Genomic DNA, 72,089 nt, shown 5'->3' with positions numbered 1-72,089 from the left:
AAGTTTGGTCCCACTCTGATCTCTAGATGGAAGGAACACAGGGTTTCTCTATAATTCATTTTCCCTCGGGCTTCTGCAACCTCATATTTCTCTCCCCTGGGACTAGCTGCAGCACGGTCCCACAGAGGTCTCTGTTTTTAACAGAATTTCCCAGGCCTTCAACACACCTACTCAGCAGAATGTCTCAGGATGGGCCCTACAGCTGTATTTCTCACACACTTTCTGGGTTATTCAAAGGCACAACCAGATTTCAGAAGCCCTATACCAGGGAAAGGCAGACAGTAATAATAAAGACTGCCCTTTTTGAGTCTTTCTTTAACGTGTTAAAAAGAGTTTTACACATTCTGTCACAAGTACCACTAAGGGCTCCCCGACACTGCAGCATTGATCTACCCATAATTCATCATTGTGCCTTGTCCCATGCTCTGCATGAGAGACAGAAAGATAAAGAAGATCCAGCTGCTGCCCAACAGGAGCTCACGGAGTACTAAGGGCAAAAGACAGGCAGCAGAATGAGGGTGCAGTCGGTTTGTGCTCAAAAGAAGGGTGCCATCAGAGTGCCGAGGGGAGGGCGGCTTAGACACCTGGGGGGAGCCAGAGAAGGCTTCATGGAGGAAGAGATGAGATGGTCTCAGAGAGAACTGGATGGGAAAGGGAGGAGGGCTCCCCACATGGGGGACATCACCAGAGCATCAAGGAGCCCAGTGCTGTAGCAGAGACAATAGTTGACCAGCGAATCCGTTCTGTTGCAGCATTGTTGCTGGGTGTATATCTGCTCAGGTAAGCACCACACTGCTCTAGCCTCCTTCTGTCCTAAAGGCGGTCTAAGGATATACACAGGAGTGATGTGAACAACTTCTGAGTCACCTCCCACTTAAAAGGCCAGCACTCCCTTCTCACGGAGGACTTTAAACAAAGAAGTAATATAATTCATTTGTGTTTGAAAATTCCCTCTGGCAGCCAGTGTGGAGGGTGAATTGTCAGAAAGACAGGAGCCAGGGAAATTTGCAAGAAATTTCCTTCCATTCTTCACACAAAAGACAATGGTCTTCCTGAACTCCACCAGTGGAGGAAGGGAAAGAAGCAGCAGGACACTGGACATGCAAAGAGGAAAAGGTGACAGATCCTGAATACCAGCGTGAATAGGAGGAGAAATATGGGTCTGACTTGGGTGACTGAGGCCACCCCACCTCAAATCTCAAAATACAACATTTTATCACATGTTACCTCCACCATTCTATCCTTGTCCCCACATTAGACAGTACCCACCCACAGCCAGCACTGCTCTCCCGCCAATGACACAGATCATGAGACCTGTGGGGACCATCCTGAACATTCCCAGGAGACTGTCCTGAATTCATCAAGGGAACCTCACCAAGCACATCAAATCCTTTGAGATCACAGGAACATCTAAAAGGCACACACCTCCAGGTTCCTCAAGATCATAGGAGGAAGGATGGAATATCGACAAGCACCTGAAAACAATTCTAAGAAAAAATGCTGAATTTCTTCCCCAAATGGTGAGTTAGCGAGAGCATGTCTGGCCAGCAAGGCCAGTAAAGGTTTAGAAGAGCGAGCAAGAGAAGCCCTGCACATACTTCATGTGTTATTCTTCATCCATCTCCTGACTCCTCCGCTGGGAGGATGCCTCTCGGCTGGAAATAAATAACTCAAGGATTTGGGGATATTATCAGAGCTCTTGATCTGAAGTGTGACCTTCCACTTTTCTCTATTTATTTTTGAGATTAATCAGAGTCTTTTCTGGGCTCATGTCAATAAACAACAGGTTTTTCCAATATATACCACCTGCACATCCAATATATCCAAGAAAATAAAAATATGTCAGCAGGGCTTAGTAGCCATGAATCACCAGAAGCCAAGGCAAAGTGCTGCAGATGTTAATCACCCTACCATCCATCTCTTCTAATGGAAAAGAGGTCAGCCCAGCCAGCCCCCGCTTATGAAAAGGAAATGTGATCTAATCTGCCATGGTTTTCACAAAACAGCCACTTAAAGAATACTAGCTGTGTTTTGATGGCTATGTCATGCACAAAAAATATAGATCTCAAAGGTGAAACATAAGTTTACCTGGGATAAAGAAGGTAAAGAAGGGAAGGAAAGAAGGTAGGAAGGAAGACAGGGTGAGAGAAGCAGGGAAGAGAGGAAAGAAAGATGGGAAGAAAATACCAGCAGAGTACATTGGCTTTTCTCCATGGCCTAGTAGGGAAATCCCTGGACCTCAGACAATGTGACTGGACTTCCCGTCCTGTAGCCACTTCTTAGAACATTGAGAAACCTGCTTGCCTTCTCAAGGATTCAGTTTATCCAGCTGTAACATGGTGGACAGAGAAGGCAAACGTGCGTAAACTTGACACAGGTGGCTTTGCAAACCATATCAAAAGGATAGGTCACTCAATACATGATACTGGAACATTTGATAATTTAAATAGAAAACAGTAAAATCGGATTTATTTCTCAAAGTGCCCAAAAAGAAACACAAAAGAATTAGACACCTAGATATGTAAAGCAAAATTTTAAACTTTTAGAAAAAAATATAGGATATCTTTCAACTTTTGTAGGGAAGGCTTTACAAAAGTCACAAACAGCACAAACCATATAGAACACTGGAAAATTTGGGGGGAGGAGGGTTATCACTGTGTGAAAGATATGAAAAATGTCTATTACATTGTTTTGTACACCTGAAACTAATTTAAAAAATAAAAGAAAACAAAGAAAGAAAGAAAAGAAAACAAAGAAAGAAAGAAAGAAAGAAAGAAAGAAAGAAAGAAAGAAAGAAAGAAAGAAAGAAAAGAAAATTTGACTATATTAAACTTTTTAAATTTTGCACAACAAAAATTATCATAAACAAAATAAAAAATGAAGACACAGACTGGAGGAAAAATCATTTTTTTGAAAAAGACAGTGAAAAAGCAACAGGCAAATAAAGAGAAACACTGGCAAGTCCCCCAAAAAATGAAAAGGCCAATAAAAATATGAAAAGATATTCATCCTCACTGGGAATCAGGAAAATGCAAATTCGAACAAAAACCACCATTTCACAATAAGGAGCAAGGGGGGAGAGATGGGGGGATCTGATAATACTGAGTGTTGGTGAGAATATGGAAAGACAGAAACTTCTCTTAACAAGTAGCTTTGCATCTGGCAAACCTGACCCCAGTAATTCCACTGGGAAATAGTCACTAGAGAAACTCTCACTTATGCACAAAAGGAGACATGTGGACAAGAATGTTGCCAGCAGCTTTGTTTATAATAGCCCCCCCCCCAAAAAAAAAAAAGAAAAGACACTGAAGACCTATCAACAGAAGAATGGATAAATGGCTTATGGTATATTCATACAATAGATATCCCAACAATATAGTTAAAAGAAAAAAGCATGTGCAGAAGGATGCAGTTCTATAATGCCATTTATGAAATGTTTTAAACATTAACATTTTACAGCAGTGGTGTGTGCTGTCTGTGACATACAGATATGTAGCAAGTGTGTAAGGCATGCATGGGCGTGATAACACCACGTTCAGCATGTGGGTTACCTCTGGGTAAGACAGAAAGGGATGGAATCAACGGGGGTACGTTGGGGAGATTTCCCACAGCTGGCATATGATATTTCCTAACACAGCTAATCAATAGTGTATAATGTTATATTTTATCAAAGCTGAAACATGGGTACATATGTATTCATTATCTCATCTCTATATATTTTTTAATTCTTTGAATCATTTTATGATAATACTTTAAATGAAGGGGTTAGTCTTAATCAGCTTTCCCCAGAGTATTTCTGGTGATCTCATATTATTAAGACTGTTCTCCCAAAAAGATTTCATCATCAGATATGTTTGGGAAGGCTGCCTTCTAAATCTCCCTTCTTGAGGATTCAAATGCATGTGAACATATTCAAGGCTCTGAGAAGTCCCGAAGTAAAGAAGTTTTGTTTAACTTCATGAATCTCAGCATTTCCCAAACTTACCTAAACATGGAATTCCTTTTCAGCCTCTCACCTCATTTCAGTTGGCAGGGACCATGAACCTCTAAGTCAATAAAGCCATGCTAGGCTCCTTCCTGTGTGGTCCCTTCACCTGCACAATCATTGAGCCTGCTATCTCTGTGCCTCCCTCATGCCTTTACCCCCCCCCCACTCCATTCCCCGGCGATGCCCAGGTTCCAGTCTCCACCGTCTGCAATCTGGATGAGAACGTCAGGTTCCTAACTCACTCCCGTGTCTCTTCCTCCAGCACAACTTCCAGGCTGCAGGTCACTCTTTCTAGAATACAAAAGTGACCACAGCACTTCCTGAGTCCTCATCACCTTCCAAAGTAAACCCCTTTGCACTCTCTGGACCCTGCTCCCACCTCCATCCTCACTTCCTCTCTTCCATTCCTCCTCACAACTTAAACCCAGGCAATTCTAAATCACTGATTGCTATTCCCAGGACATGCCACAGGCTTCACACCCCCATTCTTAGCTCACCCTATCCCTGGAATGCTCTTTCACCTCTTTTGGCCTGGCCAATGGCCAGCTCAGACACCCCCTCCTACAAATGCTCTAATTGCCTTCCCAATGTGTTCTCCAAGCTTGTTGGAGGTAACTTTCTCACATGGGCACACCTTGAAATAAACTGAACAGGAAAATTTAACAGCTATTTCTGCAGCTGGGCACAAGACTGGTGAGAAGAAGTGAGGGAGATACATGGACAAACTTCAAAATTTTGCTCATGGCGTCCTTTCAGTTTTGGTAGATTTAACACTTCTAACTCATAAAACAACATAAGTCTAGATTTCAAGATGGGATATTAGATTGCCTTTGTGGCCTCACAGGAACAATAAAGCATTGTGAGACTTTAAAGTTCATAAAATTTAAGATTTTTCTATTAGTTTTCCCAATTATCTTCTGTTCTCTCCTTCTCAGCACAGCTAACCCATCACATAAAATGAATACGAGCCTTAGCTCCCAAGCCAAGCATCTCCAGGCATCAGGGTGGACTTGTGAGAATCAGGTAATGGGCTTAATCAAAATAATAGAAATACATTATATTCATATGGAATGTTACACTTTTGCGAAACATTCCCTGTATCCTAATGTGTTTGGCATTCACATCAATCATGAGACAGATGGAGCAAGTATGGGTTTCCATTTTGCAGAAAACAAAAGCGAGGCCAGAGAGGTTAAATGGCTTGTTTGGATTTCTTGATTAAATTTAAAACTGAAACCCATAAGCTATTTCTTATAAAAGTTAACATGCATCATTTACTGTATGACAATCACGTTCCATGTTTTCCAACTCTGAGCTCATTTAATCTTCCCAATCATGTTAGGAAGCGGGTGCTATTATTATCATCTCCACTTAACAGTGAGAAAACTGAATTTCTTTCCATTCAACCATAAGTCTACACAAAGAAGGAGACTCCATCAGCCCTTTTTCCTTGTTATAAGTGACAGAAACTGACCCTTGCTGCTGTAAGCAGAGAGCATATTTATTGAAAGTAATTGGATTTGAATGCAAATGACTTCTTAGTGTCAGAAAAAATTCTATTACTTTCATAGCTCATGTTTATCATATTTTTATATTCACTATTGTTTTACCTGAATTTTCTCTCTTTTCTTTAATCAATAAATTTAAAGTTGACTAAAGATGATGCACTTCATATATCTCTCAAGTGGAGTTGGTAATTTCTCACTTGTTCTATTGGAAGGTTCTAAAACACTTTTCCCAATTACAGCACTTTAATCAACTATTGAATTAATTTTGCATCCCATTTGGAAAAATAAAAAGTACATGGAATGATTGACCAACATTCAGGAGGAGACTGCCAACCACTCTGAGACGGCATCCAGAAGCAAAGCCCAAGTTCACTGCTGACCTGGGCTGCCCTGCCCACACCTCCATCACCCCACCCCCTCTACCCACTGCCAGGGGCCTGCTGGCTCCCTGCTTGTCATTTAGAGCTGGGGCAACCTCACGACTGGCAACACCCAAGTCCCATGGCTGCCAAGTGGGGAGGAAAGTGGAAAGCATGAGAGTCTGCATTTCCAGCTTTGACTATGAGTAGTGGGCTCAGACCCACAAGATGGCAACTCTCCCAAACATGGGCAGGGAGCTAATTTAATGCTGTGGACCCCAAGGTTCCTTATCTGAAGGTCATCCAGAGTCTCACCAGGACTGCCAAGTGCCCTCCCTCACTTCACGCAGGTATGAGTGACGTCAAGGGACCCTGGGCTGCCACCAGATGGCCTATCCTCGGTCACAACTCACCTTCTCTGCACCTAAGGTGGCAACTAGAAACACATTATGGAGTGGTGGGTGTTCATTTTACCGTGACGCAGCTGCCTTCCCCCTTCCTCCAGGATGAAGCCTTCTCTGATCCCTGACCTCTGACCTTCTGACCTCCTGACCCCCCTGGTCTCCAGATATAGTAAGTAGTCTGATGTTACTCTCACCCTTCCTTTGTGCATCCCTGGTATGTACTTATGCATATGTCACACTCCATTTTATGGATTTATTGCATGTATGTCTTGAAGCTCCATGAAAACAGCGATAACTTGTATCTTAATGTATAACTTCAGTGCATAACACCATGCCAGGAACATATGTGACTTTAGTATGTAAAACCCATTCCAAGGACTTGCCAACAGAAGGCTGCATGTGCTCACTGATTTCTTGGTACTTACCAAAGAGCAAGAACTTGAATTGTTTTCTGTTCAATATTAATCAGTAGCTTAGCTATAGAAAACACTATTTAGAGACATTTGCCTGACTAATTTCAGTCCATTTATTTTTCTAGACCAGAATTCACAAACTGGCAGCCCAAGGTGGAGGTTGGTCCTCGGAAGTATTTGATTTGGTCTCTACAGTATTTTTAAGTGTGACTCGCATGCCCTTGCCCAATCTGGTACTTCCCACAACTCTCTGTTGTCACATGCTGGGCACAGACAGTATCACTACCTGCCACATCCTGAAAGTATTTGGGTTTAGATCCGTCCTCCTCAGATATGATGTATGTTACCTTCAGAGTAAGTTCAAGACCAGAATGCATCATGCCTGGGCGTCATTGTTTCAGTACCATGTCACTTTGCCCTTGCTGTACTGAGCTGAGATGGTGTGCCCTCAGCCAACACAAGGGATGCAAGGCAAACAGTCCTGTAAAAGACATTCCTCCTTGTATTCTTATGAGGATGGTTTTGCTGCTGTAGTCCTTGGAGTAAGGACTTTATGAGCTTTCAGCAGAAGCCACTGGAGACATTTATGCCAGGAGTGTCTGTGCCTCTCCAGAGTTCCGGGTTTATGATTATTCTCATGGGATTCCATAAATCCTGTAAAGTTGACAGTGTTGTTGATTGTGCTTTCCTCTTGGGCTGGTGTTTAGAAAAAGACAGAGCTACAGTTTTGATCCATCTCCAGAAAACTATCTGAGCCCCATGGATATATTTGGGGTAAAAACCATTCCCTGGTTTCATTACGTTCCATTTTCTTCACTTTTTAAAAAAGTGTTTAAACTGCAATATATCTTTCTAAAGGCTTGTTAAAATAATGTAAACTAAAAACAATGATATTAAAGACAGTCAACTATAATAATCGATGTCCTGGGAACTATCCAAAGGACATATCAGATGAGGTGGTGGGAAAAGACAAGCAAAACCTAAACTCCACTAGTGGAGAATGGAAACCTTACCTGGGACCACGCACCACAGTATCTTTTCACTGTACATCTATTGCCTTTTTTAAATTATTTATTAAATTAAAGAATAAGCCCTCAGAACTAAAAATAGAAACAAATCTCTTACATGCCCCTGTATGTTCAGACTGACCTGGCATACACTAGAAATCAATACATGTTTGTTGAACAAATAAATGAATGAGTACATAAATTGAACAAAGCAATAAGCGGTATGAGAGAGGTCTAGAACAGCTGAGCTACGAGAGCAGACTTCCAGAACAGGAAGCAGCATCAGCATCTCCATTGCAAAGGTAAGCCCATCGGAGAAACACCCAGACAGTAGGCAGAAGAGAGTTTCATGCACCTGCAGTTAAGACCAGCCCAGGAAAGGCAACACCCAGCACAAAACCCAGCCAGAGCAGCGAGGACGGTGGCAGGACCAGAGCAGCAGAAGTCTCGATCAACCAAGTCCAACCTCAACACTTGGTCATTTCCCTACACTCTGCCCAGTTCAATTGTCACTGTGGAGTTGCTTTCCCTGGATTTGGCCAAGAGTTTCTCTGCAAGCAATACCAAAGTTGTTGTGGCAACACCATCAGTGCAGAACTCCCTGAAAGCTTTCAGTCCCCCTGATAATGATGTTCACAAGGGTCTCTTGAAACATTTGATAATCCCCAGATTTCTGAGCATCATAGCATACAATGTCCCCATTACATGTACAAAGTACCGCTAAACACTTATGAATCTTTTTAACCCCTTAGTGAAGATTATTATGTACTCCAAAATGAGCAAAAAATACCAAAACCAAAGTGAGCTGTGCTGTTACAGTCTTGGCAAGCTTCACTCACCAGCAACTCCATACCAGCTTCATGCTACCCAGTATTCACATTTTATCTCTGAAAATGACCATTTATCATGGATTAAGGATTCTGTGGAGGTGCTTTGCAAATCAGTAGTTGAAACCACAAATATTAAAGTCATCCTTACTCCAAAATTAATTTACCAAACTCTTCCTCTCTCTTTCAATCTCTCTCTCTCTCTCTCTCTCTCTCTCTCTCTCTCTCTCTCTCTCTCTCTCTCTCTCTTCCTCACCCTCTCCCTCCCTCCTGCCCTCCTCCCAGCCTCAGAAGAAAACTATTAAAGCGCAGATATTAAAATCCTGAGCAATAACTTTAACAATGCGGAAAAAGCAACAACCTCAGGAAAGTATTAAAGACAGTATCAAAAATAAATTAGAACACCAATCACAATTATTTTTTCCAAATTATCAGAATAACTCAACTCTCACTCAATATCATTTGTGTTTTCTTCATTAACTTTGAAGTTTACCTTATCTCATTTTCTTCTCTCCCCTTAAGTATTTGTATATTGCTCTGTCCGTAAAGTTTGATATGAAGGGAAAATTCAGACTACAAATATTGAATCTGAGCTTCACAAATAGAGTGATAATGGAAAAGTCAGACAGAAAACCTTTGTAATAATAGACTCAGACAAAAATAAAGCCCTTAAATCAGCTGGTATAGTGAAGTCTAAATTGTTTATGCAATCAGTTATGCCCTCAGAGCTACGGGGGCTGCTGTCTTTTGATTTGGGCTCTAATGTGTGTCCGGGCATGGATCACCTGGTTTTTTAAAGCTGCTGCCAAAAACTGTCTCTAGGACCACAACTAGAGTATCATCAATTTCCTTTTGTCCCTGCCCAGCTCCCAGTCATTAATTAGTCTGATCACTTCCCTAATTTGTTCTGCATTTGGTGCCATACACCTGTGGTCTTGCTCTGGCCTGCTCTAAAAAGTGTCATGTGAAATGGTGGTGTCTTTCTGCTTACAATAAAGACCTCCCCAGTGCTGATGATTTGAGGGCCAGCAAGGTCAGCTCAGAAATAGAAAAATAAATGTTTCTGGAATGTGTTTCATTATTTTCTTGTTCTGCAAACATTAACCCTGACAAGTTAACAAAGTTCATTAATTTATTTACAATTCCGGCTTAGAACAGCGCTGTCTAATAGAAATACAATTCAAGCCACGTATTTAATTTTGTTTTTGTTTTTGTTTTTATTTTTTTGTAATTGAAGTTTATTGGGGTGACAATTGTTGGTAAACTTACATAGATTTCAGGTGTACAATTCTGTAATACATCATCTAACCCTAACCCTAACCCTAACCCTAACCCTAACCCTAACCTAACCCTAACCCCAACCACTATCCCTCTGACATCGCACAGAGCCATTACATTTCCACTGTCTCTATTCCTAATGCTGTACTCCTCTTCCTGTAAGTATATACATACATATATATATATACATATATATACATACAAACTTGTAGTTGACATTCATTATTGTTCAGCTTCAGCTTCAGGTGTACAGTGCAGTGATCAGGCATCTGCATCATCCTTCAGGTGGTCTCCCAAATGGGACAAGTGTCCATCGGATATCCTACAAAATCTTTACAACATTATTGATTACATTCCCCAAATTAATTTTCAAAACCCCGTGGCCATCTTGTGGTTACTGACTGTTTTCTAATCTCCTCACCTTCCCCCTTATCCCCACCCCCCTCCCATCTAGCAACCCTCAGTTTTTCCTCTATGTCTTCAAAACTGTTTCTGATTAGTTCATTCACTTATTCTTTTCTTTAGATTCCACATATAAGTGAGATCATATGGTATTTGTCTTTCTCTGTCTGACTTATTTCACTTAACATAATGTCCTCTAGGTCCATCCATGTTGTTGCAAATGGTAAGATTTCTTTCTTCTTTATGGCTGCATAATACACCCTTGTATAAATGTACCACAGTTTCTTAATCCAGTTGTCTACTGATGGGCATTTCGGCTGTTTCCATGTCATGGCTATTGTGTATAGTGCTGCAATAAACATAGGAGTGCATAAAGTTTTCTAAATTAGAGTTTTGGTTTTCTCCGGATAGATACCTAGGAGTGGAATTCCTGGATCATAAGGTAGTTCCATTTTCAGATTTTTGAGATACCTCCATACTGTTTTCCATAGAGGCTGCAAAAATCTGCAATCCCACCAACAGTGCACAAGCGTTCCCTTTTCTCCACATCCACGCCAGCACTTGTTGTTTGTTGATTTATTGATGATGGCCATTTTGACTGGGGTGAGATGGTATCTCATTGTGGTTTTTATTTGCATTTCTCTGATGGTTAGTGAGGTTGAGCATTTCTTCATATGTCTGTTTGCCATCTGTATGCCCTTTATAGAAAAATGTTTCATCATGTCCTTTGCCCATTTTTTAACTGGGTTGTTTGTTTTTTAGAGTTGAGTTGAGTGAGTTTTTTATAAATTTTGGATATTAACCCCTTATCAGATACATCATTGGCAAATATCTTTTCCCATTCAGTAGGATCCCTTTTTGTTTTATTGATGGTTTCCTTTGCTGTGAAAAAACTTTTTAGTTTGATGTAATCCTACATGTTTATTTTTTCTCTTACTTCCCTTGTGTTAAGGGATATATAAGTAAAAATCTTACTCCGGGTAACGTCTGTGAAGTTTCTTCCTACATTTTCTTCTAGGAATTTTATGGTTTCAGATCTTACATTTAACTCTTTAAGCCATTTTGAATTTATTTTTGTATATGGTGTATGGAGGTCGTCCAGCTTCATTTTTTTTCATGTGTCTGTCCAGGTTTCCCAGCACCATTTATTGAATAGACTGTCTTTACCCCACCGTACATTCTCGCTTCCATTGTCGTAGAAAAAATGGCCATATAGGTATGTATTTATTTCTGGACTCTCTATTCTGTTCCATTGATCTATGTGTCTGTTTTTATGCCAGTATCATGCTGTTTTGATTACTGTAGCCTTGTAGTATAATTTGATGTCAGGTATTGTTATACCTCCCACTTTGTTCTTATTTCTCAAGATTGCTGAGGCTATCCGGGGTCTTTTATGGTCCCATATAAATTTTAGGATTATATGTTCTATTTCTGTGGAAAATGTTGGTAGTTTGATAGGAATTGCATTGAATATGTATATTGCCTTAGGCAGTATGGACATTTTAACTATATTAATTCTTCCTATCCATGAACATGGTATGTGTTTCCATCTATTTGTATCTTCTTTCATTTGTATATTGCCTTAGTCAGTATGGATATTTTGACTATATTAATTTTTCCTATCCATGAACATGGTATGTCTTTCCATCTATTTATATCTTCTTTCATTTCTTTCTTCAGTGTCTTATAATTTTCTGAGTACAGATCTTTTACTTCTTTGGTTAAATTTTTCCCAGGCATTTTATAGTCTTTGGAACAATTGTAAATGGGATTGCTTTTTTAATTTCTCCTTCTGATGTTTTATTATTGGTATATACAAATGCAACTGATTTCCGAATATTAATTTTGTATCTTGCTACTTTACTAAATTCACCTATCAGCTCTAATAGTTTCTTGGTGGAGTCTTTAGGGTTCTCTGTATATAGTATCATGTCATCTGCATATAATGACAATTTTATATCCTCCTTACCAATTTGGATGCCTTTTATTTCTTTTTCTTGTCTGATTGCTGTGGCTAGAACTTCCATCACTATGTTGAACAGAAGTGGAGAAAGTGGGCAACCTTGCCTTGTTCCTGATCTTAAGGGGAATGGTTTTAGCTTTTCCACGTTGAGTATGATGTTAGCTGTGGGTTTATCATATATGGCTTTTATTATGTTGAGATATGATCCCTCTATTCTCACTTTCTTAAGGGTTTTTATCATAAATGGCTGCTGGATTTTATCAAATGCTTTTTCTGCATCTATTGATATGACCATATGATTTTTATTTTTCATTTTGTTAATGTGGTGTACCACATTAATTGATTTGCGGATGTTGAACCACCCTGGCATACCAGGAATGAATCCCACTTGATCATGGTGTATGATCTTTTTAATGTATTGCTGAATTCTCACTAATATTTTGTTGAGGATTTTTTCATCTATGTTCATTAGAGATATCGGCCTGTACTTTTCTTTTTTTGGTGTCTTTATCTGATTTGGGGATCAGGGCGATAATGGCTTCGTAAAAAGTGTTTGGGAGTCTTCCTTCCTTCTGGATTTTTCGGAAGAGCTTCAGGAGAATAGGTGATAATTCTTTTTTAACGTTTTGTAAAATTCACCTGTACAGCCATCTGGCCAGGGCTTTTGTTTGTTGGGAGATTGTTGATTACTGATTCCATTTCCCTGGTGGTAATCAGTCTATTCAGGTTTTCTGTTTCTTCTTGATTTAGCCTGGGAAGGTTGTACACCTCTAGAAAACATAGAATATAAAAACACCATTTGGCTGTGATAGACAAATTTGCAATAAAGACATTATTGGCTATGGAAAAAAAAAAAAAAAAGAAGAAAAGAAAATTGTCCATTTCTTCCAGATTGTCAAATGTGTTGGCATATAGTTGCTCATAGTAATTTCTTAAAATTTTTCGTATTCCTGCGGTGTCTGTTGTCACTTCTCCTCTTTCGTTTCTGATTTTATTAATTTGGGTCCTCTGTCTCTTTTTTTAATGAGTCTGGCTAAAGATTTGTTGATTTTGTTTATCTTCTCTAAGAAGCAACTCTTGGATACATTGATTTTTGTATTGTTTTTCCAGTTTCTGTTTCATTTATTTCCGCTCTGATCTTTATTATCTCCTTCCTTGTACTCCCTTTGGGCTTATTTTGTTGTTCTTTTTCCAGATCCCTTAAGTGTGAAGATAAACTGTTGATTAGTGATTTTTCTTGTTTCTTTAGTTAGGCCTGCAATGCTATCAATTTCCTTCTTAGGACTACTTTCGTGGCATCCCACAGATTTTGGGCCATCGTGTTTTCATTTTCATTTGTCTCGAGATATATTTTGATTTCTTCCTTGATCTCCTGGTTGACACATTCATAATTTAGTAACATGTTATTCAGCCTCCATGAATTGGTGTGTCTTCCAGTTTTTTTCCTATAGTTCATATCTAATTTCATAGCACTGTGGTCAGAGAAGACAATTGGTATGATTTCAATTTTCTTATATTTATCAAGAATTGTTTTGTGGCCTAACATATGGTCTATCTTGGAAAATGTTCCATGTGCACTTGAGAAGAATGTGTATTCTGCAGCTTTGGGCTGAAATGCTCTGAAATATCGATTAAATCCAAGTGGTCCAATGTGTCATTTAAGGCTGTTTCCATATTGATTTTCTGTCTGGAAGATCTGTCCCTTGTTGTCAGAGGTGTGTTGAAGTCCCCTACTATGATAGTGTTACTGTTGATCTCTGTCTTTATGTCAGTCAATATCTGTTTTACATATTTAGATGCTCCTATGTTTGGTGCATAGATGTTTACTAGGGTTATGTCCTCTTGTCAGATCAATCCCTTTATTATTATATAGTGCCCATCTTTGTCTTTTAATATGTTCTTCATTTTAAAGTCTATTTTGTCAGATGTAACTATTGCAACTCCAGATTTTTTCTCATTTCCATTTGCATGAAATATCTTACTCAAACCCTTCACTTTCAGCCTGTATGTGTCTTTTGATCTGAGGTGAGTCTCTTGTATACAGCATATACAAGGGTCTTGCTTTGTTATCCACTCAGCCACCCTATGTCTCTTGATTGGAGCATTTAAACCATTTACATTAAAGTGATTATTGATAGGTACATAGTTATTGCCATTTTTAATTTTGTAGTTAGATTGGTTTCATCTTTCTTCTATTTACAGAAGTCCTTTTAGTATTTCTTGCAATGCTAGGTTGGTGGTAATAAATTCCTTTAGCTTATTCTTTTCTGGGAAGCTCTTTATCTCTCCATCTACTTGAAATGATAGCCTTGCTGGAAAGCAATCTAGGTTGTAGGCCTTTGTTTTCCATCACTTTGAGTATCTCCTGACACTCCTCCTGGCCTGCAATGTTTCTGTAGAAAAGTCATTTGATAGTCTTATGGGAGTTCCCTTGTATGTAACCCTCTGTCTTTCTCTTGCTGCTTTTAGGTTTCTCTCTTTGTCTTTAACCTTTGTTGTTTTAACCTAATGTGTCTTGGTGTGGACCTGTTTGGGTTTATCCTGGTTGGAACTCTCTGCACTTCCTGGGCTTGTATCCTTCATCAGGTTAGGGAAGTTTTGGGACACTATTACTTCAAATATGTTCCCAATCCCTTGTTTCTTCTCTTCACCTTCTGTTATTCCTATGATGCGCATGTTGTTGCACTTGATGTTATCCCAGAGGTCTCTTAAACCATCTTCTTTGTTTTTTATTCTTTTTTCTTTCTGTTGTTCTGTTTGGGTGATCTCTGCTAACTTGTCTTCTAAATCGCTGATTTGGTCCTCTGCTTTATCTAACCTGCTGTTAATTCCTTCAAGTGAGTTCTTTATTTCGGTAATTGTGTTCTTTAGTTCTAACTGGTTGTTCGTTATGATTTCTACATCCTTCTTGATGTCCTCTCTAAGCTCCTTAAACATTCTTATCATCAGTATTCTGAACTCTGTCTCTGATAGTTTGGTTACCTTTGTTTCATTTGGTTCCATTTCTACAGATTTCTTCTGTTCTTTTATTTGAGATATGTTTCTTTGTTTCCCCATTCTGGCTGACTCTCTGTGTTTGCTTCGATGTACTAGGTAGATCTCCTAGAGTTCTTAGTTCTTGCTGGGTTATCTTATGTAGTATGTGTCCTTTATATTTGACTTGCAACACTTCCCTATTCTCCTGTGCATGTGATCCAAAGGTGACTCTTGTGTTGTGTATATTGTCCTGTTAAAGAAGATCTTTAATTGCTTTTCGCTTGTGAGTAGGTGGGGTTAACTCCTAGGCTGACTAGTTGTGAGACTTGGCTCTGCCCACCACAGGGTGTTCTGCTGCATGAGGGTTGACCACTTAAATGTTGTTTGGCCTCTATGGGCTCTTGTGCCTGTAAAGAATTCCCTCTGGGTGTGTCATTTGTAGGTCAAACCCGGTAGTACTCTGGTTTGGTCTGGAGTTGGCCTCTGGGTATGTTGAATCTTGTGCCTCTTAAGCTGGGCCCTGGTAGGGCAATTTCAGAACAAAGCAAATCACCAAGCACCACAGCAACAAATAAAAAATCAAATACATTCACATGCAAAAACAACCGACAACCCCCACTCAACACAGGCAAAGATATCAAAGATATAAAGACAAACAAAACAAAAAGCAGCGCCAGCCTTGGCTTAAGCCCACCAAGTAATCTCCAGGTTGTCCTCTGCTTTACCAAAGAGTTCTCTGCACATTATGCAGGCAGATCCGGTCACTTGGTGCCCAGAGTGACGTTGGGACTACAGATTTAGATGCGTGGGGCTGAGGGGTCTGGGTGGTAGTTTCTACGAAGTCAGTGCATTGTCTGCCGTTGCCTGCACACATGTACACTGAGAGTAGCACCAGCATCCCTGCATCCAGTTCTCCTGAGTCTTAGGGCACTTATTCCGTGTGTGTGTGTGTGTGTGTGTGTGTGTGTGTGTGTGTGGCAGGTGGGAGATTTCTAAGCTACTAAAAGCCCAGAGCTGCGTCTGCCACTTACTGCTGATCCCTGGGAGTGTCTCTGCAGTTGTAATTGCCCTGCCCTAGGCAGGCCAGAAAGGGTGGGGGCTGGGGATGGAGGGGTCTTCTCTCTCCCAGTCCAGCCGTGTCACACTCTTCCCGTAGGGCAGAAAAGGTGGTGGCTGTGGGTGGAGGAGTCTCTTCTCTCCTAGCCCAGCAAAAATCACACTCTTCCCAGCCTCTTCCCTGGGTCAGAGCCACCCGCCAGTCTTCCCAGAGCCTGAGCACTAAGTCTCCTCTATAATCTGACACTACTCCTCAGTTCAGGGGCCAGTTTAAGTCTCTGGAAGGGTCGGGGTAGGATTGGAAGAGCGGGGGGAGGGGCCCAGGTATGGAGTTTGTGTCCTTTGTCCGGCCTAGGGCCCAACTGGAGGTATCAGCTGAGGTTATTGCCTCAAATGCTGGATATGCTGCCCCTTCGATGGGAGAGATCAGCTGTAGGATGCAGGGAAAGAGCCCACCTCCTGGCTTTGTATTCTCTGTTTCATCCTGGGAACCCCTGCATCTCTGCAGCTGCGGATGCCGGCCGCGTTTCCACAGCCACAGATGCGGGTAGCGTCTCCACAGCTGAAGGTGCGGGCTGCATCCCCACAGCCACAGCTGCGGACTGCGTTTCCACTGCCGCAGATGCAGGTTGCATCCCCCAGCCACAGATGCGGGCCGCGTCTCCACTCCGCTCCTTTCCCTCTTCCCCTGCTCGCCCAATTTGCCCACCTTCAAGTAATCCTTGCGGGAGTCTCTTAGCTGTTCTGTATGATGAGCAGAGAGTCCTTTGATGGTTTATAGATGTCCTGTTTGTGATAAGATCTGGAGGAGAACTCAAAAAGTGTGCCCCGCTGCTGCCATTCCTATGATGTCCTCATAATTAACTGTTATTCAAAAATCTATTAAATGTTCTATCATGTACCCTGGAGTAAATTGGGCATAATATAATCCTGGAGTAACAACAAATTTCATGTGCATCTTTTAAGTGTGTTGTTGGAGAGTGGGTAGGCCTTCCAGGATGTAAGAACAAAGCCTCGTGAACAAAGCCAAGCAGGCCAAGCATTTATTAAAAGAAAATATAGTCCCAAAATGCAGTACATAAGGAAGAAAGTGACTGCCTATACCACAATTTCTTTATCCAACCATCTATCTAAGGACACTTTGGTTGTTTCCATGTCTTGGCCACTGTAAATAAAGCTGCAATGAACATTGGAGCACATATATCTTTACAGATAAATGTTTTCAGATTTTTTTGGGTAGATACCCAGGAGAGAGATTTCTGGGTCATATGGTACTAACAGTCACATTTAAAAAAATGAAAACAGATGAAATTACTCTTTAAAATATTTTTATTTAATTCAATATATCCAAAATATTATCACTTCAACGTGTAATCAATATGTGTCCAAAATATGGGGTGTATTTCACACTTCAGACATATATTAATAAGGACACTTATTTGCATCAAAATACTTGATCTATATTAAGAGTTTGTCAAATTTACAGTTGAAATTTTACCCAAATTGTTCACATACGCAAGTTGTTCCAAATGTACATAAAAGCTCTCCAATAACTGAATGGAGTATGTTTTCAATTTTAAATTGAAATGAATTAAAATTCCAAAACAGTACAAATTTGTTCAGTCACACTAGCCACATTCCAAGTGCTCAAGGCCATGTGTGGCTAGTAGCTACAGTCTCGGCAATACATGGTTAGAGAAGGGACTGCCTTTCCAGTGTAGCTTATGAGCTGGGCTGTCAAGTCAGTGCAAGCTAGATTGAAATCCTGGCTGGCACACTTACTTGTCTGGTGATCTTGGGCAAGTCACTTAACCTCTCTGAGTCTCCCGTTTCTCATCCAGAAATTGGAGCTAACAATGCCTACCCTCACTGAGTTGTTAGATAAAACCTTAGCTATAAGAGGTCCCCTGCTATCAGTACTTAATAAATGCTACTTCCCACTCACCCATTGAAACCTCTACACCTCCTTTTTTCACAAACTGATTTTTGTGATTACATAAGGCAATTAACATATAAATTAAATTTAATCAAGTAGGAAGACTTTTCCTCCAAGAACTACAAAGATTCTACTCAGTCCTATGGGCACCAGGGTCATGTTAGGCCCTCTGGGCCCCTCTACTGAGCAGGTGCCACTGGCACTGTAATTGTCTGTTTACACATCCACTCTCCCACACACCCCAGGAGCCACCAAAATATAGTTTAGTTTTTTAATAAAGCAATGAATTACCCTATGATACTATCTGTGAAAAAAAAAAGAGTAGGTGGAAAATCCTTGCACTGGAGATGGGGCAGGGGGGATGATGACTTCTAGATAGTAGAGACACATATTATCCATGAAGCTTCCCCCAAAGACTCTGACCCACAGTATGCTTAAATTGTCTAAAGTTCAGTGAATTTTGAAGGACAACTCAAAAATCCCGCATGTAATGCTATGAAAGTTTTCTCCAGTTCTTCCAATAGGCAGCACCTCCTCTCCACTCATCTCATTCTGGTTTATGTATTGGAAAAGCGTTTTCTACCTTCTTTCCTATCAGGCATGCACTGAATAAATCCTTTGAAATTCACCTTATCCAGTACTTCCCCTAAGAAGCCTCACCTATATCTTGCCCTTCCGCCCACTGTATTTTCACTATGTTACTTTAAGACTTGTAATAGTTTTCCGTTGCACTTAAGGTTACTACATTTCAAATTGTTCACTGAAATGTCTGCCTCTTCTCCCAGGACCTGAGTGTGAGCGTCCTGAGACAGGAGTTGTGCATCCCCCAGGCCCCGCTAAGTGTCAGGTGCAGGGGTGTGGGGTCGGTGTTTGGGGAACTGAACTGAATTGGATTGAATTCTAATCTTTGAAGTGTATGAAATCTTAATTGACTAAAGTTCAGAGAACTGCATTTTATAGTTTTAATTACAGTTTTCTAGAATTCTATTTTTGTGGCATTTCATCTTTCCAGGAGGAAGGACCCAGCATGTGTTACTCTAGTAGTAGACCCCAAGAGAAATGCCAAGATAAAAATGGGGGTGACTGAAGGTAAGGCAAGATAACAGCAGTATGAACCCCCACACACACAAGCACAATGGAGTACACACTTGTATAAGGAACAAGTACTCCTGAGAGACAACTGAGGGCTGATTAAGCAGCTTCTTAACAATAAGTTAGAGAAAATGAATAGAGAAGGTTGGGAAACCAGGAGAGCTCTCTGGGAACTTTGAGGACTCTCCCAAATGCAGGTGCCAGTGAGCATCGTTGTTTATGTCCCCTCTACTTCGATCGGGTGGACACAGCTCTGTTCAAACACAAGGTCGCCATGGCACCTTCCCAGCCACACTGCCCAGAACCCATTTTTGATTCAAACAAAGGGAGCAACCAGCATCAGCAGTGCATCACCACATGCCTGGCTTCCCTGCCTGAAGCCCCTCCAGCTAGGTAGGCCAGCAAGCCAGAGCACCAGGCACCATAACCACCCACCTGGCCACAACCAGCACACGCAGCCTACACAGAAGTCGCTTATTTGCAAGATCACTTTTCATACAAAAAGAGAGAATAACCACATAGAGAAGACTGGGGAGTTGCGGGAACTCTCTGGAAACTGTGGGAATTCTCTGGAGTCAGAGCAGCCAGTGAGCACCATCGTGTATGTCCCAGTCCACCTTGGTAGGGTAGACAGGAGCTCTGTCCAGGTGCTCTGGCCTACCTGCAAGGTCACTGCAGTGCGTTCCTGGACACATCTCCTGAGCCCATTTCAGCTCCAAACAAAGGGAGTAAGCAGGATCAACAGAGCATTACTACACACACCTGGCCTCCCTGCCTGGAGCCACTCCAGCTTGGTAGGCCAGGGCCCGAGAGACTACAGGAACCCTCTCAGCTCCAAACAGCCTGCCAAAAAATAAAAATATAAATAAATAAATAAATAAATAAATAAATAAACAAACAAACAAACAAACAAACAGCTCACACAGACTACATAGAGATTGCTTCTACACAGACCACTTTTTCAAGGATGGGAGGGATAGCTGTTTTGTCTAATTCATATACACAAACATAGAAAGTCAAACAAAATGAAAAGACAGAAGAATGTCTCTCATATGAAGAAATAAGAAAAATCTTAATTAAAAGAAAAAAACCTCAATAAAACAGAGATAAGTGATTTGCCTGATAAAGAATTCAAAGAAACAGTCAGAAGGATGCTCATCAAACTAGTAAGTGGAAGAGAGGAAACTATGGAGAATTTCAAAAAAGAGTTCAAAAGTATAAGAACCAAGAACAACTGAAGAAAACAATAACTGAAATAAAAAACACACTAGAAGGGATCAATAACAGATTAGCTAATACAGAAGAATAGATCAACTACTTGGAAGACTGACTAGTGGAAATCAACTAATCAGAACAGCAAAAGTAAATATGATTTTTTTAAATTAGGTGTTACATAAAATTTCCCATCGTCAAGAGACAGAGAAAGAGGCTGACAACTCCACCATGACATCAGAAGTTTTTTAAGGGAACTTACATAACAAGTCTCGTCTTGAGCAATGGCAAGACAACATGGGTATCACCTATCCATGTGGCAGCAGCTAAAGGGCTATTAGGAGAGGGGTACTGGGCGCTGACCTACACCAGATAAGGGGGAAATGCCTTACACACTTCCCCAGGGCAAGGCAAGGGCCTGTTTCAGGAACCAGCATGTCTGGGGTCTAGGCCATGGGGGAGCGGTCAGACCGTCTCTGAGGGGATTTACAGGGAGCAGTCTCTGTTCAAGCCTGGATCTAACAGAAGGGTCTCACAGTGTTCAGGCAGCGGTCGTGTCATGGCACATGAGGATAGTTTAAAGGACCTCTGGGACAACATCAAGTACACAAACATTCACATTATATGGATCCAGAAGGAAAAGAAAGAGGAAAAAGAAACAGCAACTTTATTATAATAAATAATGGCTGAAAACTGTCCTAACCTGGCAAAGGAAATGAACATTAAGGAAATACAGATAGTTCCAAACAAGATGAACACAAAAATACCCACAACAAGATATATTGTAATTGAAATGGCAAAAGTAAAGATAAAGAGAAAATTTTGAAAGCAGCAAGAGGAAAATGACTACTTACATACAAAGGAAACCTCATAACACTATAAGCTGATTTCTCAGCATCAACTTTATAGGTCAGAAAGGAGTGGCAGGACATCTTTAAAGTGCTGAAAGGAAGGAAACTATAACCTAGAATAATCTGCCAGGCAAAGTTATCATTCAGAATTGAAGGCAAGATAAAGAGTTTCCCAGACAAGCAAAAACTAAAGAATTTCATCATGATTTAACAAGCTTTATGACATAGGTTAAAGGGTATTCTTTAAGCAGGAAATGAAAGACCATAACCAGAAATAAGAAAATGTGACAAAGGAAAAATCTCACAGGTAAAGCCAAATGTCCATACTACCCAATGCAATCTACAGATTCAATGCAATTCTTATCAAAACACCAATGGCATTATTCACAGAACTAGAACAAATAATTCTAAAAATTGAATGGAACAACAAGATCCTCCCAATAGCCAAAGTGATCTTGAGAAAGAAAACAAAGCTAGAGGTATCATGCTACCTGATATCAACAACACTACAAAGCTATAGCAATCAAAACAGCATGGTGATGTCATAACACAGACACATAGCTCAATGGAACAGTATAGAGAGCACAAAAATAAACCCATGCCTATATGGTCAATTAATCTATGAAAAAGGAAGCAACCATATACAATGGGATAAAGATGGCATCTTCAATAAATAGTGTTTGGAAAACTGGACATGAAAAAAAGTATGAAACTAGATCACTTTCTTAAACCATATACAAGAATAAACCCAAAATGGATTAAAGACTTAACTGTAAGACCTGAAACTCTGAAATTCCTGGAAGAAAACATAGGCAGTAAACTTTCTGACACTGCTCTTAGTAATACTTTTTCTTATATATCTCCTTGGGAAAGGAAAACAAAAGAAAAAAATAAACAAATGGGACTACCTCAAACTAAAAAAGGTCTTGCACAGCAAAAGAAACCATCAACAGAATGAAAAGACAACCTACTGAATGGGAGAATATATTTGCTAATGATACATCTGATAAGGAGTTAATACCCAACATATATAAGGAACTTATACAACTTAACACCAATAAAACAAACAACCCAATGAAAAAATGGGCAGAAGACCTGAATAGACATTTCTTCAAAGGAGACATACAGATGGCCAACAGACATATGAAACGATGCTCTATGTCACAAATCATGAGAGAAATCAAATTAAAACCACAGTGAGGTATCACCTCACACCTGTCAGAATGGCTATCATCAAGAAATTGATAAAAAGCTAGTTTTGATGGGACAACCAAGATGGCAAAGTAGGTAAATGCTGTGCTTACCTTCTGTCACAACCACATCAAAATTACAACTAATCTATAAAACAACCATTATTGAGAATCACCTAAAATCAAGCTGAACTGAAGCCTTTCAACTAAGAATATGCAGAAAAAGCCACCTTCAGAGTGGTAGGAGGGGCAGAAACGCAGAATGGGCTGGTCCCACACCCATGTGTGACCATTAAAGATCAGGAGGGTCTTCCCCACCCCACAGAGGAGCAAAAGGTCCCAGACCCTCCCCAACCCAGGGTTCTAGTGCTGGGGAAAGAAGTCCCCATAATTTCTGGGTGTGAAAACCAGCAGAGATTGTGACTGAGTGAGACTGAGTACAGCTGCATTCACAGGTGCTCCTTTTAAATGGACCACATGCAGACTCACCAACCAATGGAATCACTCGCTCTGAGCTCCAGCGCTGTGGCAGCAGCTGGAGAGGTGGCAGGGACATACGGTGGGGAACTGAGTTGTCTGGCTTGGGATGGGGGCTGCATAGGTAGCTTTCTCCTGGACGGGGAAGCCCTCCCCTTTCCCACATGCAGACACAGGTGGCCTCCATATATGAGTATCTGCCAATTGTTCACCATGCCCTGGTGATTCGAGACCACACTCCACCCAAATTTCAGGCAAACCCAGGCTGCTTCCAGTGTCTTTTTCATAAAAACCACCTGCCTTGACTCAAGCTGAAGACTTTCTTAGACTCTCAAAGGTTCACGGAACCCAGACAAGCAGCATCTGGCTTAAGCATGTCCTGTACCTCTGGCTGAGCAGCCCTAAGCATGGCATCAGCGATAGCCAGCCTTCATTCATGGCTGGTCCTCCCAAAGCACTTCCAAGCAGAACATGGGTGGCAGTCATCTTCAGATTTCTTTGTGGCTCCTGCTAGGTCGTCCCGGGTGGGCCCCGTGTGGCTGAACTTGACCTACAGCAGATCCCCTCCAAGGTGGCCCTGGGGCTGGCACCCCCAGGGGCCAGCTTCAAAACGAGCTGGAGCATCACCTAGCCACCTCCAAGTATGACACACCCAAGGGGCGGATTGGGCAGGCACCAGAGTCCTGTTGAGGCAGATCCTGCTCCATAGGTGGAGCCCCTGCACAACAACTCATCCACTGTAGTCAAGGCCAGTCCTCACAACCAGTGAGCCCAAGAGTCAGTCCCTCGCACTGATGTGTAATTATCAACCAAGGCTCAACTACAAGAGGAGGGCACACACAACCCACACAAGGGAGACACCTAGAGTGCATGGCTCAGGAGAAAAGAAAGACTGTGCCACTGAAACCCAGAACACACCTACTACATAAGGCCACTCTACTAAGACCGGAAGACATAGCAGCACTACCTAATACATAGACACAAACACAGGGAGGCAGCCTAAATGGGGAGACAAAGAAACATTTCCCAAATGAAAGAACAGAACAAAGCTCCTGAAAAACAGCTAAGCAAAATGGAGATAAGCAACCTATCAGATGCAGAGTTCAAAACACTGGTTATAATAATGCTCAGTCATCTCAGGGAGAACTTCAACAGAGAGCTAGGAAGCATAAAAATGGAGATGGAAACCATGAAAAAGAACCAGTCAGAAATAAAGAATAAATAACAGAAATGAAGAATATATTACAGGCAATCAACAGTACATTAGATGGATGTTGTATGATGTCTTTCAAGTTATTCATTATTAAAACCATGTGTTCAAAAAAAACAGTACATTAGATGAAACAGAGGATACAACCAGTGATGTAGAAGATAGGTTAGCAGAAAACACCCAACCAGAACAGCAAAAAGAATCCAAAAAATTGAGGAGAGTTTAAGGGGCCTCAAGGACAATGTCAAATGTACCAACATTCACATTGTAGAGGTACCAGAAGGAGAAGAGAGAGAGCAAGGAATTGAAAACCTATTTGAAGAAATAATGACAGAAAACTTCCCTAACCTCGTGAAGGAAATAGACATACAAGCACAGGAAGCACAGAGAATCCCAAACAGGAAAAAAACAAAGAGGCCAACACCAAGACACATCATAAGTAAAATGCCAAAGGTTAAATACAAAGAGAGAATCGTAAAAGCAGCAAGGAAAAACAGTTAGTTACCTATAAGGGAGCCCCCTAAGATTGTCAGCTGATTTCTCAATAGAAACTTTGCAAGCAAGAAGGGAGTGGCAGGAAATATTCCAAGTGATGAAAAGCAACAACATACAACCAAGATTACTCTACACAACAAAACTATCATTTAGACGTGAAGGGCAAATAAAGAGCTTTCCAAACAAGAAAAAGCTGAAGGAGTTCATCACCACCAAACCCTTATTACAAGAAATCTTAGAGGGACTCCTTTAAGATGGGAGGGGGGTTAAGGATGGGTGAAAGGAGAAAAGATTAAGAAGTACAAATTGGTTGTTACACAGTAGGCATGGGGATGTAGGGTATAGCATAAGGAATATAGTCAATAATATTGTAATAACTATGTATGGTGCCAGATAGGTACTAGATCTATCAGGGTGATAGGAGGGAATGGGATTGGGGGCAGAATGAAAAAAGGTGAAGGTATTAAGAAATACAAATTGATAATTAATACAGTGTGGGGAATATAATCAACAACGTTGTAAAGGTGCCAGATGGGCACTGGACTTATCAGGGGGATCACTTCATAGACTGTGTCCAATGCACTATACACCTGAAGCTGAAGTAGAATAATATCGAATGTCAACTATAACTAAATATATAAGTATATTCACAGGATGTGGAGTTCAATATAGGGAAGATTGTCAATGGTATTGACAACTATATAAGTTGTCAGAGGGGCAGTAGCTTGGTGGGCGGGTTATCACTACATGAGGTGTTTAAATGTCTATTATGTTGCTTTGTAGAGCTGAAAGCAAAAAAAAAAAAAAAAAAAAAAAATGCATGCTATGTTTCAATGACAGTTTCCTAACTGCTTCTGCCCACTTAAAGCCCAGCTAAATTCTCACCTTTTCTTGAAATGTTACAAGACCATACCAGCTTCCATGCATTCATATATGTTGCTACATTTCATCATTTATGATACTGGATTTTGTTATTTTTTTAATTTTTTACTCTTTGTGATGAAATATGCATACAAGATCTGCCAATTAAGTTTGCAAACTTATGGCAATGATGTTGCTAAACTTTTTTGATATCAGAGATATTATTCATTATGAATTTGTGCCAACTGGACAAACAGTTAACCAAGTTCATTATTTGGAAGTGCTGAAAAGGCTGCATAAAAAAAGTTAGATTACCTGAACTTTTCACCAAAAATTCATGGCTTTTGTATCACAACAATGCACCAGCTCACACAGCACTATCTGTGAGGGAGTATTTGGCCAGTAAACAAATAACTGTATTGGAACACCCTCTCTACTCACCTGATCTGGCCCCAAATGATTTCTTTCTTTACCTGAAGATAAAGGAAATATTGAAAGGAAGATATTATGATGACATTCAGGACAAGGGTAATACAACAACAGCTCTGATGGCCATTCCAGAAAAAGAGTTCAAAAATTGCTTTGAAGGGTGGACTAGGCACTGGCGTCAGTGCATAGCTTCCCAAGGGGAGTACTTCAAAGGTGACTGTAGTGATATTCAGCAATGAGGTATGTACCCCTTTTTCTGGTACAAGTTTGTGATCTTAATTGTCAGGCCTCATATTATTTATCCTGCTTTTAATAATTTGTGAGTATATGAGTCCACAGCATGAATTATAATCACAATGCTGTGTAAGCATCACTACTATCTAGACCCCAATCTTTTTCATCATATCCAACAGAACCTCTGCACTCATTAACAAATCCTCTACCTTAACCCCTACTTTCAGCCTTTGTAATCTCTACTTTCTCTCTCTTTGAATTTGCCTATTCTAGGGACCTCACATAAATGGAATGATATATTATTTGTCTTTCTCTGCCTTCCTGATGTCACTAGGCATCATAGATTTTCAAGGTCCAGTCATGTTTTAGTATACTAGAAAATCTAATCCCTTTCATGACTAAATTGCATTCCACACACAAGCATGTACATCACATTTTATTCATTCACTCATCACTTAATGGACTTTGGGGATGTTTCCATCTGTGGGCTACTGTGAATAATGCTGCTATGAACATTCCTGTACATATCTCTGTGTGATATTCCAATGGTGAAACATATTATGATATTGCCAAAACTCATAGAATGGCACAGCACAAGAAGTAAATCCTAATGTGAACTGTGCACTTTTTAATTAATAAAAATATAGTTATATTTTTTTAAAAGCTAATTTTGGTGAGAATGTGGACAAAAGGCAAACCTTATGCACTGTTGGTGAGATGGCAAATTGGTGCAGCCACTATGGAAAATAGTATCAGGATTCCTCAAAAAATGTTTAAAAAAAATTTTAATCTTTTAATAAGAACTACAATATAACCCAGCAATACCACTTCTGGGTATTTATCCAAAGAAATCCAAAACACTAATTTAGAAAGATGTATCTACCCCTATGGTCATTGCTGCATTATTTACAATAGCCAAAATATGGAAGTAACCTAAGTGTCCATCAATAGACAAATGGATAAAGAAGTTTTGGGGCATATACAGAATGGGATATCACTCAGCAATTAAAAAATAATGAAATATTGCCATTTTTAACAACATGGATAGACCTAGAGAGCATTACGCTAAGTGAAATAAGTCAGACAGAAAAACCAAATACCATATGATTTCACTTGTATGTGGAATGTAAAAAACAAAATAAATGAAAAAACAAACTCTTAGATATGGAGAACAAATTGATGGTTGCCAGATGGGAGGAAGATTCAAATGGGTGTAAAAAAGAAACTGAAGGGATTAAGAAAAAAGTAGTCACGGGGATGTAGAGTACAGCACAGGGAATATAGTCAATAATATTGTAACAACTATGTATGGGGTCACATGGGTACTAGACTTACTAGGATGATCACTTTGTAAGATACATGTGTCTAATCACAATGTTGTATACCTGAAACTAATATAATACTGTATGTCAACTTTAACTAAACATTTTAAAATTTTAAAAAAGAATTATTACCATACGTACCAAATAAAATTAAGGATAAAAATCATATGATCATCTCAATAAACGCAGAAAAGCATTTGAAAAAAATTAATATCCTTTTAGGATAAAAACTCTCAACAAAGTGGGTATAAAGGAACATACCTCAACATAATAAAGGCTATATATTACAAACCCACATCTAATACTATGTTCAATGGTAAAAAAGCTGAAAATTTTTCTTCTAAGATCAGGAACAAGACACAGATGCCCACCAGCACCATTTCTATTCGACATAGCATTGGAAGTCCTGGCCACAGCAATAAGACAAGGAAAAGAAATAAAAGGCATCCAAATCAGGAAAAAGTAAAACTCTATTTGCAGATGACAGGGTACTAAATATGGAGAATCCTAAAAACTCCACTAAAAAACTATTCGAAGTAATAAACGAATTCAGTAAATTTGCAGGATACAAAATCAATGTACAAAAATCTGTTGCATTTCCATACACCAAATAACAAATAATCAGGAAAAATAAGAAAACAATTGCATTTATAACTGCATCTAAAAGCATAAAATAACTAGGAATAAATTTAACCAAATAGGAAAAAAACCTGTGCTCTAAAAACCATAAAACACTGAAGAAAGAAATTGTAGAGGATACAAATAAAATGGAAGGATATCCCATGCTCATTAATTGGAAGAATTACTATAGTTAAATGTCCTTACTAACAAAAGCAATAAACAGTTTCAATGCAATCCTTATTAAAATACCAGTGGCATTTTACTCAGAACTAGAACAACTAGTCCTAAAATTTATACGGAACCACAAAAGATCCCGAATAGCCAAGGAAAACTTGAGAAGAATAAAGTGGGAGGTATCACACTCCCTAATTTCAAATTGTACTACAAAGCTACAAAAATCAAAACAGTATAATACTGGTATCAAAAGAGATATATCAATCAATGGACTAGAATCAAGAGCCCAGAAGTAAATCCTCACTTATGTGGTCAATTAATCCATGACAAAGGAGGAAAGATTATACAATGGAATAAAGACAGTCTCTTCAATAAGAGACGTTGGAAAAACTGAACCGATACATGCAATAAAGGTGAAATTGGACCACTTGCTTACACCATGTACAAAAATAAACTCAAAATGAATTGAAGAGTTAAATGTAAGACCTGAAACCATAAAACTCCCAGAAAAAAAACATAGGCAGTAAACTATATGACCTCAGTCTTAGCAATATCAAAAAAAGCAAACAATCCTATTTAAAAATGGGCAGAAGATCTGCACAGATATTTCTTCAAAGAGGACCTCCATATGGTTAACAGGTGCATGAAAAGATGCTCAACATCATCACATATCAGGGAAATGCAAATTAACACCACAACTAGATATTGCCTCACACTTGTCAGAATGGCAAGTATCAATATATCAACAAACAGCAAATGTTGGCAAGAATGTGGAAAAAAGGGAACCCTCGTGCACTGTTGGTGGGATTAAAAATTGGTGCTACCTCTATGGAAAACAGTATGGAAGTTCCTCAAAAAACTAAAAATAGAGCTGCCATGTGACTCAGCAATATCAATTCTGGGTACTTATCCATAGAAATTAAACACAATAATTCAAAAAGATATATGTACTCCTATGTTCATTGCAGCATTACTTAAAATAGCCAAGATATGGAAGCAATCTAAGTGTCCATCAACAGATGAATGGGTAAAGACATGGTATATATACACAATGGAATATTATTCAGCCATAAAGAAGAATGAAATCTTATCATTTGCAACAACATGGGTGGACCTAAAGAGTATTATACCAAGTGAAATGTCAAACAGAGAAAGACAAATACCATACGATTTCACTTAGAAGTGGAATCTAAAACAAAACAAAAATTTAGTGAAGAAACAAAACAGAAACACCTATAAAGAACAAGCTGATTGTTGCCAAAGGGGAGGGTTTGAGGGCATAGATGATGTATTTTTAAAATGAGGTGACTGAGGAAAAGAAGTTGGGATGTTCTACTTTCTGGGCACCTGCTCTGATCCCAGCACCCATGTTTCCCCGAAAATAAGACCTAGCTGGACAATCAGCTCTAATGCATCTTTTGGAGCAAAAATTAATATAAGACCCAGTATATATTAATTATATTATACTATATATATTATATTATATTATATTATATTATATTATATTATATTATATTATATTAGAGCTGGTCTTAATTATAGTAAAATAAGTCTGGGTCTTATATTACATAAAACCCAGTCTAAACATTATAGTAAAATAATATAATATAGCAAAATAATATAATATAGCATAACATAATATAGCAAAAAATAATATAAGACCAGGTTATATTATATTATATTATATTATATTATATTATATTATATTATATTATATTATACTATGTTATATAATACCCGGTCTTATATTGTAGTAAAATAAGACCGAGTCTTATATAAATTTTTGCTCCAAAAGACGCATTAGAGCTGATTGTCCAGCTAGGTCTTATTTTGAGGGAAACACAGCATATACCACTCATATGCACCATGACACCAAATCGTCACTATGATTTCTGCAGTACTTACTCTTCTTATTATTAAATAGGTGGGGAAAGTGAGGCTAAATAACTTGACAGAGCTAGTATTCAAATCCATTTCTGTTGCGATCCAAACTGAGGGCTCTCGGTTTTACTGTGCTGCTTCCAAGTCTGAAATGACAGCTAAAAAGGTGAGGGGGGAGGTTGGGCAGGGGGCAGTAAGACACAGGTAAAGGAAAGGATGGGATTTAAAGGTTTGCCAACTGCCAATCCCTCCAGTCAATGTAAAACAAAAGGAAGATAATTCACTCTGTTTAGCTGGGAAAGTGCCACAGAGAAGAGAAAGAAAATGGCCTGCCAATTTATTTGTTTGTTGCACACATATTTATTTAGTACATAGTAAAACATCAGAGTCAGGAATGAGGGAGGACCTTAAAAAATAGAAAGTGCATAAGTTTGAATATCAACGCTGCCACATACAGCTGTCTCACTTTGGACAATGTACTTAACCTCTTGGCACCTCAGTTTCCCTATCCTCAAAGACTAGTAATCTACCATGCAGATTTGAGTTAATATAAGTAAAGAACTCAGCACAGAGCATGACTGATAGTTGGTGATCAGTAAATAAAACTGTTATTGTTACTGAACAAAGGTGGTAAGAGTTCCTAGCTCCCCATTTACAGAGAAGCCAAAAGTCTGAGGAAGCATGTTTTCACAGACAGAGTTTATTCATCTGGCCAGCTGACCAAGGAGATCAGACACAAGGTTCAAATTAGTCTCCCCAAACTAAAGCTGGGGATTCGTTTTAAGAGGTGAGGATAAGGAGAGGTTATACATATTTATTAATTATTTTTTTATAGTAGAGAAAAATAAATGTACTTTTTATCTTCTTGTTTTATTATTATTAGTTTCAAGTGTACAAAACAATGTAATTGTTAGACATTTACACCCCTCACAAAGTGATAACCCCCTCCCCCAATTTACTACCCCTCTGCCATCGTGTACAGCTGTTACAATTCCATTGACTCTATTCCCTATGCTGTACTCCACTTCCTGTGAATATATATATAATATACCTATATTCAATATGAATAGTACTGAATGTCAGCTATAATCAAATATATATATATATATAAATATACATTCAATATTATTCAGCTTCAGCTTTAGGTGTACAGTGCAGTGGTCAGGCACCTACACAGTCCATGAAGTGATCTCCCTAATGAGACAAGTGCCCATCTGACACCCAACAAAATCTTTACAGCATTATTGATTATATTCTTCAAACTGTCTTTCATATCCTTGTGACAATATTGTGACTACTAATTTGTACTTTCTAATCCTTTTACCTTCTCCCTCGTCCCCATCCCCTACCATATTGCAACCATCAGTTTTTTCTCTATATCTAGAGAATATTATTCTAAGTGAAATAAGTCAGATGGAGAAAGATACATGCCATAGGATCTCACTTGTATGTGGAATCTAAAGAACAGAATAAATGTGCAAACTAAACAGAAATAGACTCAAATGTACTTTATTTTTTTGAAATATATCTTCCTTGCGCTCACATCTAGAGAAAGAGAAACCTAATATACTGAAGTGCTCAGTGTATTTGAAGCGATACTTTAAGTTGAAAATCTCAGACTTAAAGAATCAGTACCAGCATAGAACCTTAGAGGGCAGGTAGGTGGAGTGTGGTAAGGGCTGAGTGGGGAGGGAAAGAAGAGGCGCGGCAAAGGAGGGCAGGCCCCTTTGTGAGACTCCAGGCCCAATAGCTCTGGGCAGACAGATGCCTGGATGGGACCGCCTCCTGTCCTTATTCCTGTCAGTCCCAGTAACACCATGCAGTGGAGAACCTGGGAACGGGGGTGAGGGCAAGCAAGCAAGCAGTGGAGCAGAGATGTTTGTGGCCAGGAGCCTTGGAGAGCACAGTTCCAAGGAATCAGCAAACTCAGCTTCAGAGATGGCCTTGGACTTGGTCCCTGCGTACCCTCCTCCACTCCCACCTCCATCATTCAGGTTCCCATCCCACTTCCTCTCATGGGGCCCCTGCAGGGAAAGAATCCCAGACACAAGTAAACTGAGGCTCCAACTCCACATTTCAAGGATTGACCTGGCCACCAACCTACCCCACTCAGAAGCTCCAGAGTCCACAGCCCTTGGGGCAGCAGATCCATTCCCCAGGTAGAGCTGGCCTCCTCTTCTGGCTGCTCAACCCCTCAAGCCATTTCTTTAGATCAGCTGAGTCTTGACCTTTTCTAGCCCCTCTTCCTTCCATGCCCTCTTTTCTCCTCCCCCCACCATCCTCCCTAACCCTTCTTGTATTTCCCCAGACCAAGTTGGCATTGCCCCCAAGTGAAGCCCCCATCCTGTCCCCCAGGGCCCTATGCCCTCATCTGCTGGAAACCCTGGAGCCCCTTCTCAATGAGCACTGTGGATGAAAAAAAGGGGTTCTGTGGAAAGTAACTTCACAGGGTAATCTGACCAAGGATTCCTAATTGAACAGGTCATGGTGGGTAGTCACGCCCCAGCCACAGAGTTTCTTTAGTGAGAGGCTTATCTTTGCCTTAAGTACCACTGTCTATCATTTCTGTGCATCTAGGTTAACACACCTTTGAAATGCTTCTTTTCAAATCCTCCTAAAGCTTAACCATCTCAAGAGAGCAAATACTCTAAACTACTCTGCCCTTGACACCGGATTACCAGGCCAAGATGCCAATGATCATGCCCGTGGCTAGCTCCAGGTCTGTCATTATGCTGCATAGGGACCCATGTTTCTGCTGGGGCTGGCATGGCTGAAGAAGTGTCCATGTTTATGAATGCTAACCCAGAGGGTCTGGTTGGGAATCTTGGAACTAAGCCATCCATAGTTAGGGATGTGGAAGGGGCCACAGAGAAAAAAAATTCAATCTGGCAGAGTTTGATGTGTCAATTTTATATGTGTCCAAATTAAAACTAGTAAAAAACTATTAGGGTCTGGTTTCAGTATTAGGGTCCAGTTTCATTATTATTGTTCTTGTTACTGTTTCTAGTGTTGCAAAGTCAAAATAAGCATCTTGACCTCAGTGAATGTATAGTCAGGTAGAGGAGACAAACAAGGAAACTAATGATTAAATATATTGCAGCAAGTCATTTTGTAGAAATCAAGGAAGTATTCCCACCCCAAGCAGGCTCCCACCCCCAAGCAATGGATTTTTCTTGAGACACACCATGTATGTCTTTCCCACTCTCGACCTAGAGATGTCCTAGAGGTGATGTTAGGGCCCTTTCTGTATCACCTTTGGCAGCTGTACTCCATGGTCCTCAAAGCTGATAGGATGATGGTTTCTCCAAGCAGATGCCAACCCACTTCAAGGAAGCCCTGGCCCCTAACCACATAGGAAATGAGACCCAAATTCCCCTTGGCTGGGAACAGCCCCTTCACTGACAGTTGGGTGCGCTGATCATGTGCCTGACTTAGTACCATGTAGGACAAACAGTAATTAAACAAGCCAGCTTGGCCCAGGCACTCACTCATGCAGAATGGGCATCTATGTGGACTTGTTTCCACAATGATACACATGGCTATTTCTTTCTTTCTTTTTTTTACCCTGACAACGTTGTGACTAATGGCTTTACTTTTGGAGATTATGGATCATTGAGTACATTTTAGGGTCATTGGTGAGGGGGAAAACAGCCTGCTTATTCTTCATCATTTTATCCTCAAAATATTTTCTATCCAGCTCTTTCCATTGCTGTCACAATCAGCATGAGTGCCCTTGACGTGGGTGTAATATCATTTGGCTTGCAGTCACCACAGACCAACAAATAAACAGCAACAACAAATAAGCAGCAACAACGAGGTGTAGATCACTCCAGCATGACAGCCTAGAACTGTAATGGATGTACCAGTCAATTTGTTTCCCCAGCCAGGCACCCCAGCCTCTTCCCCTCCCTCCTGCCACCCAGGGCCTTTCTCGGAAAATCTGCTCCCACAACATGCCCTCAGCAGGCAGCATACCAAAGGATAAATTATACTCCAGCACTAGCCAATTAAACCTGTAGTCACTACTTGACACAACTCCAACCAACCCACTGGCCAGCCAGCAATCAAATATACTCTGTCCCTAAAATCTGAAGTAAGGGACACAGCTATGCTAATCATTGACAGGCAATGAAAATGTCCTGTCATGCCCACTCAGTGACCCATTTGGTTATGTGCATGGCAGTATTCAAAGAGGAACACAAATAAGAGTTTGGCAGACACCAACAAAAGCAGGAATGGGGGCCACTCAGCTCAAGGGCAGAGGTCTGCAGAGGAGCTGCCAGAATACTTTCCACTGCGTATAACTGGGGCCATAGGTGCCCTGAATGAGCCAAGAATGGTTTATTCAGAGGCCTTGGAAATTCCTCTAATACAACCACCTCTCTTACAGATGGGAAAACTGAGACCGGAAAGGGACATGGTTGACCAGGAATACCCAAGGGGGCAGTGATGGACCTGAAAGTTGACTTTAATGGTTACTTTTATGTATTAAGTTGGCTAGCAAGGGCTCTGCACCCAATTGCAATGCGTGTATATGTGTGCGGAGGAGGGTTCCACACCAACAAGCAACTCTCAGACATGAGCTGGGTGTCCTACAGTTAAACACAATTCTGACACTATCTACGTGGAGATAGCATCACATCCCACAGTTAAAGGCTCAGTTAATACCCCAGCAGGCTATGTGTGCAATTTTTAGGGAGCCTCAACTTGCAAGTACCTACAGAAATGGGGAAATACCAGCTCAAGATGGCCAAAGTGGGGAACTTTTGACACTTTCGAATTGATTTTTTTGCATGCTCAATTAGAAAAAGCCAGTACTAAAATTAAAATCAATGAATGGAAAGCTTACCCTAATTAGAAGTTAGAAGCTTGTAAGTGGAGCACAGATAAATTCTCTTCTCTACAGGAAGTTAATAAGAAAATTTTAGAGACTACTGCTTAACTAAAGGAGCCTTATGAAGCTGATAAATGCTAACAGCCCATTCCTCCGCCCTCTCCAGCTCCACCTTATCCTTTGCATTCTGAGCTTCCTTGTCTGAATTTGCCCTCCCCTCCCTTTTACCTCCCCCTTCTATCTCTTCTATATCTCCATCACCACTCCCTATGGACCCCGGGGAAACTGAGAACAGAAAGACAGACCAAGACAGACAAGAAGAAAAACAACAACAAAAGAAAAAGAAAAAAAAAAGAAACAGAAATTCTGGCAGCTCCCTTTAGGGAAAAGGCAGTCTCAGCCAGAGGTGAACCTACAATGTTTAATGTTCCTTGGACCAGAACTGAATTGAGGAATCTAACTAGATTTTTCCCAACCCTCTCCAGAACCCTGATGGGTTCACAAAGGAATTTGATTTAACTAGTAGAACATATGATCTTGGCTATTCTGACCTACTATGATACATCTACTGGTTCCTGAGAGCAAAGCAACAGAATAGCTAAATAAGGTTCATTGGAAAACTCTTGTAGAGGACTTTTTAAAACAGAAAGACAGACCAGGATAAATGCAGGAAATTAGCCCACAAGCTTAACTAAGCGATACCTAAGATTTTTCCCTGGAAAATTGACTGGGCCAAGATCCAGCAAAGTAAGAGAAAACCTGATTTCTTTGAATGTTTTGAAAAAATTTTCAAACAAAATTCAGGTCTGTCTCCAGACATGTTCAAGGATCATCAAATTGATCTCTTACTAAATAGGCATTTTGGGAAGGATTAGAGGAACAGTTTGTAAGTCTGATTAAACAACATAAATTGAACAGTCTGAACACACCTATTGATAAACTAGCAATACTGGCTGATCAACTATCTAAAACCATTCAAAAAACAGAAAAAGATAAAGCTGCCCAAAATCATGAACTTACAACTCCCACAATTAAGCAATCAGGCCAGATCACCCTGAAAGTTTTTTAGACCAAAAGAAAGAAGAGTCTGCTTTTATGTTAGAAAACCAGGTCATCATAAGGATTGTAGAAAATTGAAATGGGATTTAGCAAAAGAAAAGAAATAGAAGCAAGCATAGCGCTGTTCTGAGAAAAAATTGAAAATACCATAAAAGGAGAGACTACTACACCCCTTGTGGATACTGAGGCTACTTTGTCTGTTCTTAACTCTACCCATTTAAGTTGCCCATTTCCTCAGAGTAAAACTTCAGTACAGGACTCCTGCAGACGGAATGGCGGCAGCGAGGCAGACTTCTTGAGTTCTCCTCCAGAGCTTACCACAAATTGAACATCTATAACCCATCAAAGGATGCTCTGCCCGTTACACAGAACAGCTAAGAGACTCGTATGAGGATTACTTGAAGGTGGGCGAGCAGGGGAACAAGGAACGGAGAGGAGTGGAGACACGCATCCATGGCTGCAGAGACACAGGAGGTCCCAGGAGGGAACAGAGAACACAAAAGCCAAGAGGTGGGCTCTTTCCCTGTGTCCCACAGCTGATCTCTCCTGCTGAGAGAGCAGCATATCCAGCATTTGAGGCAGTAACCTCAGCTGAGACCTCCAGCTGGGCCCTAGGTCAGACAAAGGACTTAAACTTCATACCTGGGCCCCTCCCCCACTCTCCCAATCCTTCCCTTACCCTTCCAGAGACTTAAGTTGGCCCCTGAACTGAGGAGTAGTGTCAGATTACAGAGGAGCATTAGCGATCAGGCTCTGGGAAGAGTGGCATGCAGCTCTGACCCAGGGAAGAAGCTGGGAAGAGTGTGATACTACTGGGCTGGGAGAGAGAAGACTCCTCCACCCCCAGCCAATGCCTTCTCTGGCCTGCCTAGGGCAGGGCAATTATAATTGCGGAGACACTCCCAGGGATCAGCAGTAGGCAGCAGACGCAGCTCAAAAATCTACCACCTGCCACATACACACAAACACACACACCCAAAGAAGAAGTGCTCTAAGACTCAGGAGACCAGGACACAGGGCTGGTTTTGTTACTCTCAGTGCGCATATGTGCAGGCAAGAGCAGAAACTGCACTGACTTTCTAGAAACTACCATCCAGACCCTTTAGCCCCACTCATCTAAATCTGCAGTCCCAATGTCACTCTGGGCAGCAGGGGACTGACTCTGCCTGCACAATATGCAGAGGACTCTTTGGTAAAACAGAGGACAACCTGGAGATTACTTGGTGGGCTTAAGCCAAGACTGGCGCTGCTTTTTTTGTTTTGTTTTGTTTCTATTTTTATGTTTGATATTTTTGACTGTGTTGAGTATGGGTTATCGGTTGTTTTTACACGTGAATGTCTTTGGTTTTTTCTTTGTTGTTGTTGTTGTTGTTGATGTTGTGCTTGGTGATTTGTTTTATTCTGAAATTGCCCTACACCAGGGCCCAGCTCAAGAGGCACAAGATTCAACACTCCAAGAGGCCAATTCCAGACCAAACAAGAGAATTAATGGGTTTGACCTACAAGTGACACACCCAGAGGGAATTCTCTACAGGGACAAGAGCACATAGGGGCCAATCCTTATTTGAGCGATCAACCCTCACCCAGCAAAACATCCTGCTGTGGGCAGAGCAACGTCTCATAACTAGTCAGGCTAGGGTCAATCCTGCCTACTCACAAGCTAAAAGCCATCAAAGATCAACTTTAACAGGACAATATACACAGCACAAGAGTCACCTTTAGAGCATATGCACAGGAGAAGAAGGAAGTTGTGCAAGTCAAACATAAAGGACACATACTACATAAGATAACCCAGCAAAAACTAAGAACCCTAGGGGATCTACCTAACACATTGAAGCATACACAGAGAGCCAGCCCAAATGGGAAAACAAAGAAACATGCCCCAAATAAAAGAACAGAAGAAACCTCCAGAATTGGAACCAAATGAAATAGAGGTAACCAACCTATCAGAGACAGAGTTCAGAAAACTGATGATAAGAATGTTTAAGGAGCTTAGTGACTATATAAAGAAGGATAGAGAAATCATAATGAACAACCAGTTAGAACTAAAGAATACAATAACTGAAATAAAGAACACACTAGAAGGAATTACTAGCAGGTTAGGTGAAGCAGAGGATTGAATCAGTGACTTAGAAGACAAGTTAGCAGAGATCTCCCAAATGGAACAACAAAAAGAAAAAAGAATAAAAAACAATGAAAATGGTTTAAGAGACCTCTGGGATAACATCAAGCACAACAACATGAGCATCATAGGAATACCAGAAGGTGAGGAGAGGAAGCAACAGATTGAGAACATATTTGAAATATTAATGTCCGAAAACTTCCCTAACCTGGTGAAGGAAACCGACATAAAAGTCCAGGAAGTGCAGAGAGTTCCAACCAGGATAAACCCAAACAGGGCCACACCAAGATACATTATAGTTAAAATGGCAAAGGTTAAAGACAAAGAGAGAATCCTAAAACCAGCAAGAGAAATACAGGGGTTATATACAAGGGTCCTCCTATAAGACTATGAAATGACTTTTCTACAGAAACATTGCAGGCCAGGAAGGAGTGGCAGGAGATACTCAAAGTGATGGAAAACAAAGGCCTACAACCTAGATTGCTTTATCCATCAAGGCTATCATTCACACTTGAAGGAGATGTAAAGAGCTTCCCAGAAAAGAATAAGCTAAAGGAATTTATTACCACTAACCCAGCAATGCAGGAAATGTTAAAAGGGCTTCTGTAAACAGAAGAAAGATGTAAACAATCTAACTAACGAACACCAAAATACAAATAACAAAATGGCAATAACTATTTACCTATCAAAAATCACTTTAAATGTAAATGGGTTAAATGCTCCAATCAAAAGACATAGGGTGGATGAATGGATAAGAAGGCAAGACACTTGTACTTGTATATACTGTATACAAGAGTCTCACCTCAGATCAAAAGACACACACAGGCTGAAAGTAAAGGGTTGGAGTAAGATATTTCATGCAAATGGAAATGAGAAAAAATCTGGAGTTGCAATACTTATATCTGAAAAAATACACTTTAAAATGAAGAACATATTAAAAGAACAAAGATGGACACTATATAATAATAAAGGGATCAATCTGACAAGAGGACATAACCCTAGTAACATCTATGCACCCAACATAGGAGCACCTAAATATATAAAACAGATATTGACTGACATAAAGACACAGATCAATAGTAGCACTATCATAGTAGGGGACTTCAACACACCTCTGACAACAATGGACAGGTCTTTCCATACAGAAAATCAATATGGGAACAATGGCTTTAAATGACACATTGGACCACTTGGATTTAATCGATATTTTCAGAGCATTTCACCCCAAAGCTGCAGAATACACATTCTTCTCAAGCGCACATGGAACATTTTGCAAGATATACCACATGTTAGGCCACAAAACAAGTCTTGATAAATTTAAGAAAATTGAAATCATACCAATTGTCTTCTCTGACCACAGTGCTAGGAAATTAGAAATGAACTACAGGAAGAAAAAAAAAAACTGAAAGACACACCAATTCATAGAGACTGAGTAACATGCTACTATATAATGAATGGGTCAACTATGAGGTCACGGAAGAAATTAAAAGATGTCTTGAGACAAATGAAAATGAAAACACAATGACCCAAAATCTATGGGATGCAGCAAAAGCAGTCCTAAGAGGGAAATTCATAGCATTGCAGGCCTACCTAAAGTAACAAGAAACATCATTAATCAACAGTTTATCTTCACACTTAAGGGAAGTGGAAAAAGAACAGGAAAATAAGCCCAAAGGGAGTACAAGAAAGGAGATAATAAAGATTAGAGTGGAAATAAATGAAATAGAAACCAGAAAAACAATACAAAAGATCAATGAATCCAAGAGTTGGTTTTTAGAGAAAATAAACAAAATCAACAAACCTTTAGCCAGACTCATTAATAAAAAGAGAGAGAGGACACAAATTAATAAAATCAGAAATGAAAGAGGAGAAGTGACAACAGACACCACAGAAATACAAAAAATTTAAGAAATTACTATGAGCAACTATATGCCAACAAATATAACAATCTGGAAGAAATGGACAATTTTCTAGAAGCATATAACCTCCCAAGGCTAACTGAAGAAGAAACAGAAAACCTGAATAGATTGATTACTACCAGGGAAATGGAATCAGTAATCAACAATCTCCCAACAAACAAAAGCCCTGGACCAGATGGCTTTACAGGTGAATTTTAGAAAACATTCAAAAAAGAATTATCACCTATTTTCCTCAAGGTCTTCCAGAAAATCCAGAAGGAGGGCAGGCTACCAAACACTTTTTATGAGGCCACTATCACTCTGATCCCAAAATCAGACAAAGACAATGCAAAAAAGAAAACTGCAGGCTGACATCTCTAATGAACATAGATGCAAAAATCCTCAACAAAATATTAGCGAACAGAATTCAGTAATACATTAAAAAGATCATACACCATGATCAAGTGGGATTCATTCCTGGTATGCAAGGGTGGTTCAACATCCGCAAATCAATTAATGTGATACACCACATTAACAAAATGAAAAATAAAAATCATATGATCATATCAATAGATGCAGAAAAAGCATTTGATAAAATCCAGCAGGTATTTGTTATTAAAAACCCTTAAGAAAGTGTGAATAGAGGGATCATATCTCAACATAATAAAGGTCATATATGATAAACCCACAGCTAACATCATACTCAACGTGGAAAAGCTAAAACCATTCCCCTTAAGATCAGGAACAAGGCTAGGTCGCCCACTTTCTCTACTTCTATTAAATATCGTGCTGGAAGTTCCAGCCAGAGCAATCAGACAAGTAAAAGAAATAAAAGGCATCCAAATTGGTAAGGAGGAAGTAAAATTATCATTATATGCAGATGATATGATATTATACAGAAAGAACCCTAAAGACTCCACCAAGAAACTATTAGAACTGACAAATGAATTTAGTAAAGTAGCAGGATACAAAATTAATATTCAGAAATCAGTTGCATTTGTATATACCAATAATAAAATATCAGGAGAAATTAAGAAAACAATCCCATTTACAATTTCTTCAAAGACTATAAAACACCTGGGAATAAATTTAACCAAAGAAGTAAAAGATCTGTACTCAGAAAATTATAAGACACTGAAGAGAGAAATTAAAGAATATACAAATAGATGGAAACACCTACCATGTTCAAGGATAGGAAGAATTAATATAGTTAAAATGTCCATACTGCCTAAGGCAATATACATATTCAACACAATTCCCATCAAACTACCAAGGACATTCTTCTCAAAAATAGAACATATAATCCTAAAATTTATATAGGACCATAAAAGACCCCAGATAGCCTCGGCAATCTTGAGAAATAAGAACAAAGTGGGAAGTATAACAATACCTGACATCAAATTATACTACAAGGCTACAGTAATCAAAACAGCATGGTACTGGCATAAAAACACATAGATCAATAGAACAGAATATAGAGCCCAGAAATAAATCCATGGCTGTATGGTCATTTAATCTACGACAATGGAAGCAAGAATTTATGGTGGGATAAAGATAGTCTATTCAATAATTGGTGCTGGAAATCTGGACAGACACATGCAAAAAAATGAAGCTGGACTACCTCCTATGCCATATACATGAATAAATTCAAAATGGCTTAAAGACTTAAATGTGAGATCTGAAACCATAAAATCCCTAGAAGAAAATATAGGAAGAAACTTTACAGACATTACCTGGAGTAAAATTTTTACTGATATATCCCCTGGCGCAAGGGAAGGAAGAGAAAAAATAAACATGTGGGATTACATCAAACAAAAAGATTTTTCACAGCAAAAGAAACCATCAATAAAACTAAAAGGAATCCTACTGAATGGGAGAAGATATTTGCCAATGATATATCCGATAAGGGGTTAATATCCAAAATTTATAAAAAACTCACTCAACTCAACTCCAAAAAAAGGAACAACCCAATTAAAAAATGGATAGAGGACATGAAGAGACATTTTTCAAAAAGGACATACGGAAGACAAACAGACAGATGAAAAAATGCTCATCCTCACTAACCATTAGAGAAATGCAAATGAAAACCACAAAGAGATACCACCTCACCCCAGTCAAAATGGCTGTCATCAATAAATCAACAAACAAGTGCTGGCGAGGATGTGCGCTGTTGGTGGGATTGCAAATTGGTGCAGCCACTATGGAAAACAGTATGGAGGTATCTCAAAAATCTGAAAATGGAACTGCCTTATGATCCAGCAATTCTACTCCTAGGTATCTATTCAGAGAAATCCAAAACTCTAATTCAAAAAATTTTATGCACCCCTATGTTTATTGCAGCATTATACACTATAGCCAAGGCATGGAAACAACCGAAATGCCCATCAGTAGATGACTAGATTAAGAAACTATGGTACATTTATACAATGGAATATTACGCAGCCATAAAAAAGAAATCTTACCATTTGCAACAACATGGATGGACCTAGAGAACATTATGTTAAGTGAAATAAGTGAGACAGAGAAAGACAAATACCATATGATCTCACTTATATGTGGAATCTAAAGAAAAGAATAAATGAATTAACTAATCAGAACTTCAGTTTTTAAATCAGAACCTGTTTTCTTCTAGCTAGGGAATGTTACAGGGATATATATATATATATATATATATATATATATATATATATATATATATATATATATATATAACTAGTCAAATCTGCCACAATTCACCTGATAAGGAGAGACTTTCCTGAAACCCATGATGCCCACATATACTTTTCCCAGAATGGTGAAATGTATTTAGAACTAAATGAATCAGATACTGAATTAAGCGGGAAAATAATGATTTTAAAGAAACCTTTACAAGAGGAAACTAATTTTGAGACTGAACTTTTATTGCAGGACATCCCAATGCAATTCTGGACCCTTTGCAGTATAGATGTTGGCAAGATTAAGTCAGCCACTTCTATTAAAATAACTAAAATACTTTGCCTCTACCTAATATTTGCCAATATCCTTTGAGAGCTAAAGCACTACCTGGAATTAAACCCTTTATATAAGATTACTTAAAAAGAGGTCTTATAATTCCATGTACAAGCCTTTGTATTCTCTTATCCTTTCTGTAAAGAAACCCATTGGGAAAGGATGGACATTTGCACAGGATCTCAGCTACAAATAAAATAGTTATTCCCAGACGTCCTGCGGTTCCAAATCCACATACCCCATTTTCAGTTATTCCCATGGAATGCCAATATTCTTCAGCAATAGATTTATGTAGTGCCTCTTTCATCATTCTTATAGAAAAAAACCAGTCAATACTTATGTGCTTTCACCTGTGAAGATCATCAATGTACTTGGGCAGTAATGCCCCAGGGATATACAGAGAGTCCCACCTATTTCTCTCAGATACTAAAGGCTGATTTGAATGATGTTGAATTTCCCAGAAATTCCACTCTAATCCAATATGTGGATGATTTACTTTATGCTCTGGGACATTATTAGATTCCCAAGAGGACACAACTTACCTATTACAACAGCTAGCTGTAAAGGGACATAAAGTCTCAAAGGACAAGCTTCAATTCTGTTATCCCATGTAAAATACCTTGGTCATCTAATATCTGAAAATGGGCTACTAACTAACCTAGAAGGATTCAGAGGAATCCTACCGTGTTTCCCCGAAAATAGGACCTTGCCAGACCACCAGCTCTAATGCGTCTTTTGGAGAAAAATTAATATAAGACCCAGTATTATATTATACTATGCTATGCTATGCTATGCTATGCTATGCTATGCTATGCTATGCTATGCTATGCTATGCTATGCTATGCTATACTATATTATACCCGGTCTTATATTATATTAAAATAAGACTATGTCTTATATTAATTTTTGCTCCAAAAGACGCATTAGAGCTGATGGTCCGGCTAGGTCTTATTTTCAGGGAAACGTAGTATCCTTTCCTCTTTCAAGAACAAAAAAAGCAGCTTATAGGATTTCTGGGTCTCACTGGATACCGTCAGAACTGGATTCAAAATTTTTTATCAATGGCCCAGCCTCCACGTGTCTTATTAAAATCAGATCAACCTGATCCAATTCAAAGGAACCCTAAAGGGAAACAAGCTGTAGAAACTCTAAAGAAAGAGTTAGCTAAAGCTCCTTCTCTGGGAGATCCTAATTGTAGACCTCCTTTCTTCCTTTGCATATGTAAAAATAAAGGAAATGTTTTAAGAGTTTTATTCAGAAACATGGAGCTCATCATAGAGCTGTAGGATATTATAGCCAGGAACTAGACTCAGTACCCAAAGAAAGGGCCCCCTCCTTCTATGAGGGCCATTTCTGCTACACCCATGTGATACAAACAGAAGAAGTAGTTATGGGCCCTCCTTTAACTATGTGTGCTCCTCATTCTGTTGAATCCTTACTGAACTCTCATCCCACTCAACACTTCTGTCAGTTAACTGGCTTCTTATGAAGTACTCCTGCTTCCTGCACCTAATATTAAATTAACTCAATGTAACAGTCTTCACCCATCAACTTTGCTACCTTTTTTACAGGATGAAGACACCCACAATTATGCTTTGCTTACTGACCACCTTCCTTTTCCTAAGAATGATTTACAGAAAATTTATATTGATAATGCTGACTTAATTTGTTTTACAAGTGGATCTTACCTGAAAGATAAACAGGGACATTACCAAGCTGGGTATGCAATAACTCCCATGGTGGACATAATTGAAAGCTCTTATTTACCTGAAATAAGATGTGCCCAGCAAGCTAAATTGCCCTAATTAGATCTTTTCAATCAACCAAAGATCAAATAGCCAATATTTACACTGACAGGCATTATATTTTTGGCTTAGGATTTTGGAATGTTATGGAAGCGGTGAATCTTTTTCACTTTCTCAGGACAGCCCAGAAAGAATGGAAAACAGGTCGCAGAATTATTAGATGCCATACAGTAACTGAAACAATTGGAAATTATCAAAATTCCAGGACATTCTAAAGCTGCCACCATGGAAGAAAAAAAAATGATTTAGCTGATGCTGCAGCTAGACAAGCAGCACTAAGCAGCCAAATTACCCAGACCCGAGAATGCTCCTTGATCCCTATTAAATCAGTAAAAATTATATTTTTCAGTTCCAATGGACAGCTACAGAAAAAGAAAAGAGAACATAGCAAAGAAAAGGGGGGGGGGGGCACTTCAACCCAGACAAACAAACATGGCTTGAACCCAATCACAAACCAATCTTACCTATAGGTTACCTATAGGGGCTCAATTACCTACACTTCAGCATATACATGAGCTAACACATTAGGGCCCTGAAAAGAAGATTTCATGGAGTAAACAACATTACTGAAAACCTTCCCTCACTGTAGGTCATAAAGCACATAGCAGACGTTCTATCTGTCTAAAATATAACCCAGGAAAACTACTCCACAGGTTCCAAGGACACCTCCTACTTACTTTATGTCCACTTGAGGTATGACAATTGGACTTCATACAAATACCACCATTTCAGACATAAAACTATGTATTAGTTATAATTTCTGTGTTTTCTCACTGGGTTGAGGCATTCCTTGTAAGAAAGCAGCAGCCTTAATAGTAGTTAAATTGTTATTGGAAAAAGTAATTCTCAATTGGGGGATTCCCTCTGAGCTACGCAGTGATGGAAGGACTCATTTCACTGGGCAAATAATGTAATTTATCTGTAACATCTGGCCTATTCTACAGCACATTCATTGTGCTTATCACTGCCAGTCCTCTGGATTGGTGGAACGTACCGATTGTACAATCAAAACACAATCAGCTAAATTTTCAGAAGCTTCTAATCTCCCTTGGCCAAAAGCCCTCCCTATAATGCTCCTCAACCTGAGATCTTCTTTTGATAGCATAGCCTTTCACCTTATGAAATATGGTCACATTATGCATCTGGATGAAGGGGCATATGAACCAAACCTTATTAAAAGGAGACATTCTACATTATTGACAAGGACTTATCAACCAGCTTAAAGGGATTGATAAATTAGTAACTGATTCATTTCACAGTGTGCTCCCAGGAGACAGACTGCAAAGATCATGGCTTACAACCAGGAGATTTTTGTCTACTGGAAAAAAAAAGTATCAAATAAAAGACTCTATACAACCTCACTGAAAGGGACTCTTTCAGGTATTACTAACTAATGCACACAGCCAAACTTAAAGGAGTTAATCATGGATTCACACTTCTCATTTTAAAAAGTCACCTAACAGTGAATGGACATCTATTGCTGTCTCTGACACTTGCCTCTGCATACAGTAAATATCAAAAACTCTTCAAGGATGAGAAGCGCCAACATCAAAGACAGACAGCTATTCCAAGACATCAACAAAACCTATATACCCACAAATTGATGTTGGACTCAGAAACATTCATTAAATCATTTCTTTGTCTGCTAATAATAATAATAGTTACATTTGTCCTTTGAACTTCTCTCAAACCTTACTCTTATATCACCTATTTTTTCATGATCAATTTTTAAGGATCAATCTTTATATAAAGATATACAAAATTCCTTTTATATTGGTATTATCTTTATTATTGTTTCCTAAGGGAAACAATAACTATCTCCCCAGAATCCCTCCCTTATTGCATATAAAAATTTTAACTTGGGTCCTGTTAATCTTTCCCATCTATAAACAATGATATTTGGATTGTCCATTATGATAATGAAGTTAACACCTTGTTAGTGATACACTGGTCTTCTCGTACTATTAATAGGTGTATAACTGATGGTACATTTTTCTCAGGATATATCTATTACAAATGACTCATCCTGGGCACATACCTCCCTGATAATTGTCCTGGTGGAATTATATATGGGTCTAATTTATATGAACATTGTATAGCTATAGAAATGGATGACTGAAAAAAAAGAAAAAGAAAAATACCTGGATATGATGGAAAAAAGACACAGCGGCCTGTGTGATCTGTCATAGTGTATCTTGTCTCAGACTCACCACTAATGCTCTTGTGGCTGGATGCCCAAAAAACAGGGAAACAATCAATGGGTCCTCATTTCAGAAATTGGGATTCTTTGGTGGGCTGATATGTTTGTAACTACCCCACCATCCTTGTGACACTTATGGGACGCCCTATGGAATACTCAAACTTTAGATCATTTAGGGGTTACCTCTACACATTTAACTGTTACATGGAAAACTCCACATTTTGGGGTCCATTTGGTATACTGCAATTGCTCTCAGGCCATAGGTACCCAATGGCAGCAACATTCCTAGTGGATCCAACAACATTGGCCTTCTATAAGAAATAAAAGGGAAATCCTTGGAGGATTAGGGGCTGGCCTTGGTATTCTGGGCTTTAGGAAGTAACAGACCCCTAGTCCTGCTGGTCCCAACAGGCTGGTACTGGCCAGGTTCTGCCTTCCGTATGAAGGCTGCTTCGCTGACCAAAGTCTCCACTGAGACAGACCAGAGGACTTTGATGGGAAAATGCTTTCATGTGGGAATGACAGGTGGCCTGGCTGGAAACACCACCATGAGTCTGGTAGTCACTGCCCAATTAGTCATTCAGTAAATGTTCATAAATAGCTAATGAGCCCTTGCTGCTGTTTGCTTAATATTTATTGAGTACCTACTAAGTGCCACTCCCTATCCTATAAGCAGGAAGCAGTGTGAACAAGACAGATAGAACAGTCTAGAGGAAGACAGAAAATAAGCATATAATAATGTATGCATATGTTATGTGTATATATATGTAATGTGTATTTATATGTATATATACATATATTTTATATATGTACATATGAGGTCGGACAATTAAGTTCACGAACTCACCCTAGAAAAAGTGCTACAAACCTCAATGCTGAGCATCACTATGGTCACCTTTGAAATACCCCCCTTGGGAAGCTAAGCACCAACACCAATGCCTAGTCCACCCTTCAAAGCAATTTTGGAACTCTTTCTGGAATGGCCATCAGAGCTGTCATCGTATTACCCTTGATGTCCTGATTGTCATCAAAATGTCTTCCTTTCAATGTTTCCTTTATCTTCTGGTAAAGAAAGAAATCATTGGGGGCCAGATCACGTGAGTAGGAAGGGTGTTCCAATACAGTTATTTGTTTACTGGCTAAAAACTCCCTCACAGACAGTGCCGTGTGAGCTGGTGCATTGTCGTGATGCAAGAGCCATGAATTGTTGGCGAAAAGTTCAGGTCATCTATCTTTTTCACACAGCCTTTTCAGCACTTCCAAATAGTAAACTTGGTTAAGTGCTTGTCCAGCTGGTACAAATTCATAATGAAAAATCCCTCTGATATCAAAAAAGGTTAGCAACATCATTGCAATAAGTTCATGAACTTACTTGTCAGACCTCTTGTGTATGTTAATTTATTACATATAAATACATATATACATATTCAATTATTATACATTTTCAAAATATGTATATCATCCGGGAAAGGCAAAGGGATATAGAGAATCAGAAAGCAGAAGTGGCCGTTTCAGACCAAGTGGTCAGGACAATATTCTCTAAGGAAGAGATACTTGAACAAAAACCTGAATAAAGGGAAGGATCCAGCCACATACAGATCTGGGTTTATTTGTTTATTATGACCTTTCCTATCTAACCTATAAGGAAAGATTTTTGGCTGTCCTGCCCCCCCAACCTGTGTACCAAACTCTGCCCTTATCCAAGTCCACTTCACTCTCCCCCTCAGGCCCAAGCCGCTCCCACAGCTGAGCCCTGCAGCTCAAGGTGGAAGAGTTGTGACCAGCCTTAGTGAAGGACCCAAAGTTCCCCTGCTTTTGTGCCGTTTCGATCTTGCATCCCAACACTGATAACGGGATTCTTTGGGGGAGAGCTTTCATTTTTGCCTTTAGTGGTCCCAAATCTCTTTAATGCTGGGCCTCATCTTGATTTTCTAAATATCCTTCTTGCGAATATAAACCTTGGCCAGACTCTGTGACAGCTGTCCCTCATGATGCCTACCTGTCCTCTGGCCAGAAGTGCTGACCACATCCTGCCCATGCACCCTTCTCTGGACACCCATGGACCAGCCATCCCAATGCCGCTGGTCATGCTGGACCATCACACCTCAGTCCTGGGACTCTGTCCTGCTCTGCCTCCTGCCTGAAACCCACTCCTGTCCAGAGAGTTAGAAATCTTTGGATCCGAGGGGATGTACCCACATATCCCAGGACCTAAGAGACTGGAACTGCTGGAGCAGAGAGCCCCAAGACTGCATCCAGGGCCTGTGAGAGCCTCTTCACTGGCCATCCTTCCAGGGGCAGACCAAACTGCCAATGTGTGCACCCCAGGGCCATTTGGGGAGATAAATGGAGCACGAACATAGGGGCTGGATGTCCACATGCTTGCCGGCAAGGCTCTTGTTCATGCAGCACAGAGTCAGGATGGGGGAGAAGAGAAAGCAAGAGGCTTCTGCTCACACTCCTTCCCCAGACCCTGCAACTCCTAGGGACATCCCTCACTGGTCCACTTCCCCATGTTTTTCTGGCTGTTCTCCAGTTCCTGCCCCACCACCACAGTGGAACAGGCTAATTTCAGGAACTTTATCCCATGCAAGACTGAGTAGACCCACTGCTGTGATCTGACCATTGCTAGATGTGGCGAGAGAGAGGGCAATATCCCTTCACATTGTTCCAGACTTCCAAGTACCACTTGGTTAATATTTTGGGAATGGATTGGCCAACATTTGAAAAGCTGCAGCTCAGCAGAGTTTGGGGTATCATGAATAAGCTCACAATATACATGTGTAAAAGCCTGACACTAGTTAGGAGTTTAGGTGAGATCCATGCCTCAAGATTAATAACTCATTCTCTTTATCATCTGAATTTGGCTGTAAAGCAGTGACGTCCAACAGAAAAATAATGAGTCACATATGTAATATTTAATTTTCTAGTAGTCACTTTGAAAAAAACAAGAAGAAAGTAAAAATAATTTTAACAATATATTTTAAGTTACTACATCTCAAATATTATCATTACAATGTATACCCAATTTTAAAAATCATTTATAATTTATTTTATATTCTTTTTTCCTATAAATTCTTCAAAATCCAGTGTATATTTATACTTAGAATATGATAGCTCAGACCATCTACATCTCAAGTTCTCAAGACCAACATGTAGCCAGTGGATGCCACATTGAACAGCTTGGGTCTAAAGGATCCTACTTTCATAGGTTGCCTTATAAAACCACACCATCTTTTCAGTAAAAGCTCCTTCAGTAGCTAAGAAAGAGGGGAAAAAAAAAAGTTCTAAAGTGGATATCATGTGCCTGAAAGCTTCTTGCCATTCCAGACTTTCTTGTTGTCTTAAATTCTCACCCCATGCCCCATTTCACACGTGTGGAAACAGGCTCACAGAACTTAAGTAGGCTACTCAAGGCCACACAGCAGCTAATGGCAAAGCTGGGATTTGAACCCTACACTCTGTTCTTTCCCTTCTCCATGTTCCCCTAAAAATCAAACCGGATACACACACACACACACACACACACACACACACACAGAGACACACACACACACAAAGACACACACACATATACCAGGGGTGCCAAAGAAATGTATACAAGTGGACACTTCGGTCAACGTTGCTCAAGCAGTAGTTCACCATAATCAGAAGAGTCTGGACACTGATGGTAACCACTTTGAGCACCTCTTGTAATTGCAGACGTCAAACGAGACTTGTATTCATCTTTTGTTATTGGTATATATTGAGTATTACAATTTTAATACAGGTTTTTCCTTTCTTAAAATATGTATACATTTTAAGATAAATACAAGTCATGTGTATACATTTTTTGACACCCCGTATGTGTGTGTGTGTGTGTGTGTGTGTGTGTGTGTGTGTGTGTGTGTATCTTAGTCTAGGTCTAGGGCTAAGGCTGCCATAACAAAATACCACAGCCTGGGTGGCTTATAAACAGCAGAAATCTATTGTTCACAGTTCTGGAGACTGGAAGTCTGAGATCAGGGTGCCAACATGGTCGGTTCTAGTGAGGGCCTCTTCGCTTCCAGAAGGCCGCCTTCTGGCTGCATGCTCACAGGGAGGAGAAAGAAATCTCTCTCTTCCCCTTAGAAAGACACTAATCCTACTGGATCAGAGCCTCACCCTTATGACCTCATTTAACCTTAATTACACACATAAAGTCTTATCTCCAAATACAGTCACATGAGGGGGGTTAGGGCTTGAACATATGAATTTGTGGGGAGCACAAACATTCAGTCTATAACAATTTCTACCACAAATTCTCCCCCAAAATGTCAAACTCTACCCTTACCCAGATCACTTACCACTCAAGCTGATACCTCCACCCACCTCCATGCCTTGATCTGCCACATGCTGTGATTAGCAACTTTCATGGCAGGAAGTATTGGAGAGGCCACGTAACTGAAGAAGCAGCTGATAAATTGTTATATTTAGTTACACTCCTGACTTCTGACCACTGGCTCCCTTTGACTTCTAGTTCCTGAGCCCTCCCTGAATCCTCACTGTGCACCTGACTACTGACCCAGGCTGCAATCTGACTGTTAGCCCTTGAGTGCCATCTGCATGTTTGGCTTTAATTTTTTATTCCCCATTGGACTCCATCTCCCCCAGCCCTACTGCCTGGGCCATCTGCCCAGCCTCCCAGTGGTCTCACTGAGACAACTTATGTGGATGGCCCTCCTTGCATCTCCTTACAAAGCAGCCACTTCATCATCCCACTGTAACACCTGCCCCAGGTGTCCTTGTGCAGTAGCATCTCCATAGCTTCTCCAAGAGGCTGGCAGCCAGGTTGATCCCTGGGATGATGGGGTAGGCAAGCTCTGCACAAAATTTATAAATAGAACATCTCTGCCTTCAATTATCATCATCTAGCACATCACCAGAGACTGTTTATGAAAAACCCACACTGAGGCAAGTGGATTGATTGAAGGTTTCCAGCTCTCATCTAATGATTGCTGCATGGCCATCATATGCAAGAAAGGAAATAGACATGCAAAGGAGCAGCTGGAGAAAGTTACCTCCAGTGCCTTGCCCAGAAGACAAAGCCATGTCTATTGAGGGCACCAGCATCCCTAAGTCATAAGCTAAGAATAGCCAAGAAAGAAAAGAGCAAAAAAAAGTGAGAAGATAATAGTAATGAGAAGACAAGGAAAGGAAAAAGAAAGAGAATGGAGAGTAAAAAATAAATAAACGCATGGCAGGTAGTGGTGGCCTGTGCTGGTTCAGTGTGTGTGAACCTGGTCTCCGTACACATGGGAGAGAAGCAAATTTTCAGCATGTCAAGGTCTTTACTTAGGAATTCTATAAACAAAGCAGTAGATTTAGCCATGAGCCTACAATTGGTCAATGAGTTGGATGCCAGTGCTCAAGAAATTCTAATAGCAGCCAACATTTATTAATTTGATATGGGTAGTCAATGTACTAAGTGCATTAATTCTTTTAATCCTCATAAAAACGTAGGCGATAAGAACTATAATTATTTTCCACTTCACATATGAGAAAATACCTTCTTATCTATTTCCTTGCCATGAGGAAATATCTTGCCATGATCACCCAGCTATTAAGTGACAGGGCAGAACAAAAAACCCATTCTGTCTGACTCCAAATGCCAGCTGTTAACCATCATATTTATTATTAATCAGGATGCAGGGAATATTACCATTCAGCAGAAAATGTATAAGGGTGGGAAGAGAAGATTTAAACTTGTAAAAAGAAAGTGATCATAAGCAAAAACTGGGAGATGCAGGTGGATTTGGTATGTTCCTAATTAAAATTATGACTTTTATTCCTAAACAGTCAAATTAAAAATTCAAATTCCTGACACTTTCTTTGACTGTGAAAATACTGTCTCCAGAACTAGAACAATTTGTTCTGGAATGTCACTTGATAAAGTTTGGATTCCTTCAACTCAAGAGTATGTTAATGACCCTGATTCAGGGCATTACTTTTTGAGATAACCAACCTAATTGCAAAAATTAAGCTGTTTCCAGAAGTTTGCCGCTATATAGCCATCACTGAATATAGAGAAGTGTCTCTCAGCAAATATATGTGGGCCATGGCTTTCTAGATACACTTTTTCCTTCTCCGTGTTTGGGGCTCCAGCACCCCTGGGTTGTCACCTTGTAGGATCCTATGATAAATAAGTTAGTGTGGCCACTCACATCTTGTGAACTTAACTTCATGTCGTCAGTAAAAGAGAGCTACCTGACCATGCAACCTAAGAGCTAAGCCAGATGGATATGTTTCTGGATTCATGGTCCCCAGAGGATCACAGATCTCTCCTGCTAATCAGACACAGAGTTCTGAAGGAAGATCCAGACCTGTAGCAGTGAACAAGATCAACGTGGCCACGTGTGTCTGCTGAGTGCTTACCGTGTTGCTAGTCTGCATGGAGATATACTCTCAGTATAAAATACACACCACGTTCCTAAGACTAAGGATTAAAAAAAAAGTACCTCATTAATAAAATTTTTAGTCATCACTTGATAGGTTAAATAAGTATATCAATAGTATTAATTCACTTGTTTCTCCATATGTTTTTAATATCACTACTAGAAAATTTAAAATTACATATATGGTTCACATTCTATTTCTTTTAGACAGCCCCATTCTAGACACTCAAACCACTGAAGGGCCCTGGGTCTTATTAAGACCTCAACAAATAAGTGTGTGTTTCCCATCTCTTCTTCAAATTGCGCTGGTAGGTTAAACATGCAAAGCTCCCACCCTTCACCTCCCAATCCTGTCCCTTTCTACTTCTCTAACCTCCTTTTTTCCTAACACAGAAGGTACAGAGTTTGGAGACTTCTCTAACATGCATTTTGGGCTTCAACCAGGTTGATAGCTTAGGAAAGGACTGGCAACACATTCGCAGCAGAAGCATGGGTTTTGGAGGTAAACAGACTCTCCTGTTTGAATTCTGGATTTCCAACTAATAATAAATGAGAATTTCGAAAAGTTATCTCCGTGCTTCAAAAATTCTTCCATGGTACAGCAAAAACATTTATTTGATTGAAGCAGAGAAAAGCTTGGTATTCAGCAGGTCTTTTCTTAACATTTGTGGGGCTCAAGGGCACATAAAAATGGAAGCCCATATATCATATGTGGGGTTCAATTCACGAACAATGGGGAGACAAAATTCAGTCCATACTACCTATGCCCAAATATTTAAAAAATATAAATCAAATGAACAAACGGCTTGATAAAATGTGTTCTATCCTTCTACATTGACAAATACTCCTTTTCTGCAATGAAATTAAAAATGTGTAACCCTGTGCTTACTAAAAATTAGCAAAATATCAAAGACAATGATGGCAATATTGCGCTTTTCTACTGATGAGTGAATGAGTAATAATTTAAAAATATAATAAATTATTATATTTTTATTCCATAAAATGTATTATTCTTTACTTCATTTCATTAAAATCATTATTAAAGGTTTATACATAATTCTGTACTATTGTCAGTAATGATATGAAGAATTAAAAAACAAAACAAAATTACATTCAATATGTACAAGATTTGACTCTATTGTCTTCAAAAGTGTCAATAAAAAATAAAAATCACTGGTCTTATATTTTCCAAAAGTTTTCTTCAAAATAGGTAAGTTACTTAAATATCAGGCAGTCTAAAATTATAATGAATGAATATCAACTTTTCAAAATAAATATAGTTAAAAAAGGTCAGGGAAGGGTTTTGTATTGAAATTTTTTTTTTCATGATTTTTTTTTAATTAAATTTATTGGGGTGACAATTGTTAGTAAAATTACATAGATTTCAGGTGTACAATTCTGTATTACATCATCTATAAATCCCATTGTGTGTTCACCACCCAGAGTCAGTTCTCCTTCCATCACCATATATTTGATCCCCCTTACCCTCATCTCCCACCCCCCACCCCCCTTACCCTCTAGTAAGCACTAAACTATTGTCTGTGTCTATGAGTTTTGTTACTCATTTGTTTCTCTTGTTCTTTTGTTGTTTTTGGTTTATATACCACATATCAGTGAAATCATATGGTTCTCTGCTTTTTCTGTCTGATTATTTCGCTTAGCATTATACTCTCAAGATCCATCCACGTTGTCACAAATGTTCCTATATCATCTTTTCTTACCGCCGAATAGTATTCCATTGTGTATATATATCACAACTTCTTTATCCATTCATCTATAGAAGGACATTTTGGTTGTTTCCACATCTTGGCCACCGTAAACAAAGCTGCAATGAACATTGGAGCACACGTGCCTTTATGGATAAATGTTTACAGAATTTTTGGGTAGATACCCAAGAGAGGGATTGCTGGGTCATATGGCAATTCTATTCGTAATTTTTTGAGGAACCTCCACACTGCCTTCCATAGCGCCTGCACCAGTCTGCATTCCCACCAACAGTGTATGAGGGTTCCTTTTTCTCCACAGCCTCTCCAACATTTGTTACTATTTGTCTTGTTGATGATAGCCATTCTGACTGGGATGAGGTGATATCTCATTGTGGTTTTGATTTGCATTTCTCTGATGATTAGTGATGTTGAGCATTTTTTCATATGTCTATTTGCCATTTGTATGTCCTCTTTGGAGAAATGTCTCTCCAGGTCCTCTGCCCATTGGGTTGTTTGTTTTTCTGTAGCTCAGCTTTCATGAGTTCCTTGTATATTTTGGATATTAGCCCCTTATCGGAGGCACTGTTTGCAAAAATCTTCTCCCATTCACTTGGTTGCCTATTATTTTGTTGATGGTTTCTTTTGCTGTGCAGAAGCTTTTAAGTTTCATATACTCCCATTTATTTATTTTAGCTTTCACTTCCCTTGCCTTTGGAGTCAAATTCATAAAATGCTCTTTGAACCCAAGGTCCATAAGTTTAGTACCTATGTTTACTCCCTTGCAGTTTATTGTGTCAGGTCTTATGCTTAAGTCTTTGATCCATTTTGAATTAATTTTGGTACATGGTGACAGATAGCAGTCCAGTTTCATTCTTTTGCACGTGGCTATCCAATTCTCCCAGCACCATTTATTGAAGAGGCTGTCTTTGCTCCATTGTATGTTTTTAGCTTCTTTGTCAAAAATTATCTGTCCATATTTATGTGGTTTTATTTCTGGGTTCTCAATTCTATTCCGTTGGTCTATGTTTCTCTTTTTCTGCCAATACCATGCTGTTTGGATTATTGTAACCCTGTAGTACAAGCTAAAGTCGGGGAGTGTGAACCTCCAGTACTGTTCTTTTTTCTCAAGATTGCTTTGGCTATTCGGGTCTTTTGTGATTCCAAACAAATCTGATGATTTTTTGTTCCACTTCTTTAAAAAATGTCATTGGGATTTTGATAGAGATTGCATTAAATCGGTATATTGCTTTGGGTAATATGGCCATTTTAACTATGTTGATTCTTCCAATCCATGAGCACGGAATGTCTTTCCATTTCTTTGTGTCTTCTTCAATTTCTTTCAAAAATGTCTTATAGTTTTCAGCATATAGGTCTTTCACATCCTTGGTTAAGTTTATTCCTAGGTATTTTATTCTTTTTGCTGCAATTGCAAAAGGAATTGTTTTTTTGTATTTCTTTTTCTGAGATTTCATTGTTAGTATATTGGAATGCAACAGACTTTTGTATGTTGATTTTGTAGCCAGCAACTTACTGTATACATTGATTGTTTCTAATTGCTTTTTGGTGGAGTCTTTAGGGTTTTCTATATATACCATCATGTCATCTGGAAAGAGTGACAATTTAACTTTTTCATTCCCAATTTGGATGCCTTTTGTTTCTTTCTCTTGCCTGATTGCTCTTGCAAGGGCTTTCAACACTATGTTGAAAAGCAGAGGTGATAGGGGACAGCTCTGTCGTGTTCCTGAATGTAGAGCAAGAGGCTTCATTTTTTCACCATTAATTACGAGATTAGCTGAGGGTTTGTCATATACAGCCTTTATTATATTAAGATATTTTCCTTCTATACCTATTTTATTAAGTGTTTTAATCATAAACAGATGTTGTATCTTGTCAAATGCTTTTTCTGCATCAATTGATATAATCATATGATTTTTGTCCTTTACGTTTTTTATGTGATGTATCACATTGATGGATTGGCAGATGTTGAACCATCCTTGTGCAGTGGGAGTGAACCCCACTTGTCGTGATGAATAATCTTTTTTAATACATTGTTGTATTCGATTTGCTAGAATTTTGTTTCGGATTTTTGCATCTGTATTCATCAGAGATATTGGTCTCTAGTTTTCCTTTTTTGTATTATCCTTAACAGGTTTTGGTATCATGGTAATGTTAGCCTCATTAAATGAGTTAGAGAGTACTGTCTCTTCTTCAACTTTTTGGAAGAGTTTGAGCAGGATTGGTATTAGATCCTCTTTGAAGGTTTGGTAGAATTTACTAGTGAAGTCACCTGGTCCAGGACTTTTGCTTTTGGGAAGGTTTTGGATGACTGATTCAATTTCGTTATTGGTGATTGTTCTGTTTAGATTTTCCAGTTCTTCATGGTTCAGCCTAGGAAGGCTATATGTTTCCAAGAACTTGTTCATTTCTTCTAGGTTATTGAATTTGGTGGCAAATAGTCCTTCACAGTATTCCTGAATGATCCTTTGTATTTCTGTGGTGTCCGTGATAACTTCCCATTTTTCATTTCTGATTTTGTTAATTAGTGTCTTCTGCCTTTTTATCTTAGTGAGTCTAGCCAAGGGATGTCAATTTTGGTAATCTTTTCAAAGAACCAGCTTTGTAACATTAATTTTTTCTAATGTCTTTTTGTTCTCTATTTCATTTAGTTCTGCTCTGATTTTTGTTACTCCCTTTCTTCCGCTGACCTTAGGTTTCATTTGTTCTTCTTTTTCTATTTCTTTAAGGTGTAACATGAGGTTATTTATTTGGGATTTTTCTTGTTTCTTGAGATAGGCCTGTAATGATATACATTTCCCTCTCAAAACTGCTTTCGCTGCATCCCCAAAATTTTGGTAGGATGTATTTTCATTCTCATTTGTTTCTATGTATCTTTTGATCTCTCTCTAATTTCTTCTTTGACCCGGTCGTTCTTTAAAAGTATGTTGTTTAATCTCCATGTGTTTGTGTTTTTTCCTGCTTTCATTTTGCAGTTGATATTCAAATTCAAAGCCTTGTGATCAGAGAATATGCTTGGTATGATTTCAATCTTCTTAAATTTGCTGAGGCTGATTTTATGTCCCAAAACATGGTCTATCCTTGGGAATGTTCCATATACTCTAGAAAAAAATGTATAGTCTAATGTTTTAGGATGAAGTGCTCTATAAATATCAATTATGTCCATTTCATCTAATGTGTCATTTAGGGCTCCTATTTTGTTGTTTATTTTCTGTTTGGATGATTTATCCATAGCTGTCAATGATGTATTTAAGTCCCCTAGTATAATTGTGTTTTGGTCAATTTCTCCCTTTAGTTCTGTCAGTAGTTACTTGGTATATTTCGGTGCTCTCTGAAATGGGGCATAAATATTGATGACTATTATATCTTCTGGTTGTACAGTCCCCTGTACCATTATGAAATGTCCACCTTTGTGTCTTGTTACTTTTTCACCCTGAAGTCTGTTCCATCTGATATGATTATGGATACACCTGATTTTCTCTGGGTACCATTTGCTTGGAGTGTCAATTTCCACCCTTTCACTTTGAGTCTATGCTTGTCCTTGTAGCTGAGATGTGTCTCTTGGAGACGGCATATGGTTGGGTTTAGTTTTTGATCCAATCTGCTATTCTGTCTTTTTATTGGTGAGTTCAGAACATTTACATTTAGGGTGATTATTGATATGTGAGGATTTCTTGTCATTCTATCTTTAGTTTTCTGGTAAGGCTGTGTCTCCATTGTTTCTTTGCCTTTTTGTTATTGTCTATTATTTCTGTGTGGTGGTATTGTATGATGTTTCCTTCTGTTTCTTCTTTAATTACAGTATATATTTCAGTTCTGGATTTTTTTTCAGTGGTTACCATTAAGTTTATGTAAAAGAAAGTTTGATATTTAGAGTTGTCCATTTTCTTCAGCATGCTTACTTTCTCCATTCTCATATTCCAGTTCAGGCCTTACTCGCTCCCGTTTTATGTTTTGGTTGCCACAAATTGTCCCTGTTGATGGTTGTCGAATAGCATCGTTTAGTATTTCTTGTAGTGCAGGTCATGTATTAGAAAATTCCCTCAGCTTCTCTATGTCTGGAAAGGTTTTTATTCCTCCTTCATATCTAAAGGATATCTTTGCTGGATATATTATTCTTGGCTCATAATTTTTCTCTTTCAATAGTTTGAATATTTGGTTCCACTCTCTCCTGGCTTGTAGAGTATCTGCTGAAAAATCTGATGATTATCTAATGGGCTATCCTTTGTAGGTTACCGTCTTATTTTCCCTGGCTGCCTTGAGTTTTATTTTTTTGTCGTTGATTTTAGACAGCTTCAATACAATGAGCCTTGGAGAAGGCCTGTTGGGATTGAGGTAATTAGGTGTTCTATTTGCTTCTTGGATTCGAGGATCCAATTCTGTCCACAAGTTTGGGAAGTTCTCATCGACGATTTGTTTGAATATTCTATGTTCCCTTCTCTCTTTCTTCTCCTTCTGGTATGCCCATTATTTTTATATTGCTCTTTCTGATGGAGTCAGAAAGTTCTTGTAGAGTTCTTTCATTTCTTTGAAGTCTCAAGTCTCTGTCTTCTTCCATCCGTGTAATTTCCAGGTTTCTATCTTCGATATCACTGATTCTTTCCTCCATCTGGTCAACTCTACAACCCAAGCAGGCTATTTCATTCTTATTTTATTTTATTAAATTTATTGGGGTGACAATTGTTAGTAAAATTACATAGATTTCAGGTGTACAATTCTGTATTACATCATCTATAAATCCCATTGTGTGTTCATCACCCAGAGTCAGTTCTCCTTCCATCACCATATATTCGATCCCCCTTACCCTCATCTCCCACCCCCCACCCCCCGCCCCCGTTACCCTCTGGCAACCACTAAACTATTGTCTGTGTCTATGAGTTTCTGTTTCTCATTTGTTTGTCTTGTTCTTTTGTTGTTTTTGGTTTATATACCACATATCAGTGAAATCACATGGTTCTCTGCTTTTTCTGTCTGACTTGTTTTGCTCAGCATTACTCTCTCAAGATCCATCCATGTTGTCACAAATGTTCCTATATCGTCTTTTCTTACTGCTGAATAGTATTCCATTGTGTATATATACCACAACTTCTTTATCCATTCATCTATCGAAGGACATTTTGGTTGTTTCCATGTCTTGGCCACCGTAAACAAAGCTGCAATGAACAATGGAGCACACGTGTCTTTATCTCTAAATGTTTTCAGATTTTTGGGGTAGATACCCAGAAGAGGGATTGCTGGGTCATATGGCAATTCTATTCGTAATTCTTTGAGAAACCTCCACACTGCCTTCCATAACGGCTGTACCAGTCTGCATTCCCACCAACAGTGTATGAGGGTTCCTTTTTCTCCACAGCCTCTCCAACATTTGTTATTATTTGTCTTGTTGATGATAGCCATTCTGACTGGGGTGACGTGATATCTCATTGTGGTTTTGATTTGCATTTCTCTGATGATTAGTGATGTTGAGCATTTTTTCATATGTCTATTTGCCATTTGTATGTCCTCTTTGGAGAAATGTCTCTTCAAGTCCTCTGCCCATTTTTCAATTGGGTTGTTTGTTTTTTTGTTGTTGAGTTGCATGAGTTCCTTGTATATTCTGGATACTAGCCCCTTATTGGAGGCACTGTTTGCAAAAATCTTCTCCCATTCAGTTGGTGGCCTCTTTATTTTGTCAATGGTTTCTTTTGCTGTGCAGAAGCTTTTAAGTTTCATATAGTCCCATTCGTTTATTTTAGCTTTTACTTCCATTGCCTTTGGAGTCAAGTTCATAAAATGCTCTTTGAACCCAAGATGCATAAGTTTAGTACCTATGTTTTCTTCTATGCAGTTTATTGTGTCAGGTCTTATGCTTAAGTCTTTGATCCATTTTGAATTAACTTTGGTACATGGTGACAGATAGCAGTCCAGTTTCATTCTTTTGCACGTGGCTATCCAATTCTCCCAGCACCATTTATTGAAGAGGCTGTCTTTGCTCCATTGTATGTTTTTAGCTTCTTTGTCAAAAATTATCTGTCCATATTTATGTGGTTTTATTTCTGGGTTCTCAATTCTATTCCATTGGTCTATGTGTCTGTTTTTCTGCCAATACCATGCTGTTTTGATTATTGTAGCCCTGTAGTACAAGCCAAAGTCAGGAAGTGTGATACCTCCATTATTGTTCTTTTTTCTTAAGATTGCTTTGGCTATTCGGGGTCTTTTGTGGTTCCAAACAAATCTGATGATTTTTTGTTCTATTTCTTTAAAAAATGCCATTGGGATTTTGATGGGGATTGCATTGAATTTGTATATTGCTTTGGGTAATATGGCCATTTTAACTATGTTGATTCTTCCAATCCATGAGCACGGAATGTCTTTCCATTTCTTTGTGTCTTCTTCAATTTCTTTCAAAAATGTCTTATAGTTTTCAGCATATAGGTCTTTCACATGCTTGGTTAAGTTTATTCCTAGGTATTTTATTCTTTTTGTTGCAATTGCAAAAGGAATTGCTTTTTGTATTTCTTTTTCTGAGATTTCATTGTTAGTATATAGGAAGGCAATGGACTTTTGTGCGTTGATTTTGTAACCGACAACTTTACTGTATTCGTTGATTATTCCTAATAGCTTTTTGGTGGAGTCTTTAGGGTTTTCTATATATAGCATCATGTCATCTGCAAAGAGTGATAATTTAACTTCTTCATTCCCAATTTGGATGCCTTTTATTTCTTTCTCTTGCCTGATTGCTCTGGCAAGGACTTCCAACACTATGTTGAAAAGCAGAGGTGATAGGGGACATCCCTGTCGTGTTCCTGAACGTAGAGCAAAGGGCTTCAGTTTTTCTCCATTAATTATGAGATTAGCAGAGGGTTTGTCATATATGGCCTTTATTATGTTAAGGTATTTTCCTTCTATACCCATTTTATTAAGTGTTTTAATCATAAATGGATGTTGTATCTTGTCAAATGCTTTTTCTGCATCAATTGATATAAGCATATGATTTTTGTCCTTTATTCTGTTTATGTGATGTATCACATTGATGGATTTGCGTATGTTGAACCATCCTTGTGCCCCGGGGATGAACCCCACTTTGTCGTGATGAATAATCTTTTTAATGAATTGTTGTGTTCGATTTGCTAGAATTTTATTTAGGATTTTTGCATCGGTATTCATGAGAGATATTGGTCTGTAGTTTTCTTTTGTTGTGCTGTCCTTACCAGGTTTTGGTATCAGGGTAATGTTGGCCTCATAAAATGAGTTAGGGAGTACTGTCTCTTCTTCAATTTTTTGGAAGAGTTTGTGCAGAATTGGTATTAGATCCTCTTTGAAGGTTTGGTAGAATTCACTAGTGAAGCCATCTGGTCCCGGACTTTTGCTTTTGGGAAGGTTTTGGATGACTGATTCAATTTCGTTACTGGTGATCGGTCTGTTTAGATTTTCCAGTTCTTCATGGTTCAGCCTTGGAAGGCTATATGTTTCTAAGAACTTGTCCATTTGTTCTAGGTTATTGAATTTGGTGGCATATAGTCCTTCATAGTATTCTTGGATGATCCTTTGTATTTCTGTGGTGTCCGTAATAACTTCCCCTTTTACGTTTCTGATTTTGTTAATCAGTGTCTTCTCTCTTTTTATCTTAGTAAGTCTAGCCAAGGGTTTGTCAATTTTGTTAATCTTTTCAAAGAACCAGCTCTTTGTCATATTAATTTTTTCTATTGTCTTTTTGTTCTCTATTTCATTTAGTTCTGCTCTAATTTTTTATTTCCTTTCTTCTGCTGACCTTGGGTTTTACTTGTTCTTCTTTTTCTAGTTCTTTAAGGTGTAACATGAGGTTATTTATTTGGGATTTTTCTTGTTTCTTGAGATAGGCCTGTAATGAGATAAATTTACCTCTTAAAACTGCTTTCGCTGCATCCCCAAAATTTTGGTAGGATGTATTTTCATTGTCATTTGTTTCTATGTATCTTTTGATCTCTCCTCTAATTTCTTCTTTGACCCAGTCCTTCTTTAAAAGTATGTTGTTTAGTCTCCATGTATTTGTGTTTTTTCCCGCTTTCTTTTTACAGTTGATATCCAATTTCAAAGCCTTGTGATCAGAGAATATGCATGATATGATTTCAATCTTCTTAAATTTGTTGAGACTGATTTTATGTCCCAATATATGGTCTATCCTTGAGAATGTTCCATGTACACTAGAAAAGAATGTATAGTCTGATGTTTTAGGATGAAGTGCTCTATAAATGTCAATTATGTCCATTTCATCTAATGTGTCGTTTAGGGCTACTATTTCGTTATTTATTTTCTGTTTGGATGATCTATCCATAGCTGTCAATGATGTATTTAAGTCCCCTAGTATAATTGTGTTTTGGTCAATTTCTCCCTTTAGTTCTGTTAGTAGTTGCTTGGTGTATTTCGGTGCTCCCTGATTGGGGGCATAAATATTGATGACTGTTATGTCTTCTTGTTGTACAGTCCCCTTCACCATTATGAAATGTCCATCTTTGTCTCTTGTTATCTTTTTCACCTTGAAGTCTGTTTCATCTGATATCATTATGGCTACACCTGATTTTCTCTGGGTACCATTTGCTTGGAGTGTCAATTTCCACCCTTTCACTTTGAGTCTATGCTTGTCCTTGTAGCTGAGATGTGTCTCTTGGAGACAGCATATGGTTGGGTTTAGTTTTTTGATCCAATCTGCTACTCTGTGACTTTTTATTGGTGAGTTCAGTCCATTTACATTTAGGGTGATTATTGATATGTGAGGATTTCCTGTCATTCTATCCTTAGTTTTCTGGTAAGGTTGTGTCTCCATTGTTTCTTTGCCTTTTTGTTGTTGTCTATTATTTCTGTGTGGTGGTATTCTATGATGTTTCCCTCTGTTTCTTCTTTATTTTCAGTATATATTTCAATTCTGGATTTATTTTGAGTGGTTACCCTAAAGTTTATGTAAAGAAAGTTTGATATTTAGAGTATTCCATTTTCTTCAGCACGCTTACTTTCTCCATTCCCATATTCCGGTTCAGGCCTTTACTCTCCCCCTTTTTATGTTTCGGTTGCCACAAATTGTCCCTTGTTGATGGTGGTCGAATAGCCTCCTTTAGTATTTCTTGTAGTGCAGGTCGTGTATTAGGAAATTCCCTCAGCTTCTGTATGTCTGGAAAGGTCTTTATTCCTCCTTCATATCTAAAAGATATCTTTGCTGGATATATTATTCTTGGCTCATGGTTTCTCACTTTCAATACTTTGAATATTTGGTTCCACTCCCTCCTGGCTTGTAGAGTTTCTGCTGAAAAATCTGATGATAATCTAATGGGCTTTCCTTTGTAAGTTACTGTCTTCTTTTCCCTGGCTGCCTTGAGGATTCTTTCTTTGTCGTTGATTTTAGACAGCTTCAATACAATGTGCCTTGCAGAAGGCCTGTTGGGATTGAGGTAATTAGGTGTTCTATTTACTTCTTGGATTCGAGGGTCCAGTTCTGTCCACAAATTTGGGAAGTTCTCATCGACAATTTGTTTGAATATATTCTCTGTTCCCTTCTCTCTTTCTTCTTCTGGTATGCCCATTATTCTTATATTGCTCTTTCTGATGGAGTCAGAAAGTTCTTGTAGAGTTCTTTCATTTCTTTTAAGTCTCAAGTCTCTTTCTTCTTCTATTTGTGTCATTTCCAGGTTTCTATCTTCGATGTCACTGATTCTTTGCTCCATCTGGTCAACTCTACTACCTAAGCTGGTTATTTCATTCTTAATTTCTTCTATTGAGTTCTTCATCTCCAGAAATTCTATTTGGTTCTTTTTTAAGATTTCAATCTCTTTCGTAAAATGCTCATGTTGTTCTTTGATTGAGTTTCTGAGTTCCTTTAACTGTCTATCTGTGTTTTCTTGTATCTCGTTGAGTTTTTTCAGAACTGCAATCTTGAATTCTCTGTCATTTAAGTCACATATTTCTGTATCTTTAAGTGCCTTCTCTGGAGATTTTTCACTTCCTTTCTTAGCTATCTTGTTGCCTTGGTTATTCATGGCGATTACCGGTTTACTATTTCTCTTCCTAGACATCTACAGGAGTGACTTCTGCAACAGGTTGATAGAAAGCGGTCTTTCTTTTGTTTGCCAGTACTTGTTGGTAGAATGTTTTATTATTTCTCCAACTGCAGCTTATTTTTCTTCTCCCACACCGTAGTGCTATGTTTTCTCTGCACTATTCCAACTTCTCACACAATGGGGGTATTCCCTGGGCGACGGACTTCTCCTCTGTTAATAGTTCGTCTAGGTCACAGGGCGCAGTGTCCCGGTGGGTATGCGGAGAGCTTTAGATGTTCCAAAGCTCTTCCAGCTCCTGATTCAGAGCCCGTATATTTCAGCAGTTCTGTTTACTCCTGCAGGGATCCGCCCAGATAGGTGGTGTCAGGGGCGGGGTGAGTTGTGAGAGGTGGCCCAGAGCAATGGCGGCGACCACCACCACAGCCGATCCTGCTTCCACAGCTCTCTCCCCTTTGCCGGAACTAGTTGGGCTGTGAATTTGTGTTTGCGGTCCACAGTTCTCAAAACAGCAAATTTTCTGTTGTTTTGATCTGACACTGCTACTGTTTCGCTTCTAGCACCGGGCAGGTGGGGGCGGGGCGAGCTCTGGGAGGGGAGGGAGGGGGCGGCTAGTCTCAGTGCCTAAGGCTCCGTTCTCTGCTCGGCAGTGCGGGCTTAAACCACCGTTTTCAGCCTTTTTCCCTCAGTCTTTTCTCCGAGGTCTCTGCCGTGAGCGTTGGGTTCAGCCGTGGTATATGCTGTCCCCTCAGCCCTGTGGAGCCCTGGCGGAGCCCTAGCAGTCCGATCTCCCGCAGCTGCAGTAATTCCAGGAAGCAGCGAGCTCGGCGCACTGAGCTGGGTCTGCGTCCTGCGCCCGTGCGGCTCCGTCTCCACGCGCTTCTCCCTTTCCTCCTCCCCCCACTCGCGCGAATCTCCCACCTGTAGGTGATTTCAGTCGGTAGTGGGCCTCTTCGTGTTGCCTGTCTGCTGTGCAGGGAGTCCTTTGTGGAGTTTTTGTTGTTCGATTCTTTGTAAATTCCAGGGGAGCTTTACAGAGGCTCACCTCACTCCGCCATTTTTCCAGAAGTCCCAGCTATTTCATTCTTAATTTCTTCTATTGAGTTTTTATCTCCAGAAATTCCATTTGGTCTTTTTTAATATTTCAATCTTTTTCGTAAAATGCTCATATTGTTCTTTGATTGTGTTTCTTAGTTCATTTAACTGCCTTTCTGTGTTTTCTTGCATCTCATTGAGCTTTTTCAGAACTGCAATCTTGAATTCTCTGTCATGTAAGTCACATATTTCCATGTCTTTAAGTTCCTTTTCTGGAGACTTTTACTTTCTTTCTGAGCTATCTTGTTGCCTTGGTTATTCATGGCAATTGCAGATTTATTTCTTCTCTTCCTGGACATCTACAGGAGTGTCTTCTGCAACAGGTTGATAGGAAGAGGTCTTTCTTTTGTTTTCCAATACTTGTTGGTAGAATGTTTTATTTCTATTCTCTGACTACAGCCTTTTTTTCTCTCTCACACAGTAGTGCTGTGTTTTCTCTGCACTATTCCAGCTTCTTACACAATGTGGGGATTCCCTGGGAGATGGGCTTCTCCTCTGTTAATAGTTCCCCTGGGTCACAGGGCGCAGTGTCCGTGTGGGTATGTGGAGAGCTTTTGAAGTTCCAAAGCTCTTCCAGCTCCTGATTCAGAGCCCGTATATTTCAGCAGTTCTGTTTACTCCTGCAGGGATCCGCCCAGATATGTGGGGACAGGGGCGGGGTGAGTTGTGAGAGGTGGCCCAGAGCAATGGCGGCGACCACCACCACAGCCGGTCCTGTTTCCACAGCTCTCTCCCCTTTGCCGGAACTAGTTGGGCTGCGAATCTGTGACAGTGGGCCACAGTTCTCAGAACAACAAATATTCTGTTATTTTGATCTGACACTGCTACTGTTCCATTTCTAGTACCGGGCAGGTGGGGGCGGGGCGAGCTCTGGGAGGGGAGGGAGGGGGCGGCTAGTCTCAGTGCCTAAGGGTTCCATTCTCTGCTTGGCAGTGAGGGCTTAATCCACCTTGTTCAGCCTTCTTCCCTCAGTCTTTTCTCCAAGGTCTCTGCCGTGAGCGTTGGGTTCAGCCATGTTATATGCTGCCCCCTCAGCCCTGTGGAGCCCTGGCGGAGCCCTAGCAGTCCGAGTTCTTCCCTCTCCCACATCTGCGGTAGTTTCGGGAAGCAGCGATCTCAGATCACTGAGCTAGTTCTGCGTCCTGCACCCATGCGGCTGGGTCTCCCGACTTCTCCCTTCCCTCCTCCCTGGCTCGAGTGATCGCCCACATTTAGGTCAATTCAATAGTGGGCCTCTTCGTGTTGCCTGTCTGCTGTGCAGGGAGGCCTTTGTGGAGTTATAGCTGTTCGATTAGTTGTAAATTGCAGGGAAGATTTACAGAGGTTCACCTCACGCCGCCACTTTGATGACGTCTAAATAAAGGTTTTTTTAACTTTTTGAAATTGTATTAAATATTTTACATTACTCATCTAAAAATAAAATTATTTATAATTCTGTCATTCACTGTTTATCTCAATGTCAATGTAAAGAATAGGTATCATATTTTCTGGTGTTGTGTCCACATACATACAAATTTGAAAGATGATCCTCAGCTATCATTTGCAATTTTTGTGAATAGTGGCCTAATTGGTGAGTACTTCCAATTGGAATATGAAAAGATAAAAAATGAATGTTGAAACTGTTAAAAATAACACTTTGTTTTGCAAGACTCTACTGTATTCACATGTCCTGAGACAAAAAAAAATATGACTATTTAATTAGTCTGTCCTCAAGGGAAAACTTGATAACTAATTAGCTTATCTTTACCTTTATCTAAGTGCTTCTGCAACTCAAATCCTCCTGGTCTCCCAAAACAGTGTTCATCTCCAAAGTCTGCAGTGGCACAGCCCAAATTTTGACGTCTGCCAACACAGTTGTCTATTATTTCAAGGCGATAAGAGCTGTGAAGAAGTGTTTCCCTGGGCGCTGAATGGTGTTAGTCACCAGAGTGGATGTTTAAAGGTATAGTCACTTCGATGCCAGTGCTAAGCTCCAAGAGACAGAAGGTACCACGTATTCTCAAATAAACGTATTCTGTGTCTGTGATATATAAGACTCTCTAAAACATATCACCCAGCGTAGGGTTACCCTTGCCAGTATCTTAGGGGAGCATCAGGATGCAAAGCCAATCATCCTGGACCTGAGTTCATTCACTGAACTCCACCATTTTTTAGTGTGTGCATTTGAATGAAACAGGAAGCTCCTCATATACCACTAGACTATCAGTTCCTCTACTATCATAGACTCTAAATTTCTGATAGCCAACAACTTAGTCTGACTTCCACCACAGTATACTCAGCACTTAGCACAGTAATTTGACACAAAACTTGAGCTCAGTAATTACTTGACTAATTAATTAAGTTTCTAAGCTGAGATCCTTATTTTTCAAATCTGTAAAATAGGCACAGTTATACCTTACATGATTAAGATGGTTTTGAGGATTACATGTGATAATGTTTATAGAACTTCAGAATACTCTTTGACATGTAATAGGTACTCTATTAATATTTGATGAATTAATTATAATAAGTAAAGTTAGTAAGCTCCCAGAGGACTCTTTTCTCATTTACAAAATGGAAGAAGTGATACCTGTATTGTGAAGATTGTTTTGAGAATTAAATAAGATAACATATCTGGCACATGTTAAGGGGTCACTACTGAGTGGTAGCAGTGTGGATTACAAGATGGTGATAATGATGACAACGACAGCACCTCTAAGCTTGATGCCAAGCACTCACTTCATAATATTCACTCCAAAAGGGCATAACAACAAAACAAAACACCAAGAGCACTCAACACTATTTAGACCACAATATTTTAAAATTATTATTGTTCTAATAATTATTAGTCAGTCATGAAGTATTTATTTATGTAATTTTCACTAATGCAAGAGAACAGGCACAGAGAAGCAAAACTAGATTAGTTTCCATGGGAGCATATATTGTCCCATTGAGAAGATGACTTTAAAATACAAAGAAAGACTTTTTTTAATAACATAAGACAGCACATAGCACTAAGTCAAATGCTAAATTGTATAATTCTGACTACCTATAACAGGAACACTGAAGGAAAGATGGTCAGTGAGGCTGGCACAATCAGAGTATTTGTAATTGAATGACAGAAGAAAGGAAAAGAAAAAAGGAGGGGAGGAGAGAGGGTAAAAAACATGGAAGGGAGGGAAAGAGGGAAGGAGGGAGTGCGGGAGGGAGGAAGGTGAGGGAGGGAAGGAAGGGTTAAAAAAGAAGGAAGAAGGTGCCAGAGTTGAGGGGACAAGTACTTGAGAGGATGAGTAGGGAAGTTACAGTGCACATGGGTTTATTTCAATAATGGGGAGAATGGAAACAAATATATTAAGATCAACATTCCCTTTCTCATTAGGTCTAGCTACTAGTTTTTTCAGAGTTTAAGGCTGAGGCCCTGTCCTTTGAGGTTAAATGATGCTAGTAGGAGGAAGCAGATGGTCTTCATGTAGCAGAAATAATCACTGCAGTGAACTGGGATCCATATGGGAACTTCAGTTAACACAAATTTTGACATACACTTTTATTGTTCTTTCTTTTCTGATTATTACCGAGTTTGTTCACTGCAGCTCCTGGTGTTTAAGTACCATCAGTTGGCATTCTAGTTATTATTCACCATTAATTCCTCGGGCACTCCATGGCCACAATAATTATTAACCATCTGGTCCATCCTTCCACTTTTGCATGTTGCTTACATATGGCAATTACCCAAGCAAACGTGGCCATTTACACAGATAGGTTTTCACTCATTTCTAAAACAGTTACTGGGATAAAATTTTGTCAATATTAAAACATTTTAACCCCCTCTCCTCATTTTCCATTTGCAACCTCCCATTTCCTGGACTGGGGCTCATTGCTCCAGGACAGAAGGTGGCCAGGCCATGACTCCTTTAACAAGATAATAGGTTTAAGTCAGACATTGCAAAGAAGAGAAAGGATTTTCTAAGTTTATTATCTAGAGTCTATTCGCTACCTCAGGAGCCAGGACTGGGAGACTTCAGACTCTAGCATCTTTTTGCAAGGGAAGATACAATTGGAAAAGGAAGGGAAAACCACCTCTCCAGCCCAGGGAACTATGGGAAGAGGAGGCAACCAGGCAATGGAGGGAGCAGAAGGGGAGGGGTGTTAGATGAGGGGCAGGGACCCCCAAGGTCTGTGAGCCCTGCCCACTCATAACAAGAGGTTCTTGGAAGGAGCCACCTCAAAAGTCCTTCCAAGAGTCCTTCTTTTTCCTTCACCCCAGGATACCAGTTGCCAACTTGAAGAACAGTTGGGAGGGAAAATGTGAAAATAAAAAGGCTATGCTTTTTTTCCTAAAAGATTTAAATATGTTACCTAATGAATTAATCAGGTCAGACAGTGTTAAACCTTGAAGCACTTAAAAGTTAATTTAGAAAAAAACTAGAATTATGAAAAACATAAAGAAAATATACTTTTATCTACCCATCTGAGTAAATTTGTTTTCTGCAACATTCAGTCACTTTTGTCAATGCATATTTTCTTCACTAATGTGGAATCCATGTGAATTTAGATATACAAAATGGATGCATTCATCTAGGGACAAGATAACTTACTGTGCTCATCTTACAGAGTAAATCAAATTATGGGAGAAATATTTACCTTCTTGAGAGGAGAAAACTATTAACCATCTCAGAAGCACAGTTTGCTCACAAAGAATGTAATCTCAGCTAAAGAAGCAGGATGTGATGCTCAGACTAGTGTGTGATATGCTAATATGTCATCTAATATGAATTTATTATTAATGTAAGCTAACATTTACTGAACCTTTATATGGCCAGTCAATGTGCTAAGCACTTACATTAACTCCAACCCTGGGAAGGATGCTATTATCTCCCTTCATAATGAAGGATCAAAACTACAAGAAATATCTGCTGTATTTATTGAACTTCTTGTACAAAACTTTTATACTTTATGAGGATGTTACTGGCTGGCAAAACAGTCAAATCCATCGAATAACAAAGTACATATTATAATGGAGGTCAACAGTATGAGGGCCTTTTATTTGGAGAATAAAATTACCCCAGGAGTTAATTTTTGGATAAACAACTTGGAGTTTATTTTTAGACCATTTCTCCCATCACTGAAATGCAGCTACCCCTGCTATAGAGATAAGTGGCTCTTGACCCACCCACAGTAACATGAGTCTCATTTTGCCAAAATCCTATCATAGGCAGGGTTATAGATGTTACTGCTCATTTTCCTGACTAGTTTTTAAGGTCAGAATGCAGTAAAACCCCACCCGCCTCAGTAAGAAAATCCATTTTTGTTTATTCCAAAGTCTTGGCTGAAACCTCCCAAGAGGCTGCTCCATGAGGTCGTCCCGCCCTCAATGTGTCTTTGCCCATCCACGGGAAGCAGTCTGCAGGGCCTCACTCCTCCCTGCACCCCATTCCAACCCCACTGGGCTCCTCACTAGTCTGCTTTTTGCTAGATACAAGCCTCCTCAGTACTCCTGTGCTCTGTCCCCTCTGCCTGGGGATGCTTCCAGACATCCCCGTGGCTCATTCGTTCAACCCCTTCAATCTTGGCTCAAATGTTACCTTCTCAGTTGGCCAGACTACCTTTCTGTAAATGGAAAATGCCCCACTCATCCACACACACAGCCTTGGCATTCCCTATCTTTATTAGACAGATCTATTTTCTTCCCATCATGCTTCTAACATTCTAACATGCCCTAAAACTAACTCTCTCCATGGATTGGAATTTAAGCTTCATGATGAGGGCACGGTTTTTGTCCTTTTTTTATTTACTAATATATTCCCA

The sequence above is a fragment of the Rhinolophus sinicus genome, chromosome 17, assembly GCF_057876585.1.
Source record: "Rhinolophus sinicus isolate RSI-liver-muscle chromosome 17, RSI-T2T, whole genome shotgun sequence".
In the NCBI taxonomy this organism is placed as follows: domain Eukaryota; kingdom Metazoa; phylum Chordata; class Mammalia; order Chiroptera; family Rhinolophidae; genus Rhinolophus; species Rhinolophus sinicus.
Note: the sequence above shows the minus strand (reverse complement) of the source record.